The 68,445-nt window shown below is 59.8% G+C and overlaps 2 protein-coding genes, 5 long non-coding RNA genes and 1 other non-coding gene across 8 annotated transcripts; 2 read left to right on the top strand and 6 right to left on the bottom strand.

Annotated features, from left to right (window-relative positions):
* Positions 1-796: 796 nt before the first annotated feature.
* Positions 797-3,997, bottom strand: LOC147647458 (nicotinate-nucleotide pyrophosphorylase [carboxylating]-like). The gene is made up of 3 exons (XM_086871866.1): positions 3,392-3,997; positions 2,539-2,670; positions 797-1,568 (listed from the first exon to the last, which is right to left on the bottom strand). The coding sequence occupies exons 1-3, from the start codon at positions 3,995-3,997 to the stop codon at positions 1,383-1,385; spliced, it is 924 nt and encodes a 307-aa protein (XP_086727992.1). The 3' UTR covers positions 797-1,382.
* Positions 3,998-12,043: 8,046 nt separating this feature from the next.
* LOC147647457 (uncharacterized) lies at positions 12,044-14,926 on the bottom strand. The gene is made up of 7 exons (XR_015281531.1): positions 14,603-14,926; positions 13,875-13,913; positions 13,729-13,755; positions 12,972-13,007; positions 12,820-12,861; positions 12,605-12,670; positions 12,044-12,182 (listed from the first exon to the last, which is right to left on the bottom strand). It is a non-coding gene; the product is annotated as an uncharacterized LOC147647457 (long non-coding RNA).
* Positions 14,927-25,278: 10,352 nt separating this feature from the next.
* On the top strand, positions 25,279-28,307 carry LOC147647456 (uncharacterized). The gene is made up of 7 exons (XR_015281532.1): positions 25,279-25,739; positions 26,437-26,475; positions 26,595-26,621; positions 27,344-27,379; positions 27,490-27,531; positions 27,681-27,746; positions 28,169-28,307. It is a non-coding gene; the product is annotated as an uncharacterized LOC147647456 (long non-coding RNA).
* A 4,535-nt stretch (positions 28,308-32,842) lies between these two features.
* On the bottom strand, positions 32,843-37,815 carry LOC147647454 (uncharacterized). The gene is made up of 2 exons (XR_015281548.1): positions 37,776-37,815; positions 32,843-36,177 (listed from the first exon to the last, which is right to left on the bottom strand). It is a non-coding gene; the product is annotated as an uncharacterized LOC147647454 (long non-coding RNA).
* On the bottom strand, positions 36,570-36,653 carry LOC147647455 (small nucleolar RNA SNORD45). Its single transcript, XR_015281557.1, has one exon. It is a non-coding gene; the product is annotated as a small nucleolar RNA SNORD45 (small nucleolar RNA).
* A 7,475-nt stretch (positions 37,816-45,290) lies between the features above and the next one.
* LOC147647453 (nicotinate-nucleotide pyrophosphorylase [carboxylating]-like) lies at positions 45,291-48,511 on the bottom strand. Its single transcript, XM_086871867.1, has 3 exons — positions 47,906-48,511; positions 47,028-47,159; positions 45,291-46,063 (listed from the first exon to the last, which is right to left on the bottom strand). The coding sequence occupies exons 1-3, from the start codon at positions 48,509-48,511 to the stop codon at positions 45,878-45,880; spliced, it is 924 nt and encodes a 307-aa protein (XP_086727993.1). The 3' UTR covers positions 45,291-45,877.
* An 8,705-nt stretch (positions 48,512-57,216) lies between these two features.
* On the bottom strand, positions 57,217-60,100 carry LOC147647452 (uncharacterized). The gene is made up of 7 exons (XR_015281530.1): positions 59,781-60,100; positions 59,053-59,091; positions 58,907-58,933; positions 58,145-58,180; positions 57,993-58,034; positions 57,778-57,843; positions 57,217-57,355 (listed from the first exon to the last, which is right to left on the bottom strand). It is a non-coding gene; the product is annotated as an uncharacterized LOC147647452 (long non-coding RNA).
* Positions 59,824-63,784, top strand: LOC147647451 (uncharacterized). Its single transcript, XR_015281547.1, has 2 exons — positions 59,824-59,903; positions 60,703-63,784. It is a non-coding gene; the product is annotated as an uncharacterized LOC147647451 (long non-coding RNA).
* The last annotated feature ends 4,661 nt before the right edge of the window (positions 63,785-68,445 follow it).

Here is a 68,445-nt window from a genome sequence, read left to right as displayed (position 1 = left end):
CATTATACTATATTACATTATACTATATTACATTATACTATATTACATTATACTATATTACATTATACTATATTACATTATATTATATTACATTGTATTACATTATATTACATTATATTACATTATATTACATTATATTATATTATATTACATTACATTACATTGTATTATATTATAGTATATTATATTGTATTATATTATAGTATATTATATTGTATTATATTATAGTATATTATATTGTATTGTATTATATTATAATGTGTTATAATGGAATATAATATAATGGAATATAATAGAATATAATGTAATATAATATAATACATTATATTCCATTATATTCCACTATATTCCACTATATTATGTTATGTTATGTTACATTATGTTACGTTATATTACGTTATATTACGTTATATTACATTTAGAATAGAAATGTAGAAGTTAAAGCGTGAAAAACATTAATTATCCAATCATAATAAAATACAGATCACGTTACCTTCCCAAAACGCCAAAAAAATGTCGCTAAAACTGTAATAAACTGGAACAAGCAGCCAACTCCTGTCAAGTCCTCTCTGGATTCCCAAACCCTTCTCCTACCCCTCACCAAGCCAAGGGATCTCTGGTTTCCATCCCAGGTTCTCTGGGGGTTCCCTGCCAAAGCTGATCCCGCTATTGACCAGCTTGGAGATGGCTCAGTGGTCACAAACCCCCCCTTTTTTTGGCTTCAAAATTGGCTTTTTCTGCTCTCCATGGCGGATTTTGAGAGTGACACCGTGAAAAACCTGGAGGGACACGAGGGGGAGGTGAGGTTGGGGTTTATTTGGGGGTACAAAGGGAAAAGGGGGATGGGGAGACCTCCGGGTGGAGTTTTGGGTCTCCAAAAGAGGGGGGAGGTGAGCAGGAGGACCCCAGGATGGGGATTTCGGATCTTCAGGGTGGGCTTTGTGGGGGTCCCAAGGGGAATTTTGGGGTCCCAGGGTGAGTCTTGAAGGTCCCCAGGGTGGTATTTTGAGGCTCCAGAGTTGATTTAGGGGGTTCTAAGATAGGTTTTGGGGTCCAAGATTAATTTTTTGGGTTCCGAGATGGATTTTGGAGGCCCAGGATTGGGGGATGTCTCTGGCATTGGCGCCCCCTGGTGGCTGGGAGGACTCGGTGCCAAATTTTCTCATTCCCTCTGCGGGGGGCTTTGGGGTTTTGGGAATTCCTAAAGTGGATTTTGGGGTTTCCAGGGTGGATTTTGGGGTTTCACGGCGAGTTTCGCTCTCCCCAGGATGGATTTGGCCATCTCAGGCTCGGTTTTGGGGTCCCGGAGTAGGTTTCTGGGGTACCAGGTTGGATTTTGGGGGTTCTGGGCTGGGTTTTTCAGGATCCCAGGATGGATTTTTTTAGGGTTCCAGCACCCGAAGCGCGAAGTCCAGGGCGGGGGCGCTGTGGGTCAGACACCCCATGGACACCACGTCGATGTGGGGCCCCAAAAACTGGGGGAGGGTCTCCAGCACGATCCCCCCGCTGGCCTCCACCGTCACCCCGGGGTGCGCGGCCTTGACCTGCGCCGCCGCCGCGTGCAGCTCCTGGAGGGGGGACACCCGCTCAGCTGGGAGCACCCCCTCCCCAAAATTCGGGGGAATTCTGAACAGAAAACCCCCCTGGAAATGGATGCTACACAGTGTAGAATTCCCACCCCCTCCCCAAAATGTTGGTGGATTCCCAAATCTGCCCAATTCGGGTCCCCCCCCTGCAAGAAAATCACCAATTCAGGGATTACTCCACCCAAAATTGGGGTGTCCTCCCCCAAACCCTCCAAATCGAGGGTTATTCCCCTTAAACCAGAAATCTAATAAAAACAGGGGTTTCACACCCAACATCTGCCCAATTTGGGACGTCACCCACCGCTGACCTTCAGAACAGCCCCAAATTTGGGCTCTCCAACCCACTGACCACCCAAAATTGGGGTTCACCCCCCTCAGAACCCCCCAAAATTGTGCCCCCCCCCCCCTCCCGCCCAACCCCTCCAATCCAGGTTCTTCCCACCCACAGAGCCCCACGTTGTGGTCCCCCCTTAACTCCCCAAGTCAAGTCCACCCAAAACACCCCAAACTGGGATTACCCAACCCTCTGACCCCCCCAAAATTGGGATTCCCCCTCCTGTCTTTGGGGCTGCCCCCCAATTCCAGCAGATTCCCGTTCCATTGGTGCAGCCTCACCCCTGGGCGTCCCCCATTTCTGCCACTCCCCCGGATTTTGGGGGCTCAGCCCAAAGTCACCCCCACCTTTCGGGGTCTTCAACCCATTCTGCCTCCCATTTTAAAGGGTCCAGACCCCCATTTTTGGGGTGCAGCCTCACACCTGGAGGGTCCTCCCATTCTTGGGGGTCGCTGACAGATTTTGGGAACTCACCTGGTGGGGGCAGAGGTCAAATGTATGGCATTACCCCTCCCCCCCCCACACTTATTGGGAGGTTTGTGCCCCATTTTTGGGGTTTATCCTCATCACGTTTGGGGGTCTCGCCGATTTTGGCCCCCCTCCCATTTTGGGGCTCACCTGGGGGGCCAGGTTGTCCAGCAGGACGATGTCAGCCCCAGCCCCTGCAGCCTCCAGCGCCTCCTCTGCACTCGAGCACTCCACCCCCAACTTGTGGGTGAAGCCCCCGGCCCGGCGCACCCCCAAAATCATCTGGGGAAGAGTGGGGGGGTCAGGGGGAACCCCAGAGTGACACCCAGCCTCTCAGACCAAACATGGGGCAGGGGAAAATAGGGGGTCCCCCCCCCGTGGTTGACTCAAAATTGGGGTCCCCTCATCACCCCCCCCCCCTCCAGTGATTCCCACAAACTGGGGGTCTTCTCCCCACATCCCCCCCAATTCAAGGGTGTCCCCCGACCCCAAAATTGGGGTTGCCCCACCCAGAAACACCCAAATTTGGAGTTACCCAACACATGGTTCACCCCCTCCCCTCATTCAGGGGATGCCCCCCAGTTTTCCTCCCAAATTGGGACCCCCCCCAAATCCAGGGGTCCTCCCACTTCAGTCCACCCAGAATACCCCAAAACTGGTACCCCCTTCAAGGATCTGTGCTTCCCCACCACCAATTCGGGGTACCCCAAGCCATCACTGCCCCCCAAAACCGAGGGTCCTCCACCGAAACCCCCCGTTCCTCCAACCCTCATTCTCCCCCCGCCCCAAAATTTGGGTTGGCGCTCCTCGCACCCAGAAGCCGCCAACTCAAGGGTTCCCCCCACCCATCTCCCCCCAAACTGGGGTTCCTGGGCCCCAAATCTCGGGGGCACCCCACAACCCAGGGGTCCTGCCAACGTGACCACCCAAATTCTGCGGTTCCCCCACACCCAGAGAACCCCCCCCCAATTCAAGGACTCCCCCCCAAATTCGGCGTCCTCACCTGCTCGAGCCCCCCCGCTGCCGCCGCCAGCGCTCGGTGATTGTCCTTGAGCAGGAGGAGACCCCCCAAACCCCCCCGGTGGGGGTCGGCGCCCCCCACCCCCAGCGCGTATTTCTCCGCCAAGCGGAAGCCGGGCGTGGTTTTTCGGGTGCCCCCCACGACCCCCGCCCAGCCCTGAGCCCGGGCCACCCCCACCGCCCTGGCGGCCATCGAGGCCACCCCGCTGCAGCGCCCCAAAATATTGAGAGCCACCCTCTCCCCCCCCAGCACCCCCGAGGCCGGACCCTCCACCTCGGCCACCAGCGCCCGCCCGGGGGGCAGCGCCGACCCTTCGGGGACCCTCCAGGTGACCCGGCACCCCGAGACCCCGAAAACGGCCTCGGCGAAGGGGACCCCGGCCAGGACCCCCCCCGAGCGCCCCCCGCCCTTGCTGAGCAGCTGCGCTCGGGTCTCCGCGACCCCCGCGGCCGCCAGAGCCGCGTCCGGCCAGGGAGCGTCCTCATCCAGCCAGGAGCGCGCCAGGGAGCGCAGGCGGTGCGGGGCAGGCGCGGGGGTCCTGCCCGGCCCGGGGGTCCTGCCCGGCCCGGGGGGCTCCGAGCCGGCCATGGTCCGGAGGGGAGCCTGGGGAGAGCCACAGGGGGCGTCACTCGCGACCCCCGGGGGGATCTGGGGTGCTGGGGAGGGGTCTTGGGGTGCTGGGAGGGGTCCCTGAGAGGATGCTGGGGTGCGCAGAGGGATTTGGGGTCCTGGGGAGGGGTCCCTGAGAGGAATTTGGGGTCCTGGGGAGGGGTTTTGGGGTCCCGGGGAGGGGTCCCTGAGAGGATGTTGGGGTGTGTGAGGGGGTTTGGGGTCCTGGGGAGGGGCTTTGGGGTCCAGGGGAGGGGTCCCTGAGAAGATGTTGCGGTCCGCAGGGGGGTTCGGGGTCCCGGGGAGGGGTCCCTGAGAGGGTATTGGGGTGCGCAGGGGGATTTAGGGTCCCGAGGAGGGGTTTTGGGGTGCTGGGAGGGGTCCCTGAGAGGAATTTGGGGTGCGCGGGGGTATTTGGGGTCCTGGGGAGGGGCTTTGGGGTCCTGGGGAGGGGTCCCTGAGAAGATGTTGGGGTGCGCAGGGGTATTTGGGGTCCCGAGGAGGGGTCTTGGGGTGCTAAGAGGGGTCCCTGAGAGGAATTTGGGGTGCGGGGAGGGGTCCCTGAGAGGAATTTGGGGTGCGGGGAGGGGTCCCTGAGAGGATGTTGGGGTGTGTGAGGGGTTTTGGGGTCCCGGGGAGGGGCCCCTGAGAGGAATTTGGGGTGCGGGGGGGGATTTGGGGTGCGGGGAGGGGTCCCTGAGAGGAATTTGGGGTGCACGGGAGGGTTTTTGGGGTCCCGGGTAGGGGTCCCTGAGAGGAATTTGGGGCACGGGGGGATTTGGGGTCCTGGGGAGGGGTTTTGGGGTCCCGGAGAGGGGTCCCTGAGAAGATGTTGCGGTGCACAGGGGGGTTCGGGGTCCTGGGGAGGGGTCCCTGAGAGGAATTTGGGGTGCACGGGGGGATTTGGGGTGCGGGGAGGGGTCCCTGAGATGAATTTGGGGTGCACGGGGGTGGATTTTGGGGCGCGGGGGGATTTGGGGTCCCGGGGAGGGGTCCCTGAGAGGAATTTGGGGTGCGGGGAGGGGTTTTGGGGTCCCGGGGAGGGGTCCCTGAGAGGATTTTGGGGTGCGCGGGAGGGTTTGGGGTCCCGGGGGAGGGGTCCCTGAAAGGAATTTGGGGTGTGTGAGGTGGTTTGGGGTCCCGGGGAGGGGTCCCTGAGAGGAATTTGGGGTGCGGGGGGGCATTTGGGGTGCGGGGAGGGGTCCCTGAGAGGAATTTGGGGCGCGGGGGGATTTGGGGTCCCGGGGAGGGGGTCCCTGAGAGGCTTTTGGGGTGCGGGGAGGGGTCCCTGAGATGAATTTGGGGTGCACGGGGGGGGATTTTGGGGCGCGGGGGGATTTGGGGTCCTGGGGAGGGGTCCCTGAGAGGAATTTGGGGTGCACGGGGGGGATTTTGGGGTGCGGGGAGGGGTTTTGGGGTCCCGGGGAGGGGTCCCTGAGAGGATTTTGGGGCGCGGGGGGATTTGGGGTCCTGGGGAGGGGTCCCTGAGAGGAATTTGGGGTCCCGAGGAGGGGTTTTGGGGTGCGGGGAGGGGTCCCTGAGAGGAATTTGGGGTCCTGGGGAGGGGCTTTGGGGTCCCGGTGAGGGGTCCCTGAGAGGAATTTGGGGTGGGGGGGGGATTTTGGGGCGCGGGGGGATTTGGGGTCCCGGGGAGGGGTCCCTGAGAGGAATTTGGGGTGGGGGGGGGGGATTTGGGGTGCGGGGAGGGGTCCCTGAGAGGAATTTGGGGCGCGGGGGGGATTTTGGGGCGCGGGGGGATTTGGGGTCCCGGGGAGGGGTCCCTGAGAGGATTTTGGGGCGCGGGGGGATTTGGGGTCCTGGGGAGGGGTCCCTGAGAGGAATTTGGGGCACGGGGGGTTTTGGGGTCCCGGGGAGGGGTCCCTGAGAAGATGTTGCGGTGCACAGGGGGGTTCGGGGTCCTGGGGAGGGGTCCCTGAGAGGAATTTGGGGTGCGGGGGGGGATTTGGGGTGCGGGGAGGGGTCCCTGAGAGGAATTTGGGGTGCGGGGAGGGGTTTTGGGGTCCCGGGGAGGGGTCCCTGAAAGGAATTTGGGGTGTGTGAGGTGGTTTGGGGTCCTGGGGAGGGGTCCCTGAGAGGAATTTGGGGTGCACGGGGGGGATTTTGGGGTGCGGGGGGGCATTTGGGGTGCGGGGAGGGGTCCCTGAGAGGATGTTGGGGTGTGTGAGGTGGTTTGGGGTCCCGAGGAGGGGTCCCTGAGAGGATTTTGGGGCGCGGGGGGATTTGGGGTCCTGGGGAGGGGTCCCTGAGAGGAATTTGGGGTCCCGAGGAGGGGTTTTGGGGTCCCGGGGAGGGGTCCCTGAGAGGAATTTGGGGTGCGGGGGGGGATTTGGGGTGCGGGGAGGGGTCCCTGAGAGGATTTTGGGGTGCGGGGGGGTTTCAGGGGGCTGTTTGGATCTAGGGATGATTGGGAAGGTCATTGGGGTGGTTGAGGGGGGATTTGGCTCGGGGGTTTGGGGGATACGGGGGTCGTTGTGGGAATTTTGAGGGGAATCTTGGGGGGGGGGAAGGGGTTGAGGGTCCCAGGAGGGTCCTGGAGGGGACACGGGGGTCCAGGGAGGATTTTCAGGGCGATATTTGAGTCTGGAGGGGATTTGGGGGTTCTGGAGGTGCTGTAGGGGAAATTTGGGGCGGTCTTGAGGGGGTTTGGGGGATAGTGGGGTCCTCGGGGGAATTTTGGGAGGGGTCCTGTGGCTCCTTAATAGGATTTTTGGGGGGGTGGGGGGAGGATTTAGGGGTTTAGAGGGTCCCAGGAGGGTCCTGGAGGAGATTTTGGGGTCCTGGGAAGGGGATTTTGGGGTCCTGGGGGGAGGTTGGGGGTCCCAGAAGGGTCCTGGAGGGGATTTTGGGGTCCTGGGAAGGGGATTTTGGGGTCCTGGGGGGAGGTTGGGGGTCCCAGGAGGGTCCTGGAGGAGATTTTGGGGTCCTGGGAAGGGGATTTTGGGGTCCTAGGGGGAGGTTGGGGGTCCCAGGAGGGTCCTGGAGGGGATTTGGGAGATTTTGGGGTCCAGGGGGGAGGTTGGGGGTCCCAGGAGGGTCCTGGAGGAGATTTTGGGGTCCTGGGAAGGGGATTTTGGGGTCCTGGGGGGATTTGGGAGATTTTGGGGTGCAGGGGGGATTTTGGGGGTCCTGGGGTGGGATTGGGAGCCCAGGAAGGAGATCAGATGTGGGTCCCGCCCCCCATGGACCCCCCCCCAAATGGGGACCCCTGTCCCCACTCCTGCCCCCTCCCCCCAGCTCGGGGGGGTCCGAAGTCCGCTCCGCCCCTCCCCCCTCCCCCCTCCCCCTCCCGAGACCCCCAGGTGGGGGAGGGGCGCCCCACTGACCAGCCGGGAGCTGGAGGCCACTGAACGCGGGTCGGGGGTCGGGGGGGTTTTACCTGGGGGGGGGCGTGGCCCGACTCGCCCCAATTCCCGAGCCCGGGCTGTGATTGGCTGCCCCGGGGGTCCCCACCCCCCCAAAAAACCACCCCAGGCGGTTTGGGATGGGGGAGGGGAAATTCCCGTTACTGACAGTGAATGGGGGGGGGGGGGGGGGGGGGACATTTGGGTGGCGCCCCATGGACAGGGGGGACACTTGGGGTGACACCAGATGGCATCAGGTGATTCCCCCAAGCTGTCCCCCCTTGCTCAGACCCCACCGGTGGCACGGGTGTGGGGGTGACACTGCCAGGGGGTGACAGGAGGTGACACTGCCAGGGGTGTGTGGGTGACATTGCCAGGGGTGTGGGGGTGACACTGCCAGGGGTGACAGGAGGTGACACTGCCAGGGGTGTGGGGGTGACAGTGCCAGGGGTGACAGGAGGTGACACTGTCAGGGGTGTGGGGGTGACACTGCCAGGGGTGACAGGGGGTGACACTGCTAGGGGTGACAGGGGGTGACACTGAGAGGAGGTGACAGTGCCAGGGGTGTGTGGGTGACATTGCCAGGGGGTGACAGGAGGTGACACTGCCAGGGGTGTGGGGGTGACACTGCCAGGAGGTGACACTGCCAGGGGTGACAGGAGGTGACAGGAGGTGACACTGCCAGGGGTGTGGGGGTGACACTGCCAGGGGGTGACAGGAGATGACAGTGCCATGGCTGTGGGGGTGACACTGCCAGGGGGTGACACTGCCAGGGGTGACAGGAGGTGACAGTGCCAGGGGTGTGGGGGTGACACTGCCAGGGGTGACACTGCCAGGGGTGACAGGAGGTGACACTGCCAGGGGTGACAGGAGGTGACACTGCCAGGGGTGACACTGCCAGGGGTGACAGGAGGTGACACTGCCAGGGGTGTGGTGGCACTGACAGGAGGTGACAGGAGGTGACAGTGCCATGGGTGTGGGGGTGACACTGACAGGTGTGACAGGAGGTGACAGTGCCAGGGGTGACAGGGGGTGACACTGAGAGGAGGTGACAGTGCCAGGGGTGTGTGGGTGACATTGCCAGGGGGTGACAGGAGGTGGCACTGCCAGGGGTGTGAAGGTGACATTGCCAGGGGGTGACACTGCCAGGGGTGTGGTGACACTGCCAGGAGTGTGCAGGTGACACTGCCAGGGGTGACAGGGGGTGACAGTGCCAGGGCTGACAGGAGGTGACAGTGCCAGGGGTGTGGTGACACTGCCAGGGGTGTGGGGGTGACACTGCCAGGGGTGTGGTGACACTGACAGGGGGTGACAGGAGGTGACAGTGCCAGGGGTGTGCAGGTGACACTAACAGAGGTGACAGGAGGTGACACTGCCAGGGGTGTGAAGGTGACATTGCCAGGGGGTGACAGTGCCGGGGGTGTGGAGGTGACACTGCCACAGGTGTGGGGGTGACACTGTCAGGGGTGTGTGGGTGACACTGCCAGAGGTGACAGGAGGTGACAGTGCCAAAGGTGACAGGGGGTGACAGTGCCAGGGGTGACAGGAAGTGACAGTACCAGGGGTGACAGGAGGTGACAGTGCCAGGGGTGACAGGGGGGTGACACTGCCAGGTGTGACAGAAGATGACACTGCCAGGGGTGACAGGAGGTGACAGTGCCAGGGGGTGACAGGGGGTGACAGTGCCAGGGGTGACAGGAGGTGACAGTGCCAGGGGGTGACAGGGGGTGACAGTGCCAGGGGTGACAGGAGGTGACAGTGCCAGGGGTGACAGGAGGTGACAGTGCCAAAGGTGACAGGGGGTGACAGTGCCAGGGGTGACAGGAGGTGACAGTACCAGGGGTGACAGGAGGTGACAGTGCCAGGGGTGACAGGAGATGACAGTGCCAGGGGGTGACAGTGCCAGGGGTGTGCAGGTGACACTGCCAGGTGTGACAGGAGGTGACAGTGCCAGAGGTGACAGGGGTGACACTGACAGGAGGTGACAGTGCCAGGGGTGTGTGGGTGACACTGCTAGGGGTGACAGGGGGTGACAGTGCCAGGGGTGTGCAGGTGACACTGACAGGGGTGACAGGAGGTGACAGTGCCAGGGGTGTGCAGGTGACACTGACAGGGGTGACAGGAGGTGACAGTGCCAGGGGTGTGCAGGTGACACTGACAGGGGTGTGTGGGTGACAGTGCCAGGGGTGTGCAGGTGACACTGCCAGGGTGACAGGAGGTGACACTGCCAGGGGTGTGCAGGTGACACTGACAGGGGTGACAGGAGGTGCCAGGGGTGTGGGGGTGACACAGGGAGGAGACGGAGATGACCAGGCCATGGTGGAGGGGACAGCAGAGGGGACACGGAGATGACAGCAGGGAGGGGCACAGGATGGGACCTGGACGTGGAGCTGGGGACAAGGAGGGGACGGGGACATGGTGGCAGGGTCAGGGGGAGGTGGTCAATGTGGAGGTGACACAGAGATGGTCAATGTCACCTGGAGATGATGGTGGGGAGCTGGGGACAGCGGTGGGAAGAGGGATCAGATGGGCGAGGTGACCAGGACACGGTGGTGGCACATGTGGAGGGGACAGGGAGGAGGGGACCGGAAAAAGGAACTGGGGACACGGGGACGGGCAGTGCCAGGGGCTGGGGGGACACCAGGGGGTCACTGGGACACTTAAGGGACACCAGGGGGACACCAGGGGGGTCACCAGGGGGTCACTGGGACACTTAAGGGACACCAGGGGGGACTCCTGGGGGTCACCAGGGGGTCACTGGGACGCTTAAGGGACACCAGGGGGTCACTGGGACACTTAAGGGACACCAGGGGGGACACCAGGGGGTCACTGGGACACTTAGGGACACCTGGGGGGCTCCTGGGGGTCACTGGGACACTTAAGGACCACCAGGGGGGCTCCTGGGGGTCACTGGGACACTTAAGGGACACCAGGGGGGCTCCTGGGGGTCACTGGGACACTTAAGGGACACCAGGGGGGACAACAGGGGGTCACTGGGACACTTAAGGGACACCAGGGGGACACCAGGGGGTCACTGGGACACTTAAGGGACACCTGGGGGTCTCCTGGGGGTCACTGGGACTCTTAAGGGACACCTGGGGGACACCAGGGGGTCTCCTGGGGGTCACCAGGGGTTTACTGGGACACTTAAGGGACACCAGGGGGTCTCCTGGGGATCACTGGGACACTTAAGGGACACCAGGGGTCACCAGGGGTTTACTGGGACACTTAAGGGACACCAGGGGGGCTCCTGGGGGCTGGGGAGGCTCCGCTGCTGTTGGGATTCAGGAGCAGCCCCAGCCCGTCCCAAACAATGTCACCACAGGAGGACTTTGCCATGGGCCAGGCACAGGACGGAGCACCCCAAGATAAGATCCAGGTGCGACAATTGTCCAGGGCTTATCTCGGAGCTCGGGGGAGGTAAACAAAGCTGGGGGAGCAGAACGCATCCCTGCCGGTGGGCAAGGACACGCAGCCCAGCAGCCGGGCTGCAATCAGCTCCGGCGGGCTCCAAGGGAAGCTGTCCGGAGGGACAGATGGTGACCAGCGGCTCACGGCCACCGAGCCCGGCGAGCTGCAGCTGGAGAGAAGAGCCAGCCTGGGCCGGGACTGATCAGCAGCCGAGGCCCGGGGATCGTTCAGCCGATGGCATTCCAGAGCCGGGCAGCCCACGAGCACCGATTGCTCTCTTTGCTCAGCCGGATAAACGGGGCAAAGTGCAGAACGGCCCCAGCAGCGAGAAGCTCCGGGGGAAGAAGGAGCAGCCGGACGCTGCTGGCTCCAGGGCCGCTGTGGAGCTGCTGCCCGACCTCCCTCCCTCCCTCCCTGCCCCTCTCTTCCTGCCCGGCTCTCTTTCTCTCGCTCCCATTTGCCCCTTGGCTGAATTCTGCACTCTCGCCTTTGGCACACGGTCCCCTTTGGCCCTGAGCCGGGGCACGGCCACCTCCGGAGTGGCATCGGAACAGCCGGGGATCCTTCAAGGGACATTAACCCCCTCGCTGCCGGCAGCCACGAGCCCAGCGCTGCTGATCCTCGGGCAGGGAAGCGCTGTCGCTCGCAGGCGGAGCAGAGGAGCCGCGGCTCCGGGCTCCTGGCCGGGATCCGCTCCCGGCCCGAGCCCAGCCTGGGCTCCCTGCGGCTCCCAGAGCCCTGGGCACAACCTGTTGCCCTCTGCACCCCAAAGCTCGGCGGCTCCGCACGCTGCTCTGGGGGCCCCTCATCCCCCCCAGCTCTGGGGGACGTTCCAGGGGGTCCCAAGCTGCCCTGCCCAGGACACAGGAGGATGAAGGCTGGGCAGGGAGCCCTGCGTGTCCCTGGGGTCACTGGGCTGATGGTGGGGCAGGGACTGGAGACGGCCGGGGCTGAGAGAGGGACAAGGAACACTCACGGGGACATGGGGACACTCACGGGGACATGGGGACACACACGGGGACATGGGGACACTCACGGGGACATGGGGACACTCACGGGGACATGGGGACACACACGGGGACACACACAGGGACATGGGGACACACACGGGGACATGGGGACACACACGGGGACATGGGGACACACACACAGGGACATGGGGACACACACGGGGACACCCCCAGGGACACGGGGACACCCCCAGGGACACAGAACACCCCCATGAACACGAGCTCCCATGGATACACAGAGCTGCTTTGCTGAAGGGGTTTATTGATCATTGCAGGGCAATTCCCAGGGCTCCCAGGGGACCAGGGCCGTTATCCAGGGATGATCATCTCCTCGTGCCGCTGGAGGGGCTCACGAGCTCGGTGGCACCTCCAGGTCCAGGCCTGCAAGGCAGAGCCCAAAGCATGACCCGCTGTGTCCCCTGGGACACGACAGGTCCCTTGTCCCCACCCCTCTCTCTGCAGGGAGCTGCAGCAGCAGAAGGGATTTGGAGCCCCAGAGATTCCTGGGCCAGGACTCGGTTCCTCAGGTGCGTGTGGCCCTCACAGCCCCTCACCCTGGAGCGCCCCAAAAGCTGCCAGAGCCCCCCCTGCTCCCACAGGGACACCGGCTGTCCCCAGAGCCCCCCGGTGCAGGGACAGCCTTGGGGACAGCTCTGAGCACCCGAGCCCAGGACATGGAGCAGGGACAGCCCCCTTCGTGTCCCTCTGCCATCCCCAAGCTCTGCCCACCCCAGAGGGCTCGGGGATCCCCCCCGGCCACCCAGGATCTTTGGTGGGGCCGGAGTCCCCCCAGCATTTCTCACCAGGGCGTCCAGAGGGGCGGCCGGACATCACTCCTGCAGAAGCTGCACCTGCTCAGCCACGGGAGGCTGGGGAGAGAGGCAGGGTTAGAGCCACCCTGGAGGCTACTGGGGCCCCTTGGCAGATACTGGGGCACGCTGGGGAGTGCTGGGGGGCCCTGCAGGGTCGTGGCCACCACAGGGGATGCTCTGGGCCCAGCAGAACTCCGGCTACCCACCTCAGACCTCTTCACTCGTTGGACGCCGTTTGGTTTGTGGATCTAGATGGGGACATGTCACGGCTCACTGGGGTGTCCCCAGCCCCAGCAAGCCAAGGGGGGACCCAACTGGCCCCCAGTTCCCACACTGGTGCCCCAGTTCCAGGACTTACCTTAATGCAGCCACCAATACCTCCTACGATGCCTCCCTGTGGAAGGAGAGCAGAGGTTGAGTCTGGAATGGACCTTGTGGGGCTCAGGGGGTCACAGGGGTCCCCAGGAGCCGTGGCTGCCCCTGCTCTGAGGGGGAAATTCCCCTCTGCTCCCCCCAGTCCCCCTCTGGCCCGTTTCACCTGAGCCCTGATCCCGCAGGGAGCACGGTGGGCATGGAGACGAGGAGAGCAAGGGGGGTTTGGGGCCGAGGAGGAGGAGGAGGAGGAGGAGGAGGGGACAGAGTGGGACATGAGGGCCCCAAGGACGGTGAACTGGGGGGGCTGGGGGCCCAAGGGATGGGGCTGGGGGTGTTGAAGGGAACAGGAGCTGGGGAATGTGGGTGGGGGGGGGCAGGAATTCCAGTGGGGGCCATGGGGGCTGCAGTGGGGAGTGGGGGGGGCAGGAGAAAGCGGGGCCAGAGACCCAAAATTGATGGGTTTGGGAGGGGCTGTGGAGGAGGGGGCTCTGGGGACAGCAGGCACGGCCAGTGGGAAAGGGAAAGGACTGGAGGGAAAGAGGAGAGGAAATGCGCTGGGCACGGGGCTCCTGGGCCTGACTGGGTGTACTGGGATGGGCTGGAACACACTGGGGACCCTGGGGAAGCCTTGGCAAGCCCCGGGCTGGACTGGCACGCCCTGGGCTGCTCTGGGGTGCCCTGGAGGGTCCTGGCCAAGAGAGGAGAGGGTCTCACCCAGCAGAAGAACTCGGGGTACCCACCTGGCTGCTGCCAATGCCACCAACTCTCTGTGGAGAGACCATGAGATGTCAGCGGTCACTGGGGTGTCCCCAGTCCCAGCAAAGGCTGGGGGTGACCAAAGTGCCCCCCCAGCTCCCCCACGGGTGCACCCAGCTCCAGGACTTACCCCGGCACAAATGGTTTCATCACCGCTGCCATCCATGGCCTGGGGAAGGAAGGAAGGAAGGAAGGAGAGCAGAATGTTGGTGAGGATTGGCCCTTGTGGGGCTGGGGGGGAGCCCAGGTGTCCCCAGCCCCCTCCCCAGCCCAGGGCTGTGCCGTGCTCTGAGCAGGGGGTGCCAGGGCATTTGGGGACACCGCTGCAGGGTGAAAGGCCACGGCGAGAGGGGAAAGGCTGGAAAGAAGAGCCCGGGAATCGTCCCGGGCTGGGGTGGGGGCATTTCCCACTTTGTGCCAGTTCAGCCTGGCTTGGCACTGCAGCGCTTGAGCCCAGCTGGGCCGAGTTCAGCCCAGTCTGTGCTTGGATGGGTTTGGACCTCCTGGTGCCACCTCAGCCGAGCTTGGGACGGGCCTTTGTCCTTGGCTGGGAAACACAGGAGGTGCTGGGGAGATGGCCCAGGGGAGCAGGAGGGTGGGATGGGGAGGCCCAGAAGGCCGGGATTTGGGGGGAGCAGGGCAGGAAAGCGCCCGGGCCCTGCCAGGGAGGAGCCGGCTCCGAGCATCCCATGGGGAAGCCGGGCTGGGGCAGCGGCACTTCCATGGTGGGAAGGGGAAGGACAGAGGCGATGGTGGCGAGGAGAAAGCGGCACCTCCTGGGGCCGGAGAGCCCGGCCGAGCCCCTGGGCTGGGAAGAGCCCCCAGGCCCGAGCCCGGCCCGGGGCCTTGGAGCCGCACCTCGCTCTGTGCTGGCAGGCACAGCAGGATGGAGAAGAGCAGGGCCACGGCGAGCACAGCCACCTTCATCTTCCTCTTCCTCCTGTGCCAGTGAGTGGGGAGCGCTGGCTGAGGCTGCCCCAGGTGAGGAGCACCTTTATCCTGCCGGGACTCCTCCCTGCGCCCTCGCCAAGAGCCCCCAGGCCAAAGGCCGGCTTGGCACAGCCCCCAGCCCTGGCCACAAGCCCAGGCCTGGCACAGAGTCCATCCCAGCTGCGGCACGGATCCAGCCCCCCTCCCCGCATCCCTGCGGCTCCCTGCACGGGGCAGCTGCCCCTGCAAGGGCCCAGGCCCCCGCGGCTGCCAAGGGGGGCAGGCAGGGAGCCAAAGGCAGCTGGGGAGCCTGTGGGGACACCCCCCAGTGCAGCACAATCCATCCTCCAAGCTGCCCCATCTCCCGCTGCCCCTGCCCTGCCCCAGCTTTCCCCGGGGGACACCCCAGAGCTCAGCCCCGGAGCCCGAAGCTGCTGGGTCCGAGCAGAAGCGGCCCCGTTCCCACTGCAGCCCCTCGGCTGAGCGGGCAATGCCCTGAGCCCTCTGCCTGGGGCACCAGGAGCCCGGCACCGGGGCAAACGGGCAGCTGGGAGGGCAGCAGGGCTGGCCCATGGCAACAGCTGCGTGCCTGGGCTCTCCAGTCTCTGCAGGCACCGGGCAGCCCTGGGCAGCGCTGCCCCTGGGACACCAGGGCTGGCCTTGGGGCAGCGCTGGGCTAACCCAGCTCCGGCCCATTGCCGGCCCTGCAGCCCCAAACTGCTGCAGGTTGCCAGGGGAAGATCCCCTGGCCGGCCCCAGCGTCCCAGCCGGGGCCAGCGTGTCCTGCTGGATCAGCCCAATCCGCTGATTCAGAGCTCCCCGCAAATTCAGAGTTTTCTCATCTCTGTAGGTGACTTGAAGCAGAGAACACGAGAGTCACACCTGCAGCGGCAGCAGGTACCCCCAGACTGCTCCGGGTGACCCTGATTTGGCAGGGGCTTGGACTGGATGATGCACAGGGCCCTTCCAACCCCTCCTGTTGTGTGATAAGTTGTGATAAGATTCTGTGATAAGCTGTAACATTTCCCAGCAGCCGAGCCTGGTCTCACAGTCCACTCTGATCAGGTGTTTCTCACCTATGAGCTCCCAAATTTGAAGGGAAACACCCACCTGGATGAAGGTTGAAGCCAGAAGACGAAGACGGGATGAAGAGTCTCCTGTTCTAGAGAGCAAATGTGGCAGGGTTTTTTCCACCCAGTGAGAAGTTTCTAGCTTTCCTAGTTTGTGTTTTGGTCCATATTGGGTAATGATCATTTTTAGAAGTTTCAGGGAAGCCTGAAAAACCTAAGTTAAAAAGAAAAAGGAAGCACTGAGAAAAAAACACCACAAAGGCAGCCATGAGCTGCCAGGGGCTCTGTGGCAGCAGGGCTGTGGCTCCAGGCTGGGCTGGCACTGGCACACAGCTCCCACTGCAGCCCCCAGGGATGGCCCTGTCCTGCCCTTGTCCCAGCGCTGTCCCCGAGCGGGGCTCACCTTCCCCGCCGAGGCTCCAGGGCCGGCTCAGGGGCCCTGCCAGGGTGACCCCCATGGTCAGTGACAGTCCCTGGCAGAGCTCAGGGGCCCTGCCAGGGTGACCCCCATGGTCAGTGACAGTCCCTGGCAGGGCTCCTGGGGGCCTGCCAGGGTGACCCCCATGGTCAGTGACAGTCCCTGGCAGGGCTCCTGGGGGCTGCCAGGGTGACCCCCATGGTCAGTGACAGTCCCTGGCAGGGCTCCTGGGGGCTGCCAGGGTGACCCCCATGGTCAGTGACAGTCCCTGGCAGGGCTCCTGGGGGCTGCCAGGGTGACCCCCATGGTCAGTGACAGTCCCTGGCAGGGCTCCTGGGGGCTGCCAGGGTGACCCCCATGGTCAGTGACAGTCCCTGGCAGGGCTCCTGGGGGCTGCCAGGGTGACCCCCATGGTCAGTGACAGTCCCTGGCAGGGCTCCTGGGAGCTCTGCAAGGGTGACCCCCATGGTCAGTGACAGTCCCTGGCAGGGCTCCCGGGAGCTGCCGCTGCCTCCATTCTCCACCGACAGTCTGTGACATTTCCAGGAGATGTTCCCTCCTCACGGGACACTGACCACGCAGAAGGCACCTCTTGTGGCACAGGTGGGAAACCCTCCAGGCTCCGGACTCGACTGTTTGTGTTGGATTTTCCCGAGGAGCCAGCAGTGACCTGGAAGATTTTCCTTTTGCCTCTTGGTGCTTTGTGCCTCCTTAGGTGGAGAATTGAGGAGTGTTGATCCTGGAAGGGCTCAGGGACATTTCCAGCCCCTGCACACAGAAGTTTTCGTTCTGGATGGTTCCAGCTCTGGGTTCACGGGCTCCGATCGGACGTGCTCCTGTTCCCGGGTCAGCAGCTCACTGCCACATGGAAATGTTCCCAGTTTGGTGCCTGATGGAGAGCTGGGTTGGAGAATTGACCAGGGGGTCTCAGATCCAGCTGTTCCATCCTGGACTGTGTCCCTTCCTCTCCCCGAGCAGGACTGGGAGCAGCTTGGGAAATGTCTCATCTTCCTGTCCTCCTTGCTGTGGGATTTTTCCCACTCTCGGGTTCCAAGGCGATTCCTGGCCTGGCCATTCTCCCCAGGCTGTGACCACAGGGAGCTGTTGCCGTGGGTCACAGGAGGGAAAAGTGGAGCCTGTTGTCCCCACCTTGACATCTCCCTTCCCAATTCCCCAGAGCCCTGCAGCTGCCAGGCTGCCTCAGCAGCTGCGCTGTGGGGGCCAGGGGGGAGGCAGGACAGCAGCAGGGGCTCTCAGTCCTGCTCTCCTGCTTTGCCTGGGAGAACTGGCTGCTGAACACTTGCTGCCCATAGCGAGGCCTCGCCAGCTCTCCCCATCACTTTCTCCGGCTGTGCCGCGCTCCCGTTCCTGCTGGAATTGTCACAGCAGCCTTTGGGCTGCCCTCGCTCTGCTCCGTGGGGGCTTTCTGGGAGCTGCTGGGAAATCCTGGCCTTGATCTTCCCCAGCCCTTGGAGCTCGCTGCTGGGCCACCCCTCTGCTCTGGGCATGGACACAGCTCCCAGGGTCACTGTTTGCCTCTTGGCCTCCAAGGTGTTTCCAGCAGAGGACACACAGAATGGCACAGAAGTTTGTTGTCTCTGTGATGTCATGTAAACAAAGGAATGGTTGGGTAGTGGGGGGAAAAAGGGGTTTTCTGGAGGTTTTATTCCGGTTTTCTTATTCTTGTAGTTTTGTTAATAAACTTTCTTTATTCCTTTTAAGTTTTGAGCCTGTTTTGCTCTTGCTCTAATCCACATCTCACAGCAAGAAATAAGTGAGTTTTCTAGTAATTTTTTTAGTTACTGCTTTAAAACCACGACACAGTGTCACCTCCTGTCACCCCTGGCAGTGTCACCTGCACACCCCTGGCACTGTCACCTCCTGTCACTTGCCCCCCCCACCCCGTGCCTCCATCCTAGCTGTGCTCTCCCTGCTTCCAACAATTCCTCACTGTCTTGAACGTCCCTGTGACACTGCAGTCCTCCTGCAGGTTTTTCTCAGGAAGAGATTCTCAGTTTTTGCCAAGGTTCACCTATGGATGCTAAATCTGAACCACAGTGCCTGTACAATTGCAGGCCGCATGGCTCCTCAGGCTGCCTGAGAAAATAGCCTGAGAAAAATATGAGAAAGAATTAAAACAATTCTCAGAGATGCTAAACAGCCTTGCAGGTGTTGTTTTGCAGTCTTGTTTTCTCTTGCAGGAGAAGGCCAGGGGGGTGATGGGCCACCCTGACCAATGATGGTGATGTAGCACTTTGTTAACCAATAAGAGTTTCTTTTCTGTACTTTCCACGTATCTGTCTATAAGACAGGACTAAAGCAATAAACTAAGGAATTCTCCTGTTGTGACTCCCTTGAGAGTCCATTGTCGTTCTTTATCGCCGTTCCCAATCGCAGCGACATTCACCAATCTTTGGGAAGATCCCCCAGGGATTTGCCCCAGCCCAAAGCAGTGCAGCCGTAGCCAACAAGGTGGGGAAACACAGGCGGCTCCCTCTTGCTGTCACCTGCAGCAGTCTGGGAATTCAAGCCAAGCGAGCTGAGGAGGGAGGGAGAGGCGCGAAGTTCAAAGCCAGGGAGCCCCAGCATCAACTCTGTGTGACACAGCTGGGCCCGTCCTGCCCCTGCAAAGATTAACCTTGTGCAGCCAGCCTGGAGAGACCTGTTAAGTTTTGTCACGACCTTTTAATAAACACGAGAAACAAGATTCTAACGAGCTGGGGAGTTTTCTTCTAATCATAAGAACTGAGATAAGCAGGGCTCCCCACGAGGGAGGATCCCAAAAGAATTCAGTCCAAAGGAGGCTGAGAAATCCAAGAATAAAAAGAAAAACACAGAATAGTTGTAGCAGAAAGAAAGAAACAGAAAAAGGACTTTTTAGAGAAAAGTTACACCTCTTGCTGTCACCTGCAGCAGTCTGGGAATTCAAGCCAAGCGAGCTGAGGAGGGAGGGAGAGGCACGAGGTTGAAAGCCAGGGAGCCCCAGCATCAACTCTGTGTGACACAGCTGGGCCCGTCCTGCCCCTGCTCCACATCCAGGGAGGGGAACGGGGCAGCTTGGGCTCTCCACACACCAACAGCTCACCCTGGCCCTCGGCTGCACTGGCTGCCCTGCAGCCAGGGAGGATCCATGGAAATAGAGGCTGAGTTTGAGAGGTGCAGGAAGATTTTAGCCACTCTCTGGGAGAGCAAAGCATCAGCTGCTTGTTCCAATGCCAGGTACCGCGGCCAAGGGTAAGGAACTCGAGAACACGGAGCCCAGCTGGGGATTCCTGCTGGGGATGTGGGCACTGATGGTGGCACTGGGAATGGGGCAGCAGTCCTTCTGCAGTCCTTCCCAATCGCTGGCCACTCCCAAACCCCTCCAGCAGCCCATGGGACAAGGGAAGAGTGCTCTGCCTTTGTGTTCTGCCTATGCCCATGTGTGCAGAAGTATTTTCACGAGACCCAAGCTGGGGCTCACAGGCCGGTGCTGAAAACCTGATTTGGCTTCTGAAGCCAGTGGGAGGTTTTCCTGAGCCACGGTGAATCCCAGGGGTCCCTGGTTTTGTTTCCAGGAGGCTCCTGGGGGCCCTGCCAGGGTGACCCCCATGGTCAGTGACAGTCCCTGGCAGGGCTCCTGGGGGCTGCCAGGGTGACCCCCATGGTCAGTGACAGTCCCTGGCAGGGCTCCTGGGGGCTGCCAGGGTGACCCCCATGGTCAGTGACAGTCCCTGGCAGGGCTCCTGGGGGCTGCCAGGGTGACCCCCATGGCCAGTGACAGTCCCTGGCAGGGCTCCCGGGAGCTGCCGCTGCCTCCATTCTCCACCGACAGTCTGTGACATTTCCAGGAGATGTTCCCTCCTCACGGGACACTGACCACGCTGAAGGCACCTCTTGTGGCACAGGTGGGAAACCCTCCAGGCTCCGGACTCGACTGTTTGTGTTGGATTTTCCCGAGGAGCCAGCAGTGACCTGGAAGATTTTCCTTTTGCCTCTTGGTGCTTTGTGCGTGCTCTGGTGGAGAATTGAGGAGTGTTGATCCTGGAAGGGCCCAGGGACATTTCCAGCCCCTGCACACAGAAGTTTTCATTCTGGATGGTTCCAGCTCTGGGTTCACGCAGAGGACACACAGAATGGCACCAGCCCCACCTGTGCCTCCATCCTAGGTGTGCTCTCCCTGATTCCAGCTCCTCTCTGGGGGTCCAAACCATCAGCTGGTTCCTCTAATTCCAGGTGCCAGGGCCAAGAGCAAGGAGTTCAAGGATACAGAGCCCAGCTGAGGATTCCTTGCTGGAGCATTGGCAGTGGGATTTGGAGTAGGGCAGCAGTCCTCGGCCTCCAGAAGCAGCTCTGGCTCACTGGGAAGGACAGGAATCTCTTTGAGTGAGATGTTGTGAGCTCCTGGTGAGGGATGTGCCCGGGATCCAAGGGAATCACCTGCAGGGGAGGCAAATTACAGCAACCTGGAGAAGATGCAGCCATCCCCACGCTTGGATGGAATCCAGTCCATGCTGTCCGTGCAGGGGGAGTTTGTGCAAAGTGCTCTGATGTTCACCGAGAGCGTGGGGATAGCGAGCTGGACAGGTCCCCCAGGAACTGGGAATGTCCCTGCCTCCCTTGGGAATGTGTCTCAGCTGAGGAGAAACCGTCCCTACGGTTATCCCACCTTTAAAGGAAGGATGTTTTCCCTGCTCCTGTTGACCACTGTCTCAGCTGTGACGGATTCCTGCTGCAGGGAGGGGCCCTGGTGCCACAGCCTGTGTGTCACCCCCTGCTTCTGTCTGTGGGACAGGGGGCTGGACATGAGGAACTGGGATGAGGAACCTCCCTGGAGACTGGAAGCTCAAGTGCAGAGCTTGGAAGGGGGAAAAAAGCCAAAAAGCATTTCTCCAGGACAATCCCGGAATCCCAGGATCACTACAGTTGGAAAAGTCCTCCAAGACCATCAGGGCCAACCTGTGACCAATCCCCACCTTGTCACCAGACCAGAGCCCTGAGTGCCACGTCCAGGCTTTCCTTGGACACCTTCGGGTTGGGGGCTCCATCATCTCACTGAGCAGCCCCTTTCAAGGCCTGACAACCCTTTCCATGAAGGAATTCATCCAGATGTCCAATCTAAAACTCCCCTGGCACAGCTCGAGGCTTTCCTCTCACCCTGTCCTTTGCTGAGAGCAGAGCCCAACCCCACCTGGCTGCTCCTGTCAGGGAGTTGTGGAGAGTGAGAAGGTTCTGTCCTGAGCCTCCTTTTCTCCAGGCTGAGTTCCTCTGGCTCCATCAGACACTCCTGGTGCTCCCACAGCTCTGTTCCCTTCCCTGGACACATTCCAGCCCCTCAATGTCTCCCTGGCCACGAGGACCCAGAGCTGGACACGGCTCTCAAGGGGGCTCAGCAGAAGCAGCACAGGGACTGTCACTGTCATGGCTGGGACAGCGCAGGGGCCCTTGGCTTCTGCCACACCTGGGCACACCTGTGCTCATGTTCAGACACTGTCACCAGCACATCCAGGACCATTTCCAGTTTTCCAGCCTGTCTGCCCCAGCTTGGAGCATTCCACGGGGTTGTTGTGGCACTTTTCCTTATTGACCCTCACACCTTTGATCAGCCCACTGATCCAGCCTGCCCAGATCCCTCTGCAGAGCCTTTGTGCCCAGCAGCAGACCCACAGTCCCACCCAGCTCGGTGTTTTCCATGAATTTGGGGTTGATCAATCAGCCCTGAGCTCTGTCCCAGTGAAGTGCTGATCTGGAAAAGGAGCCCATCAATCCCCAGCTGGGGTGGTCTGGAATGGCCCCTGAGGTGTCCAGGGGCTGGAAACTCCTCTGCTGAGTGGCTTCACTTCCATTTGGCCCCTCCAGGATCAACACTCCTCAATTCTCCACCTAAGCAGGCACAAAGCACCAAGAGGCAAAAGGAAAATCTTCCAGGTCACTGCTGGCTCCTTGGGAAAATCCAACACAAACAGTCGAGTCCGGAGCCTGGAGGGTTTCCCACCTGTGCCACAAGAGGTGCCTTCTGCGTGGTCAGTGTCCCGTGAGGAGGGAACATCTCCTGGAAATGTCACAGACTGTCGGTGGAGAATGGAGGCAGCGGCAGCTCCCGGGAGCCCTGCCAGGGACTGTCACTGACCATGGGGGTCACCCTGGCAGCCCCCAGGAGCCCTGCCAGGGACTGTCACTGACCATGGGGGTCACCCTGGCAGCCCCCAGGAGCCCTGCCAGGGACTGTCACTGACCATGGGGGTCACCCTGGCAGGGCCCCCAGGAGCCCTGCCAGGGACTGTCACTGACCATGGGGGTCACCCTTGCAGAGCTCCCAGGAGCCCTGCCAGGGACTGTCACTGACCATGGGGGTCACCCTGGCAGGGCCCCCAGGAGCCTCCTGGAAACAAAACCAGGGACCCCTGGGATTCACTGTGGCTCAGGAAAACCTCCCACTGGCTTCAGAAGCCAAATCAGGTTTTCAGCACCGGCCTGTGAGCCCCAGCTTGGGTCTCGTGAAAATACTTCTGCACACATGGGCATAGGCAGAACACAAAGGCAGAGCACTCTTCCCTTGTCCCATGGGCTGCTGGAGGGGTTTGGGAGTGGCCAGCGATTGGGAAGGACTGCAGAAGGACTGCTGCCCCATTCCCAGTGCCACCATCAGTGCCCACATCCCCAGCAGGAATCCCCAGCTGGGCTCCGTGTTCTCGAGTTCCTTACCCTTGGCCGCGGTACCTGGCATTGGAACAAGCAGCTGATGCTTTGCTCTCCCAGAGAGAGGCTAAAATCTTCCTGCACCTCTCAAACTCAGCCTCTATTTCCATGGATCCTCCCTGGCTGCAGGGCAGCCAGTGCAGCCGAGGGCCAGGGTGAGCTGTTGGTGTGAGGAGAGCCCAAGCTGCCCCGTTCCCCTCCCTGGATGTGGAGCAGGGGCAGGACGGGCCCAGCTGTGTCACACAGAGTTGATGCTGGGGCTCCCTGGCTTTCAACCTCGTGCCTCTCCCTCCCTCCTCAGCTCGCTTGGCTTGAATTCCCAGACTGCTGCAGGTGACAGCAAGAGGTGTAACTTTTCTCTAAAAAGTCCTTTTTCTGTTTCTTTGTTTCTGCTACAACTATTCTGTATTTTTCTTTTTATTCTTGGATTTCTCAGCCTCCTTTGGACTGAATTCTTTTGGGATCCTCCCTCGTGGGGAGCCCTGCTTATCTCAGTTCTTATGATTCGAAGAAAACTCCCCAGCTCGTTAGAATCTTGTTTCTCGTGTTTATTAAAAGGTCATGACAAAACTTAACAGGTCTCTCCAGGCTGGCTGCACAAGGTTAATCTTTGCAGGGGCAGGACGGGCCCAGCTGTGTCACACAGAGTTGATGCTGGGGCTCCCTGGCTTTCAACCTCGCGCCTCTCCCTCCCTCCTCAGCTCGCTTGGCTTGAATTCCCAGACTGCTGCAGGTGACAGCAAGAGGGAGCCGCCTGTGTTTCCCCACCTTGTTGGCTACGGCTGCACTGCTTTGGGCTGGGGCAAATCCCTGGGGGATCTTCCCAAAGATTGCTGAATGTCGCTGCGATTGGGAACGGCGATAAAGAACGACAATGGACTCTCAAGGGAGTCACAACAGGAGAATTCCTTAGTTTATTGCTTTAGTCCTGTCTTATAGACAGATACGTGGAAAGTACAGAAAAGAAACTCTTATTGGTTAACAAAGTGCTACATCACCATCATTGGTCAGGGTGGCCCATCACCCCCCTGGCCTTCTCCTGCAAGAGAAAACAAGACTGCAAAACAACACCTGCAAGGCTGTTTAGCATCTCTGAGAATTGTTTTAATTCTTTCTCATATTTTTCTCAGGCTATTTTCTCAGGCAGCCTGAGGAGCCATGCGGCCTGCAATTGTACAGGCACTGTGGTTCAGATTTAGCATCCATAGGTGAACCTTGGCAAAAACTGAGAATCTCTTCCTGAGAAAAACCTGCAGGAGGACTGCAGTGTCACAGGGACGTTCAAGACAGGGAGGAATTGTTGGAAGCAGGGAGAGCACAGCTAGGATGGAGGCACGGGGTGGGGGGGGCAAGTGACAGGAGGTGACAGTGCCAGGGGTGTGCAGGTGACACTGCCAGGGGTGACAGGAGGTGACACCGTGTCGTGGTTTTAAAGCAGTAACTAAAAAAATTACTAGAAAACTCACTTATTTCTTGCTGTGAGATGTGAATTAGAACAAGAGCAAAACAGGCTTAAAACTTAAAAGGAATAAAGAAAGTTTATTAACAAAACTACAAGAATAAGAAAACCGGAATAAAACCTCCAGAAAACCCCTTTTTGCCCCCACTACCCAACCATTCCTTTGTTTACATGACAACACAGAGACAACAAACTTCTGTGCCATTCTGTGTGTCCTCTGCTGGAAACACCTTGGAGGCCAAGAGGCAAACAGTGACCCTGGGAGCTGTGTCCATGCCCAGAGCAGAGGGGTGGCCCAGCAGCGAGCTCCAAGGGCTGGGGAAGATCAAGGCCAGGATTTCCCAGCAGCTCCCAGAAAGCCCCCACGGAGCAGAGCGAGGGCAGCCCAAAGGCTGCTGTGACAATTCCAGCAGGAACGGGAGCGCGGCACAGCCGGAGAAAGTGATGGGGAGAGCTGGCGAGGCCTCGCTATGGGCAGCAAGTGTTCAGCAGCCAGTTCTCCCAGGCAAAGCAGGAGAGCAGGACTGAGAGCCCCTGCTGCTGTCCTGCCTCCCCCCTGGCCCCCACAGCGCAGCTGCTGAGGCAGCCTGGCAGCTGCAGGGCTCTGGGGAATTGGGAAGGGAGATGTCAAGGTGGGGACAACAGGCTCCACTTTTCCCTCCTGTGACCCACGGCAACAGCTCCCTGTGGTCACAGCCTGGGGAGAATGGCCAGGCCAGGAATCACCTTGGAACCCGAGAGTGGAAAAAATCCCGCAGCAAGGAGGACAGGAAGATGAGACATTTCCCAAGCTGCTCCCAGTCCTGCTCGGGGAGAGGAAGGGACACAGTCCAGGATGGAACAGCTGGACCTGAGCCCCCCCTGGTCAATTCTCCAACCCAGCTCTCCATCAGGCACCAAACTGGGAACATTTCCATGTGGCAGTGAGCTGCTGACCCGGGAACAGGAGCACGTCTGATCGGAGCCCGTGAACGGGGAAAGCTGGGGCAGGGCAGGGGCAGCGGGAGATGGGGCAGCTTGGAGGATGGATTGTGCTGCACTGGGGGGTGTCCCCACAGGCTCCCCAGCTGCCTTTGGCTCCCTGCCTGCCCCCCTTGGCAGCCGCGGGGGCCTGGGCCCTTGCAGGGGCAGCTGCCCCGTGCAGGGAGCCGCAGGGATGCGGGGAGGGGGGCTGGATCCGTGCCGCAGCTGGGATGGACTCTGTGCCAGGCCTGGGCTTGTGGCCAGGGCTGGGGGCTGTGCCAAGCCGGCCTTTGGCCTGGGGGCTCTTGGCGAGGGCGCAGGGAGGAGTCCCGGCAGGATAAAGGTGCTCCTCACCTGGGGCAGCCTCAGCCAGCGCTCCCCACTCACTGGCACAGGAGGAAGAGGAAGATGAAGGTGGCTGTGCTCGCCGTGGCCCTGCTCTTCTCCATCCTGCTGTGCCTGCCAGCACAGAGCGAGGTGCGGCTCCAAGGCCCCGGGCCGGGCTCGGGCCTGGGGGCTCTTCCCAGCCCAGGGGCTCGGCCGGGCTCTCCGGCCCCAGGAGGTGCCGCTTTCTCCTCGCCACCATCGCCTCTGTCCTTCCCCTTCCCACCATGGAACTGCCGCTGCCCCAGCCCGGCTTCCCCATGGGATGCTCGGAGCCGGCTCCTCCCTGGCAGGGCCCCGGCGCTTTCCTGCCCTGCTCCCCCCAAATCCCGGCCTTCTGGGCCTCCCCATCCCACCCTCCTGCTCCCCTGGGCCATCTCCCCAGCACCTCCTGTGTTTCCCAGCCAAGGACAAAGGCCCGTCCCAAGCTCGGCTGAGGTGGCACCAGGAGGTCCAAACCCATCCGAGCGCAGACTGGGCTGAACTCGGCCCAGCTGGGCTCAAGCGCTGCAGTGCCAAGCCAGGCTGAACTGGCACAAAGTGGGAAATGCCCCCACCCCAGCCCGGGACGATTCCCGGGCTCTTCTTTCCAGCCTTTCCCCTCTCGCCGTGGCCTTTCACCCTGCAGCGGTGTCCCCAAATGCCCTGGCACCCCCTGCTCAGAGCACGGCACAGCCCTGGGCTGGGGAGGGGGCTGGGGACACCTGGGCTCCCCCCCAGCCCCACAAGGGCCAATCCTCACCAACATCTTGCTCTCCTTCCTTCCTTCCTTCCTTCCTTCCTTCCCCAGGCCATGGATGGCAGCGGTGATGAAACCATTTGTGCCGGGGTAAGTCCTGGAGCTGGGTGCAGCCGTGGGGGAGCTGGGGGGGCACTTTGGTCACCCCCAGCCTTTGCTGGGACTGGGGACACCCCAGTGACCGCTGACATCTCATGGTCTCTCCACAGAGAGTTGGTGGCATTGGCAGCAGCCAGGTGGGTACCCCGAGTTCTTCTGCTGGGTGAGACCCTCTCCTCTCTTGGCCAGGACCCTCCAGGGCACCCCAGAGCAGCCCAGGGCGTGCCAGTCCAGCCCGGGGCTTGCCAAGGCTTCCCCAGGGTCCCCAGTGTGTTCCAGCCCATCCCAGGACACCCAGTCGGGCCCAGGAGCCCCGTGCCCAGCGCATTTCCTCTCCTCTTTCCCTCCAGTCCTTTCCCTTTCCCACTGGCCGTGCCTGCTGTCCCCAGAGCCCCCTCCTCCACAGCCCCTCCCAAACCCATCAATTTTGGGTCTCTGGCCCCGCTTTCTCCTGCCCCCCCCACTCCCCACTGCAGCCCCCATGGCCCCCACTGGAATTCCTGCCCCCCCCCACCCAACATTCCCCAGCTCCTGTTCCCTTCAACACCCCCAGCCCCATCCCTTGGGCCCCCAGCCCCCCCAGTTCACCGTCCTTGGGGCCCTCATGTCCCACTCTGTCCCCTCCTCCTCCTCCTCCTCCTCCTCCTCGGCCCCAAACCCCCCTTGCTCTCCTCGTCTCCATCCCCACCGTGCTCCCTGCGGGATCAGGGCTCAGGTGAAACGGGCCAGAGGGGGACTGGGGGGAGCAGAGGGGAATTTCCCCCTCAGAGCGGGGGCAGCCACGGCTCCTGGGGACCCCTGTGACCCCCTGAGCCCCACAAGGTCCATTCCAGACTCAACCTCTGCTCTCCTTCCACAGGGAAGCATCGTAGGAGGTATTGGTGGCTGCATTAAGGTAAGTCCTGGAACTGGGGCACCAGTGTGGGAACTGGGGGCCAGTTGGGTCCCCCCTTGGCTTGCTGGGGCTGGGGACACCCCAGTGAGCCGTGACATGTCCCCATCTAGATCCACAAACCAAGCGGCGCCCAACGAGTGAAGAGGTCTGAGGTGGGTAGCCGGAGTTCTGCTGGGCCCAGAGCATCCCCTGTGGTGGCCACGACCCTGCAGGGCCCCCCAGCACTCCCCAGCGTGCCCCAGTATCTGCCAAGGGGCCCCAGTAGCCTCCAGTGTGGCTCTAACCCTGCCTCTCTCCCCAGCCTCCCGTGGCTGAGCAGGTGCAGCTTCTGCAGGAGTGATGTCCGGCCGCCCCTCTGGACGCCCTGGTGAGAAATGCTGGGGGGACTCCGGCCCCACCAAAGATCCTGGGTGGCCGGGGGGGATCCCCGAGCCCTCTGGGGTGGGCAGAGCTTGGGGATGGCAGAGGGACACGAAGGGGGCTGTCCCTGCTCCATGTCCTGGGCTCAGGTGCTCAGAGCTGTCCCCAAGGCTGTCCCTGCACCGGGGGGCTCTGGGGACAGCCGGTGTCCCTGTGGGAGCAGGGGGGGCTCTGGCAGCTTTTGGGGCGCTCCAGGGTGAGGGGCTGTGAGGGCCACACGCACCTGAGGAACCGAGTCCTGGCCCAGGAATCTCTGGGGCTCCAAATCCCTTCTGCTGCTGCAGCTCCCTGCAGAGAGAGGGGTGGGGACAAGGGACCTGTCGTGTCCCAGGGGACACAGCGGGTCATGCTTTGGGCTCTGCCTTGCAGGCCTGGACCTGGAGGTGCCACCGAGCTCGTGAGCCCCTCCAGCGGCACGAGGAGATGATCAGCCCTGGATAACGGCCCTGGTCCCCTGGGAGCCCTGGGAATTGCCCTGCAATGATCAATAAACCCCTTCAGCAAAGCAGCTCTGTGTATCCATGGGAGCTCGTGTTCATGGGGGTGTTCTGTGTCCCTGGGGGTGTCCCCGTGTCCCTGGGGGTGTGTTCTGTGTCCCTGGGGGTGTCCCCGTGTCCTGTGGGTGTGTTCTGTGTCCCTGGGGGTGTCCCCGTGTCCCTAGGGGTGTCCCCGTGTCCCTGGGGGTGTCCCCATGTCCCCATGTCCCAGTGTGTGTGTCCCCATGTCCCCGTGTGTGTCCCCATGTCTCTGTGTGTGTGTCCCCATGTCCCTGTGTGTGTCCCCATGTCCCCATGTGTGTCCCCGTGTGTGTCCCCATGTCCCCGTGAGTGTCCCCATGTCCCCGTGAGTGTCCCCATGTCCCCGTGAGTGTTCCTTGTCCCTCTCTCAGCCCTGGCCGTCTCCAGTCCCTGCCCCACCATCAGCCCAGTGACCCCAGGGACACGCAGGGCTCCCTGCCCAGCCTTCATCCTCCTGTGTCCTGGGCAGGGCAGCTTGGGACCCCCTGGAACGTCCCCCAGAGCTGGGGGGGATGAGGGGCCCCCAGAGCAGCGTGCGGAGCCGCCGAGCTTTGGGGTGCAGAGGGCAACAGGTTGTGCCCAGGGCTCTGGGAGCCGCAGGGAGCCCAGGCTGGGCTCGGGCCGGGAGCGGATCCCGGCCAGGAGCCCGGAGCCGCGGCTCCTCTGCTCCGCCTGCGAGCGACAGCGCTTCCCTGCCCGAGGATCAGCAGCGCTGGGCTCGTGGCTGCCGGCAGCGAGGGGGTTAATGTCCCTTGAAGGATCCCCGGCTGTTCCGATGCCACTCCGGAGGTGGCCGTGCCCCGGCTCAGGGCCAAAGGGGACCGTGTGCCAAAGGCGAGAGTGCAGAATTCAGCCAAGGGGCAAATGGGAGCGAGAGAAAGAGAGCCGGGCAGGAAGAGAGGGGCAGGGAGGGAGGGAGGGAGGTCGGGCAGCAGCTCCACAGCGGCCCTGGAGCCAGCAGTGTCCGGCTGCTCCTTCTTCCCCCGGAGCTTCTCGCTGCTGGGGCCGTTCTGCACTTTGCCCCGTTTATCCGGCTGAGCAAAGAGAGCAATCGGTGCTCGTGGGCTGCCCGGCTCTGGAATGCCATCGGCTGAACGATCCCCGGGCCTCGGCTGCTGATCAGTCCCGGCCCAGGCTGGCTCTTCTCTCCAGCTGCAGCTCGCCGGGCTCGGTGGCCGTGAGCCGCTGGTCACCATCTGTCCCTCCGGACAGCTTCCCTTGGAGCCCGCCGGAGCTGATTGCAGCCCGGCTGCTGGGCTGCGTGTCCTTGCCCACCGGCAGGGATGCGTTCTGCTCCCCCAGCTTTGTTTACCTCCCCCGAGCTCCGAGATAAGCCCTGGACAATTGTCGCACCTGGATCTTATCTTGGGGTGCTCCGTCCTGTGCCTGGCCCATGGCAAAGTCCTCCTGTGGTGACATTGTTTGGGACGGGCTGGGGCTGCTCCTGAATCCCAACAGCAGCGGAGCCTCCCCAGCCCCCAGGAGACCCCCTGGTGTCCCTTAAGTGTCCCAGTGACCCCCTGGTGTCCCCCAGGTGTCCCTTAAGTGTCCCAGTGACCCCCAGGAGACCCCCCTGGTGTCCCCCAGGTGTCCCTTAAGTGTCCCAGTGACCCCCTGGTGACCCCCAGGAGTCCCCCCTGGTGTCCCTTAAGTGTCCCAGTGACCCCCAGGAGACCCCCCTGGTGTCCCCCAGGTGTCCCTTAAGTGTCCCAGTGACCCTCAGGAGACCCCCCTGGTGTCCCCCAGGTGTCCCTTGAGTGTCCCAGTGACCCCCAGGAGTCCCCCCTGGTGTCTCTTAAGTGTCCCAGTGACCCCCAGGTCCCCACCCGGTGTCCCTTAAGAGTCCCAGTGACCCTCTGGTGTCCCTTAAGTGTCCGACTGACCCCCAGGTGTCCCCCCGGTGTCCCTTAGGTGTCTCAGTGACCCCCAGGAGACCCCCCTGGTGTCCCCCAGGTGTCCCTTAAGTGTCCCAGTGACCCCCAGGAGACCCCCAGGTGTCCCTTAAGAGTCCCTTAAGCATCCCAGTGACCCCCTGGTGTCCCCCCTGGTGTCCCTTAAGTGTCCCAGTGACCCCCAGGAGACCCCCCTGGTGTCCCCCAGGTGTCCCTTAAGTGTCCCAGTGACCCCCAGGAGTCCCTCCTGGTGTCCCCCAGGTGTCCCTTAAGTGTCCCAGTGACCCCCTGGTGACCCCCCATGTGTCCCCCAGGTGTCCCTTAGGTGTCCCAGTGACCCTCTGGTGACCCCCAGCTCCACTTCATGCAGGTCCCAGAGCACAGCGTGGTCTTTGAGGGTCTGGACTGTGACATCTTTGAGGCTCCAGTGCTGATGGCACTGAGTGCTGGTCCCCATTGAGATGTGAAATGCCCTAAACAGGTAGCGGGAGCGACCTTCATCACCACCATCTTCATCACTAGAAGCACCCACCATCAACCTCATCCACCACAACATCATCACTTCATCACCCACAACTCCAGCATCATCACCCAACACCATCAACTTCCATCATCATCAGCACAACACCAACAGCATCATCATCTTCATCATTACCTTCATCACCCACACCATTGATGCCATCACCGTGACACCACTCACACCATCACCATCATCATCATCATCATCATCATCATCATCATCATCATCCATACAACCATCATCATCAATCATTACAACCACAACCATCAACAACACATCTTCACATCATCCACGCTATGGTGAGCTCCATCACCAATATCCTCATCATCCAACACCACTGACACCGTCACCATGACACCGGTAACACCATCATCACCTTTGTCATCTTCATCACCCACACCATCATCTTCCTCATTGACACCTTCATCTTCATCACCCACACCTTCACATTCCATCAATACCATCATCACTGTCACCTTTGTCATCACCATCTTCATCACCCACACCATGTTCACCAGCAACCCCACTCAACACCATCAAACATCGTCAGCAGTACACACCACCATCGACAATGTTACCACCACACCACCCACACCTTCATCTTCATCACCCACACCTTCGTCTTCATCACCCACATCATCATCTTCCTCATTGACACCTTTGTCTTCATCACCCACACCATGTTCACCAGCAACCCCACTCAACACCATCAAACACCGTCAGCATTACACACCACCATTAACACTGCTACCACCACACCACCCACACCTTCATCTTCATCACTAACACCATCCTCACCAGTCAACTCTGATACAACCAACACCATCAGGGTGACACGTACACCATCATCATCATCATGACCATCACCATCTCTGTCGTCATCATTACGATCAGCCACACCTTGGTCTTCATCATCAACACCACAGTGAACTCCATCATTTCCATTATCATCACCCAACGCCATCAGCACCACCACCATCTTCATCAGCAGCATCACCATTTCATCATCACACCATCATCATCATCACCACCATCTTCATCAGCAGCATCACCATTTCATCATCACACCATCATCATCACCACCACCATCTTCATCAGCAGCATCACCATTTCATCATCACACCATCATCATCACCACCACCATCTTCATCACCCAACCACATCACCATCATTACACCACCACCATCTTCATCACCCAACCACATCACCATCATTACACCACCATCATCATCATCACTACCACCATCTTCATCACCCAACCACATCACCATCATTACACTACCACCATCATCACCATCACCATCTTCATCACCCAACCACATCACCATCATTACACCACCATCATCATCATCATCATCACCATCTTCATCACCCAACCACATCACCATCATTACACTACCACCATCATCATCACCACCACCACCTTCATCACCCAACCACTTCACCATCATTACACTACCACCATCATCACCACCACCACCATCTTCATCACCCAACCACATCACCATCATTACACCACCACCATCTTCATCACCCAACCACATCACCATCATTACACCACCACCATCATCATCATCACCACCATGCCCTCCATGATGTCCCCGTGTCCCTTCAATGTGTTCCTCCATGGCAACCCACCGCCCTCCCCCACCTTCCATCCCCCACGTCCTGCTGTGTGTCCCACCCCCATGGTGACCCCCAGATGTCCCTGATGTTCCTCTTAGGCTCTTGAAGAACAAATCCCTGGCCCGAATGTCACCTGCCACCATGTCACCATGTCACCCTGTGTCCTCATGGTGTCCCTCATCCCCTCTCTCCTCCAAGGTGACCCCATAATGTCCCCAATGTCCTTCCCAGCCTGTTGGAGAACCAGATGCTGTCCTGGGTAAACATCTGGCTGATGGGCTCCATCCACCCCCCGTTCCCAGCGTGTTCCCCCATGTCTATTGTTAATTGGGTAAAAATAGGTATAAAGATAAAAGAACTGCGTATTTCGGGGCCGTTTTGTGCATCAGACACGAAGTGTGCCACAAGGCCTTGTTTGTACCATCAGAAGAAAGAAATGTACCAAACTGCAAAGATTAACCTTGTGTAGCCAGCCTGGAGAGACCTGTTAAGTTTTGTGATTACCTTTTAATAAACATGAGAAACAAGATTCTCAGTTTTCTTCAATTTATAAGAACTGAGATAAGCAGGGCTCCCCACGAGGGAGGATCCCAAAAGAATTCAGTCCAAAGGAGGCTGAGAAAAGCAGAAAGAGAAAGAAAAATACAGAAGAAATGCAGCAGATTCAGAGAAAGAGAAAAAAGGATTTTTTAGAGAAAAATTACAGTTATCACACCCCCCATTTAGGAGGGACCCTCCCCAAAGCCCCCTCCTCCCCCTGTGAGCAGGACCCCCCCCAATCTGGCCTGGCTCCTTCCAGCTGCCAGGTGGTGCCAAAACCCACCCCAAGAACCCAAATTCGACCTGGGCTCCCTCCAACCCCTTCCCCCACCCAAGCAAGATCCCCAAACCCACCCTGGGGTCCCTCCGCACACCTTTCCCCTCTGTACCCCCAAATAAGTTCACATCCCTCACATTCCCCACTTTTATCGGGGTGTTACCCCCCAAAATTCATCACTGAGCGCAAACCCAGCCACTTTATAACCAACAAAACGGGGTTTGGGATCACTGAGACACCGACCCCCGACTCCAAACCAGCAGCAGTCCTGCTGGTCAGGACTGGGATTGGCCTTTCAGACAAACCCAGCTCCTCCCTGAGAAACTGCACTGGAAAATAAGAAATCCCTCGGTTTGGGGTGGAAACTGCCAGCCAGGGATTGAGCCCTCGGGCACAACACAACTTCCAACCCTGAGGATCCCAAACTCCGGTTTGAGAGGCCCAAACCCCAGGTGAGGGGGGGCAAGATTGAGGATCTCAAACGTGGGAGCCCCCCAAACGCTCTGAAACTCCCCCAGGACCCTTCAAATTTCCCCTGAACCCCAAAATTCCACTGAAATCCCCCCCCAGGATCCTCCAAATCCCCCCAGATCCCTCAGGGATGCCGTGGGGGTGTCCAGGACAGGGCAGGGCACACGCCAGGTTTCCCAGCCCATTGCTGGGAAAGGCAGAACTGAAATTCCAGTGCTGAAAGGCAAAGAGGAGCGGCTGGCAAGGGACAGGGAGGTGCAGGAGGAGGCCAGGCAGGAGCTGGAGGAGCAGGAGCCCTGCAGCAAGAGGAGGAGATTCCAAGCCTGTCCAAAGGCAGTGAAACACCTGCACTGCAACTCCCAGCTGAGCCAGATCCCCAGCTGGGGCTCCACATCCCTTCCAAATCCTAATCCTGCCCCAGGAGGGGGACAAGGGGAGCCCAAAGGAGCAGCGCTGGCCCTGATCCCCCTCCCCAGCTGTTGTTCCACAGTGCTGATCCCATGGGATGGCCGTGGGAAGATCCCAGGCAGCAGGATCCATAAAAGAGCAGCTCCACCTGCTTCCTTCAGCCCCTGCACCTGCTGCCAGGGCCCAGCTTCCCCAAGGAATGTCCAAGCTGTTTCCTCCCTGGGAGGGTTCTGCTGGTCTCTTGTACCATCACCCCTCTCCCAAGACCCCTCCCAGCTTTCTGGGCACAGCCACACAAGCTCCTGTTCCCCATTTCCCACTGGGGGAACTTTCCCCAAGTACCCTCTGCCTTCCTGGTGTCCCCAGCACAAGCTGGGGCACCCCAGAGCCCCTGAGGCTGTAGGTGGATCCCAAAGTGCGGGTGGAGCGCACATGAAATACAAACAGCCAAAATTCAGTGGGGCCTGTGAGGGAAAGCTTGCCAGGGGTGCAGGGTGAATCCAAGAGCTCCCAGGATCAGTGGGATGGGAGCTCGTTCCTAGAGCAAACCCCAGTTCTGTCCCAGGGACTCAGCCAGCAGCTCCCCAGGATGGGATCACAGCCTGTGCTGGGCATTCCCAGCTGCCCAGGATGGATCACAGCCTGTGCTGGGCATTCCCAGCTGCCCAGGATGGATCACAGCCTGTGCTGGGCATTCCCAGCTCCCCAGGATGGGATCACAGCCTGTGCTGGGCATTCCCAGCTGCCCAGGATGGATCACAGCCTGTGCTGGGCATTCCCAGCTGCCCAGGATGGGATCACAGCCTGTGCTGGGCATTCCCAGCTGCCCAGGATGGGATCACAGCCTGTGCTGGGCATTCCCAGCTGCCCAGGATGGGATCACAGCCTGTGCTGGGCATTCCCAGCTGCCCAGGATGGGATCACAGCCTGTGCTGGGCCTTCCCAGCTCCCCAGGATGGGATCACAGCCTGTGCTGGGCATTCCCAGCTGCCCAGGATGGGATCACAGCCTGTGCTGGGCATTCCCAGCTCCCCAGGATGGGATCACAGCCTGTGCTGGGCATTCCCAGCTGCCCAGGATGGATCACAGCCTGTGCTGGGCATTCCCAGCTGCCCAGGATGGGATCACAGCCTGTGCTGGGCATTCCCAGCTCCCCAGGATGGGATCACAGCCTGTGCTGGGCATTCCCAGCTGCCCAGGATGGGATCACAGCCTGTGCTGGGCATTCCCAGCTCCCCAGAGGAGGATCACAGCCTGTGCTGGGCATTCCCAGCTGCCCAGGATGGGATCACAGCCTGTGCTGGGCATTCCCAGCTGCCCAGGATGGGATCACAGCCTGTGCTGGGCATTCCCAGCTGCCCAGGATGGGATCACAGCCTGTGCTGGGCATTCCCAGCTGCCCAGGATGGGATCACAGCCTGTGCTGGGCATTCCCAGCTGCCCAGGATGGATCACAGCCTGTGCTGGGCATTCCCAGCTCCCCAGGATGGGATCACAGCCTGTGCTGGGCATTCCCAGCTGCCCAGGATGGGATCACAGCCTGTGCTGGGCATTCCCAGCTGCCCAGGATGGATCACAGCCTGTGCTGGGCATTCCCAGCTCCCCAGGATGGGATCACAGCCTGTGCTGGGCATTCCCAGCTCCCCAGGAGTGGATCACAGCCTGTGCTGTGCATTCCCAGCTGCCCAGGATGGATCACAGCCTGTGCTGGGCATTCCCAGCTGCCCAGGATGGGATCACAGCCTGTGCTGTGCATTCCCAGCTCCCCAGGATGGATCACAGTCTGTGCTGTGCATTCCCAGCTGCCCAGGAGTGGATCACAGCCTGTGCTGGGCATTCCCAGCTGCCCAGGACGGGATCACAGCCTGTGCTGGGCATTCCCAGCTGCCCAGGATGGGATCACAGCCTGTGCTGGGCATTCCCAGCTGCCCAGGAAGATGTGTACAAGGTTCATGGGGAAGGCCCTTCACTTGTGTCACAGGGTGCAGGAAGGATGTCCCGGCTTTCCAAATGCTGAGAGGAGGCTGGAAGCAGCTGGATCCACCCCCAGCCCCAGCCAGGATCCGGATTGTGTCTGGATCTCCACTCTGGGCTGGCCACAAGGTCCCAGGCTCAAGCGGAGCAACCTGGGAGAAGCACAAAACATTGCAGCTTTAGGGCCAGGCTGAGCAGAGGTGCCCCTGGCCTCCTGCACACTCCCAGCTGCAGCTGCGGCAGCCCAGCTGCACACGCACAACCTGCACGGCTCTGACAGCAGCCGGGGGCTCAGGGACAGCCCGAGCAGGCAACATTGCCACATGCACCTGGCCACCAACTCCCACAGCGTGCAATTGGGGCCACGCCACAGCCCCTCGTGCCCACAAAGCCCAGGCCTCAGCCCACAGCTGCACCTGCCCCAGCTGCCAATGGGCCACAGCCCACCCTGGGCCCCCTCTCCTCAAGCTGCCTCACACTCTGCCGTGGCCACTCCATCCCAGCGCCGCCAAAAGCTCCACTGCCACGGCCAGCGGGGCCTTCCCGGGCCTCAGAGTAATTCTAGAGCTAAAGCGGTCAGAGACATCAGCTCCGCTCAGATAATACATGCCAGCGCTCATCCCGGGCCCGGGAACTGCCGCCTCCTCCTCCTCCTCCTCCTGCTGCTGCTGCTGCTGCTGCGGCCCTGCCGGCCCAGAGCCGCTGTTGCAGCTCGGGCCGCTCCCTGCGGCTGCAGCCGGGCCCCGGCAGCACAGCAGCCCTTGGCACGGCGCTAGAGCCGGCGCCGCTGCCGCCAGGGGAAAACCCCCCCGGGGCAGCCCCGCCACGGCCCTTCCCGCGGCCCCGGCTCGGCCGCGCCGCCATCGGCCTCAGCGTCCTCCCGCCGCCGCCTCGCCCGGCCCGGCCGCTCCGCCCTGGGCCGCGCCGTTCCGCCAGCGCCGCGCTCGGGGCAGCGCCTGCGGCACCGCGCCCTTGGAGCGGCCCCTGCCACAGCCCCGCCACCGGCACCGCGGGGGCTCTGCCCGGGGGGCTCCGTCACCGGGATCCCCCCCTGGCCCGGTGACCCCCCTGTCCCCGGTGATCCCCCCCTGTCCCGGTGATCCCCACCTGTCCCGGTGATCCCCCCCTGGCCCGGTGATCCCCCCCTGTCCCCGGTGATCCCCCCTGGCCCGGTGATCCCCCCTGTCCCCGGTGATCCCCCCTGGCCCGGTGATCCCCCTGGCCCGGTGATCCCCCCTGTCCCAGTGATCTCTCCTGGCCCGGTGATCCCCCCTGTCCCGGTGATCCCCCCCTGTCCCGGTGATCCACCCCTGTCCCGGTGATCCACCCCTGTCCCGGTGATCCCCCCTGTCCCCGGTGATCCCCCCTGCCCCGGTGATCCCCCCCTATCCCCGGTGATCCCCCCCTGTCCCCGGTGATCCCCCCCTGTCCCGGTGATCCCCTCTGTCCCGGTGATCCCCCCCTGGCCCGGTGATCCCCCCTGTCCCCGGTGATCCCCCCTGTCCCGGTGATCCCCCCTGTCCCGGTGATCCCCCCCTGTCCTGGTGATCCCCCCCTGTCCCCAGTGATCCCCCCTGTCCCCAGTGATCCCCCCCTGTCCCGGTGATCCCCCCTGTCCCCGGTGATCCCCCCCTGTCCCGGTGATCCCCCCCTGTCCCGGTGATCCCCCCCCTGTCCCCGGTGATCCCCCCTGTCCCCGGTGATCCCCCCTGTCCCCGGTGATCCCCCCTGGCCCGGGCCCGTCCCGCACCACGCTCCCGCTCCAAAGGCCATCCGGCCGCCGGCCCCTGCCCACACCCGCCTCCAGCTCCCTCATCCCCGCCCCGAGCCTTTCCATCGCCTGCCACCCACCCCCGTGGTCGTTCATCCCCATCCCACCCCTTCCTTCCCCCTTTATCGCCCTCCATGCATACAGCATCCCCATTCTTCCGCCTCCACCCGCTCTCCACACTGCCCCATCCCAATCCCTTTTGTCCTGACGGGAAAAATGCTTCCTGATGTCTTAACAAAAGACTCGATGTGGGAAGAATAGGTGTGGGTTTCTTCACTGCTGTCACAGAAATCGGTGTTTATCACTTCTAAATGATTCTTAATGTCTCTATGAACATCCACCCGGGTAAGTTTGCTACAGAACCCCGGCAGCTCGATCCAGGCACCCTGAGCTCCTGAACCGTAGGGTTATAAGACAAATGGGTCTGCACAAAGTGTAATGCAGACAGTCTGAACTTGTGGTGGGCCCACAGAACCCGGGCAGCCTGGATTTCTGAACTTCGGGGGGAAAGGGTGACACACGTTCAAGGAGGGATATGTGGCAGGGGCTTTCACGAGGGCTGTACCTTCCTGGTACCTCAGCCGATGGGGAAAAGGAGAGGGAAACATGCAATCGGGAATTCAGAACAAAAAGTAGCTGCACCCTCCAAAACCTCGAGAGAGACCCCACGGGCCCCTCTCCCTTTCTTCAGGGATTAAGAAGTTTTCTCCCTTTATTCAAATAAAGTTGCAGGACTCCTCTGTCTCCTTTGTGGACGTCAGCTTTTCGTAGTGTGGTGCCTCTGCAGTCCCCATCCTCTTCCACCCCCATTCCATCCTCCCCTGTCCATTCCAGCCCACCCCAGGCTGGGACAGCACACGGCAGTGATGCCACCAGAGCATGTGAGGAGTGCGGGATCAGACACTCCTGCCCTGCCAATGCCAGTGAAACAGAGAAATTAAGAATTAGAAAAAATGCTTGACTAAAAGGGGTGTCTGACAAAACCCAGACCCTGACACCCTGATCCACAAGAACAGGAAAAAGAGTCAGACTGCAAGATGAGATAAGGAGCTGGAATACACAAACAAGATGCAAAGACAAAGGCACCACAGGATAAAGGAGATTCCTCGGATCCTAAGCAGGAAGAAATGGATGTGAAGTCCCAAAAAGCGGCCAAAAAGACTAAAAGGTGCATGGAGCTAATTGTAATATGAAGTGAGGACAGGCGGGGTTAGGAAATGAATATGTATTAGGTGTATCGTGTAAACCTGGTCTGTAAAAGATAAAAAGGGAAAACCAAATCAGAAAAGGGTGCATGCTTTTTGGAGGAGATATCCCCCATGCACCTCAGCGCTGAATAAATTCATACCTGCTCTTATAACTACTCTGTGAGTTACAGGGTTCCTTTTATTCCACAAATCAGCAGCATCTCCCTTCCAGGCTCCCTGCGCTTGCCTTCCCTAAATCCCATTGCGGAGCGGTCCCGAGCCGGCTCAGCACGGTCACACTCACCTCCGGGGCTCCCGGGGAGCGTCGCTGGTAAGAATGGATTTGGGAAGTGAACTGCAGCCTCATCCTGAGCCCTCGAGGTTCCTGGAGGAGCACAGGGAAGAGCACGCTCGGACTCCCTGAGGGAATCACCCTTCCAAGCCAGGAGCCCCCCTCTGCCTCCCAGGCTTGTCCCCACTGCAGCTGCCACCAGCTCCAGAGCAGCCAGCTGATAATCCCTCGGTATTCCCGAGGGGAACCCAATTTCCCTGTGGGACAGCCCAGGCCCACACAGCCTCCCCTGGGCTGGCCACAGGGCCAGCAGCGGCTTCCTCACCCGCTGCATCTCCATCTGCCCCTTGGCACGAGCAGCGTGGGCCATGGCAAATGCCAATAGCTGCGGGATCTTGGCAGTAGCAAGGTTAAAAGACGATATCCAAAGGCTGTTGGACTTTGCTGGGTCCAGATCCTGATGTCCAAGGGCTGTTGGACTTTACTGAGTCCAAACCCCGATATCCAAGGGGTGTTGGACTTTGCTGGGTCCAGATCCTGATGTCCAAGGGCTGTTGGACTTTGCTGGGTCCAGATCCTGATGTCCAAGGGCTGTTGGACTTTACTGAGTCCAAACCCTGATGTTCAAAGGCCGTTGGACTTTGCTGGGTCCAGATCTTGATGTCCAAAGGCTGTTGGATTTTTTGGGTCCAAACCCTGATGTCCAAGGGCCGTTGGACTTTGCTGGGTCCAAACCCTGATGTTCAAAAGCCGTTGGACTTTGCTGGGTCCAGATCTTGATGTCCAAAGGCCGTTGGACTTTGCTGGGTCCAGATCTTGATGTCCAAGGGCCGTTGGACTTTGCTGGGTCCAAACCCTGATGTTCAAAGGCTGTTGGACTTTGCTGGGTCCAGATCTTGATGTCCAAAGGCTGTTGGACTTTGCAGGGTCAATAGCACAATATCAGAGTGCCATTGGCCTTTGCAAAGTCCAAACCCCAAGGCCCAAGAGCCGTCGGCAACTGCAGGGTCCAAGCCCCAGACATTCCATGGGCCGTTGACCCCAAACATTCCATGGGCCATTGACCGTTGCCAGGATCCAAACCCTAACATTCCAGGGGCTGTTGACCCCAAACATTCCATGGGCCGTTGGCCGTCACCCGGATCCAAACCCCAAACATTCCATGGGCCGTTGACCCCAAACATTCCATGGGCCGATGGCCGTCACCCGGATCCAAACCCCAACGTTCCATGGGCCATTGGCCGTCTCCAGGATCCAAACCCCAACATTCCATGGGCCGTTGGCCGTCACCCGGATCCAAACCCCAACGTTCCATGGGCCATTGGCCGTCTCCAGGATCCAAACCCCAACATTCCATGGGCCGTTGGCCGTTGCCAGGATCCAAACCCCAACGTTCCATGGGCCGTTGGCCGTCACCTGGATCCAAACCCCAACATTCCATGGGCCGTTGACCCCAAACATTCCATGGGCCGTTGGCCGTTGCCAGGATCCAAACCCCAACGTTCCATGGGCTGTTGACCATTGCCAGGATCCAAACCCCAACATTCCATGGGCCGTTGGCCGTCACCCGGATCCAAACCCCAACGTTCCATGGGCTGTTGGCCGTCACCCAGATCCAAACCCCAAGCATTCCAGGGGCGCTGGGAGAGCCCTTCCCCTGGCTCTGCCCCGTCCCTGCTGGCCCTCGCTGTGCCTCCCCCGTGTCCCCACAGCCCTGCTGGGCTCGGAGCCGGAGCAGCTCACAGCCAGTACAAAATGGGAAGAGCTGTTGGCTCCCTGGAAGGCCCTTGGAGAGCGCTGGGCACGGGGCAGAAATGGACAATCACCGACCACCTGGAGCCCGACTGGAAGAGATTTTTCGGGGTGTGGGCGGTCTGGGACACGGCAGAGACCTCTCCATTGTCGAGTTAGATGTTGGGAGTTTATTTCAGGGCGTGGGTGAGGGAGCCCTGCTAGGAGCCAGCAGATGGAGCTCAAAGCAGGCTCAGAGGGAACAACAGAAAAAGGGGTAGAACATGAATTCTGTGAGCTCAGGACATGAATTCAAGATTTAAGATTGCTAAGAAAGAGAGGAACAGAGCAGAAGTGAGAGAGCTGGGAAAAGAGACCGAGCTCTCCTTTACAATTGTTTATATAATCTATACATTGAATATTCTATTCCTTCACCAATCAATCTTTCTAAGTATACCAATACAGTAACATTTGTGTGTGACCTATAGAAATCTCTTCTTTTGCATATTTTTAGTTACCTCAGGGTCCCTCAGACCTTTCCCTATAAGGCTGGGGAGAGGGGTCCCAGTTTTATTGGGGGACAGAATGTGTTCTGGCTTGCCAGGCCGGTTTCTTTGAATTCTTCAAACTGTGCTTTCATTTGTATTTCTACAAATGGAGTCATATCTATAATTCCTTTCTGATTCTACCTTTTCCAACACCCAACAAACACAGGTGATGGATTCTGCTCCCGGGATGGGAGGACAGGGTGTGTGGACAGGGGAATGAGGGGCTGGATGAGCCATCCTGGCCAGTGGCCAGCTGGAGCTGAGTCAACTGTGTAATTTCTCTCTCTTCTTGCTTCTTTTGGGCTGAATTCTCTGTGGATATATCTTTTCTTTAGTCTCTCAGCTTCTTTTGGGCTGAATTCCTCTGGGATTTTCCTTGGTGGGGAGTCTCATTTATCTCCATCCTTATTATTCGAAGAAAACTCTTGAGCTCGTTAGAATTTTGTTTCTCGTGTTTATTAAAAGGTGATCACAAAACTTAACAGGTCTCTCCAGGCTGGCTACACAAGGTTAATCTTTGCAGTTTGGTACATTTCTTTCTTCTGATGGTACAAACAAGGCCTTGTGGCACATTTTGTGTCTGATGCACAAAACGGCCCCGAAATACGCAGTTCTTTTATCTTTATACCTATTTTTACCCAATTAACAATAGACATGTATATTATTTTTCTTAATGACCCATCACCTCTGTGATGCACTGCGGCATTTTCTATCCAATCACTGACTATTACCCAAAAACCTCTAAGAGAAGAACATGAAGAAGAAAGAAGAAGGAACAAGGGACAACACCTTAAATTTTCCATCTTGTCTCCTGTTTTCTAAACTTTTTCACCCAGTGATTTAAAAAACTGGCATCTGAGACCCCCAAATTGGGATCAGGGACCCCCAAACTGGGATCTGGGAGGATCCCAGTGGAGTTTGGGTCCCTCAAACTGGGGCTTCAGGTCCTGGACTCCTCAGCTTGGGTCAGGGACCCTCAAAGTGTAATCTGGGTTCTTTAAACGGGGTCTGGGACCCCCAAACTGGGATCTGGGACCCCCAATCTGGGATCTGGGACCCTCAAACTGGGATCTGGGCCCCTCACATTGGGATCTGGGACCCCGAAACTGGGATCTGGGACTCTCAAACTGGGATCTGGGACCTTCAAACTGGGATCTGGGACCCCTAAAGTGGGATCTGGGACCCCCAAACTGGGATCTGGAACCCTCAAACTGGGATCTGGGACCCCCAAACTGGGATCTGGGACCCCCAAACTGGGATCTGGGACCCCTAAACTGGGATCTGGGATCCCCAAACTGGGATCTGGGACCCCCAAACTGGGATCTGGGACCCCCAAACTGGGATCTGGGACCCTCAAACTGGGATCTGGGACCCCTAAAGTGGGATCTGGGACCCCCAAACTGGGATCTGGGACCCTCAAACTGGGATCAGGGACCCTCAAACTGGGATCTGGGACCCCCAAACTGGCATCTGGGACCCTCAAACTGGGATCTGGGACCCCTAAAGTGGGATCTGGGACCCCCAAACTGGGATCTGGGACCCCTAAAGTGGGATCTGGGACCCCCAAACTGGGATCTGGGACCCCTAAAGTGGGATCGGGGACCCCCAAACTGGGATCTGGGACCCTCAAATTGGGATCTGGGACCCCCAAACTGGGATCTGGGAACCCTAAAGTGGGATCTGGGACCCCCAAACTGGGATCAGGGACCCCCAAACTGGGATCAGGGACCCCCAAACTGGGATCTGGGACCCTCAAACTGGGATCTGGGACCCCCAAACTGGGATCTGGGACCCTCAAACTGGGATCTGGGACCCCCAAACTGGGATCTGGGACCCCTCAAACTGGGATCTGGGACCCCTCAAACTGGGATCTGGGACCCTTCAAACTCTTGTCTCAACCCTGACTTTAAGCTAGCACGAGCCCTTGGCAGAATATTGCATCAAAGAAATGATAAATTCCATTTTCATGAAACAAAAAATGACTAATTGTTAACGAGACAGTGAAGAATGGATGAGAATTTGGGATGAGAAATCTGCTAAATGGATTTTGTGGAGACAATGAAGAATGGATGAGAATTTGGGATGAGAAATCTGCTAAATGGATTTTGTGGAGACAATGAAGAATGGATGAGAATTTGGGATGAGAAATCTGCTAAATGGATTTTGTGACTGTATCTTGTGAAGTTTATCAGGGTGTGAATTCTGCAGAATGTATCCTATATAACCACTTAATGTATAAGTTTCACTAAAAAAGTAACTTACAGAGCTTGGCTGTTATCAGCTGGATAATAGAAATATATTATATTGTATTATATTATATTTTATTATATTGTATTTTATTATATTGTATTAGATTGTATTAGATTGTATTATATTGTATTACATTATATTATATTATATTACATTATAATGTATTACATTATATTATATTACATTATATTACATTGTATTATATTATATTGTATTGTATTATATTGTATTGTATTATATTGTATTGTATTATATTATAAGGTATTATATTATAATGTATTATATTATATTACATTATATTATATTGTATTCTATTACATTATATTATACTATATTATACTATATTATACTATATTATACTATATTATACTATATTATACTATATTATACTATATTATATTATATTATATTACATTACATTATATTACATTACATTACATTACATTATATTATATTATATTACATTATATTACATTATATTACATTATATTACATTATATTACATTATATTACATTATATTACATTATATTATACTATTTATATTATATTATATTATAGTGTATTATATTATAGTGTATTGTATTGTATTACATTGTATTACATTGTATTACATTGTATTATATTATAGTATATTGTATTGTATTATATTATAATGTATTATATTACATTATATTCTATTATATTACATTATATTATATTCCACTATATTCCACTATATTCCATTATATTATATTACATTATATTATATTCCACTATATTCCACTATATTCCATTATATTATATTATATTATATTACATTATATTACATTACATTATATTACATTACATTATATTACATTACATTATATTACATTGTATTATATTATAGTATATTATATTGTATTATATTATAGTATATTATATTGTATTATATTATAATATATTATATTGTATTGTATTATATTATAATGTGTTATAATGGAATATAATATAATGGAATATAATAGAATATAATGTAATATAATATAATACATTATATTCCATTATATTCCACTATATTCCACTATATTATGTTATGTTATGTTACATTATGTTACGTTATATTATGTTATATTACGTTATATTACATTTAGAATAGAAATGTAGAAGTTAAAGCGTGAAAAACATTAATTATCCAATCATAATAAAATACAGATCACGTTACCTTCCCAAAACGCTATAAAAATGTCGCTAAAACTGTAATAAACTGGAACAAGCAGCCAACTCCTGTCAAGTCCTCTCTGGATTCCCAAACCCTTCTCCTACCCCTCACCAAGCCAAGGGATCTCTGGTTTCCATCCCAGGTTCTCTGGGGGTTCCCTGCCAAAGCTGATCCCGCTATTGACCAGCTTGGAGATGGCTCAGTGGTCACAAACCCCCCCTTTTTTTGGCTTCAAAATTGGCTTTTTCTGCTCTCCATGGCGGATTTTGAGAGTGACACCGTGAAAAACCTGGAGGGACACGAGGGGGAGGTGAGGTTGGGGTTTATTTGGGGGTACAAAGGGAAAAGGGGGATGGGGAGACCTCCGGGTGGAGTTTTGGGTCTCCAAAAGAGGGGGGAGGTGAGCAGGAGGACCCCAGGGTGGGGATTTCGGATCTTCAGGGTGGGCTTTGTGGGGGTCCCAAGGGGAATTTTGGGGTCCCAGGGTGAGTCTTGAAGGTCCCCAGGGTGGCATTTTGAGGCTCCAGAGTTGATTTAGGGGGTTCTAAGATAGGTTTTGGGGTCCAAGATTAATTTTTTGGGTTCCAAGATGGATTTTGGAGGCCCAGGATTGGGGGATGTCTCTGGCATTGGCGCCCCCTGGTGGCTGGGAGGACTCGGTGCCAAATTTTCTCATCCCCTCTGCGGGGGGCTTTGGGGTTTTGGGAATTCCCAAAGTGGATTTTGGGGTTTCCAGGGTGGATTTTGGGGTTTCACGGCGAGTTTCGCTCTCCCCAGGATGGATTTGGCCATCTCAGGCTCGGTTTTGGGGTCCCAGAGTAGGTTTCTGGGGTACCAGGTTGGATTTTGGGGGTTCTGGGCTGGGTTTTTCAGGATCCCAGGATGGATTTTTTTAGGGTTCCAGCACCCGCAGCGCGAAGTCCAGGGCGGGGGCGCTGTGGGTCAGACACCCCATGGACACCACGTCGATGTGGGGCCCCAAAAACTGGGGGAGGGTCTCCAGCACGATCCCCCCGCTGGCCTCCACCGTCACCCCGGGGTGCGCGGCCTTGACCTGCGCCGCCGCCGCGTGCAGCTCCTGGAGGGGGGACACCCGCTCAGCTGGGAGCACCCCCTCCCCAAAATTCGGGGGAATTCTGAACAGAAACCCCCCCTGGAAATGGATGCTACACAGTGCAGAATTCCCACCCCCTCCCCAAAATGTTGGTGGATTCCCAAATCTGCCCAATTCGGGTCCCCCCCCTGCAAGAAAATCACCAATTCAGGGATTACTCCACCCAAAATTGGGGTGTCCTCCCCCAAACCCTCCAAATCGAGGGTTATTCCCCTTAAACCAGAAATCTAATAAAAACAGGGGTTTCACACCCAACATCTGCCCAATTTGGGACGTCACCCACCGCTGACCTTCAGAACAGCCCCAAATTTGGGCTCTCCAACCCACTGACCACCCAAAATTGGGGTTCACCCCCCTCAGAACCCCCCAAAATTGTGCCCCCCCCCCGCCCAACCCCTCCAATCCAGGTTCTTCCCACCCACAGAGCCCCACGTTGTGGTCCCCCCTTAACTCCCCAAGTCAAGTCCACCCAAAACACCCCAAACTGGGATTAGCCAACCCTCTGACCCCCCCAAAATAGGGATTCCCCCTCCTGTCTTTGGGGCTGCCCCCCAATTCCAGCAGATTCCCGTTCCATTGGTGCAGCCTCACCCCTGGGCGTCCCCAATTTCTGCCACTCCCCCGGATTTTGGGGGCTCAGCCCAAAGTCACCCCCACTTTTCGGGGTCTTCAACCCATTCTGCCTCCCGTTTTAAAGGGTCCAGACCCCCATTTTTGGGGTGCAGCCTCACACCTGGAGGGTCCTCCCATTCTTGGGGGTCGCTGACAGATTTTGGGAACTCACCTGGTGGGGGCAGAGGTCAAATCTATGGCATTACCCCTCCCCCCCCCACACTTATTGGGAGGTTTGTGCCCCATTTTTGGGGTTTATCCTCATCACATTTGGGGGTCTCGCCGATTTTGGCCCCCCTCCCATTTTGGGGCTCACCTGGGGGGCCAGGTTGTCCAGCAGGACGATGTCAGCCCCAGCCCCTGCAGCCTCCAGCGCCTCCTCTGCACTCGAGCACTCCACCCCCAACTTGTGGGTGAAGCCCCCGGCCCGGCGCACCCCCAAAATCATCTGGGGAAGAGTGGGGGGGTCAGGGGGAACCCCAGAGTGACACCCAGCCCCTCAGACCAAACATGGGGCAGGGTAAAATAGGGGGTCCCCCCCCGTGGTTGACTCAAAATTGGGGTCCCCTCATCACCCCCCCCCCCTCCAGTGATTCCCACAAACTGGGGGTCTTCTCCCCACATCCCCCCCAATTCAAGGGTGTCCCCCGACCCCAAAATTGGGGTTGCCCCACCCAGAAACACCCAAATTTGGAGTTACCCAACACATGGTTCACCCCCTCCCCTCATTCAGGGGATGCCCCCCAGTTTTCCTCCCAAATTGGGACCCCCCCCATCCCCCCCAAATCCAGGGGTCCTCCCACTTCAGTCCACCCAGAATACCCCAATCCAGGAGTTTCTCCCAAAACTGGTACCCCCTTCAAGGATCTGTGCTTCCCCACCACCAATTCGGGGTACCCCAAGCCATCACTGCCCCCCAAAACCGAGGGTCCTCCACCGAAACCCCCCGTTCCTCCAACCCTCATTCTCCCCCCGCCCCAAAATTTGGGTTGGCGCTCCTCGCACCCAGAAGCCGCCAACTCAAGGGTTCCCCCCACCCATCTCCCCCCAAACTGGGGTTCCTGGGCCCCAAATCTCGGGGGCACCCCACAACCCAGGGGTCCTGCCAACGTGACCACCCAAATTCTGCGGTTCCCCCACACCCAGAGAACCCCCCCCAATTCAAGGACTCCCCCCCAAATTCGGCGTCCTCACCTGCTCGAGCCCCCCCGCTGCCGCCGCCAGCGCTCGGTGATTGTCCTTGAGCAGGAGGAGACCCCCCAAACCCCCCCGGTGAGGGTCGGCGCCCCCCACCCCCAGCGCGTATTTCTCCGCCAAGCGGAAGCCGGGCGTGGTTTTTCGGGTGCCCCCCACGACCCCCGCCCAGCCCTGAGCCCGGGCCACCCCCACCGCCCTGGCGGCCATCGAGGCCACCCCGCTGCAGCGCCCCAAAATATTGAGAGCCACCCTCTCCCCCCCCAGCACCCCCGAGGCCGGACCCTCCACCTCGGCCACCAGCGCCCGCCCGGGGGGCAGCGCCGACCCTTCGGGGACCCTCCAGGTGACCCGGCACCCCGAGACCCCGAAAACGGCCTCGGCGAAGGGGACCCCGGCCAGGACCCCCCCCGAGCGCCCCCCGCCCTTGCTGAGCAGCTGCGCTCGGGTCTCCGCGACCCCCGCGGCCGCCAGAGCCGCGTCCGGCCAGGGAGCGTCCTCATCCAGCCAGGAGCGCGCCAGGGAGCGCAGGCGGTGCGGGGCAGGCGCGGGGGTCCTGCCCGGCCCGGGGGTCCTGCCCGGCCCGGGGGGCTCCGAGCCGGCCATGGTCCGGAGGGGAGCCTGGGCAGAGCCACAGGGGGCGTCACTCGCGGCCCCCGGGGGGATTTGGGGTCCCGGGGAGGGGTCTTGGGGTGCAGGGAGGGGTCCCTGAGAGGATGCTGGGGTGCGCAGAGGGATTTGGGGTGGTGGAGAGGGGTCCCTGAGAGGATGCTGGGGTGCGCAGAGGGATTTGGGGTCCTGGGGAGGGGTCCCTGAGAGGAATTTGGGGTCCTGGGGAGGGGTTTTGGGGTCCCGGGGAGGGGTCCCTGAGAGGATGTTGGGGTGCACGGGGGGATTTGGGGTGCGGGGAGGGGTCCCTGAGAGGGTATTGGGGTGCGCGGGGGGGTTTGGGGTCCTGGGGAGGGGTCCCTGAGAGGATGTTGGGGTGCACGGGAGGGTTTGGGGTGTGGGGAGGGGTCCCTGAGAGGAATTTGGGGTGCACGGGGGGATTTGGGGTGCGGGGAGGGGTCCCTGAGAGGAATTTGGGGCACGGGGGGTTTTGGGGTCCCGGGGAGGGGTCCCTGAGAAGATGTTGCGGTGCACAGGGGGGTTCGGGGTCCTGGGGAGGGGTCCCTGAGAGGAATTTGGGGTGCGGGGGGGGATTTGGGGTGCGGGGAGGGGTCCCTGAGATGAATTTGGGGTGCACGGGGGTGGATTTTGGGGTGCGGGGAGGGGTTTTGGGGTCCCGGGGAGGGGTCCCTGAGAGGAATTTGGGGTGTGTGAGGTGGTTTGGGGTCCCGGGGAGGGGTCCCTGAGAGGAATTTGGGGTGCACGGGGGGGATTTTGGGGTGCGGGGAGGGGTTTTGGGGTCCTGGGGAGGGGCCCCTGAGAGGAATTTGGGGTCCTGGGGAGGGGCTTTGGGGTCCTGGGGATGGGTCCCTGAGAGGAATTTGGGGTGTGCAGGGGGATTTGGGGTCCTGGGGAGGGGCTTTGGGGTCCTGGGGAGGGGTCCCTGAGAAGATGTTGGGGTGTGTGAGGGGGTTTGGGGTCCTGGGGAGGGGTTTTGGGGTGCGGGGAGGGGCCCCTGAGAGGAATTTGGGGTGCTGGGGAGGGGCTTTGGGGTCCCGGAGAGGGGTCCCTGAGAGGAATTTGGGGTCCTGGGGAGGGTTTCTGGGGTCCTGGGGAGGGGTCACTGAGAGGAATTTGGGGTGCACGGGAGGGTTTTTGGGGTCCCGGGGAGGGGTCCCTGAGAGGATTTTGGGGTGCGGGGAGGGGTTTTGGGGTCCCGGGGAGGGGTCCCTGAGAGGATTTTGGGGCGCGGGGGGTTTCAGGGGGCTGTTTGGATCTAGGGATGATTGGGAAGGTCATTGGGGTGGTTGAGGGGGGATTTGGCTCGGGGGTTTGGGGGATACGGGGGTCGTTGTGGGAATTTTGAGGGGAATCTTGGGGGGGGGAAGGGGTTGAGGGTCCCAGGAGGGTCCTGGAGGGGACACGGGGGTCCAGGGAGGATTTTCAGGGCGATATTTGAGTCTGGAGGGGATTTGGGGGTTCTGGAGGTGCTGTAGGGGAAATTTGGGGTGGTCTTGAGGGGGTTTGGGGGATAGTGGGGTCCTCGGGGGAATTTTGGGAGGGGTCCTGTGGCTCCTTAATAGGATTTTTGGGGGGTGGGGGGGAGGATTTAGGGGTTTAGAGGGTCCCAGGAGGGTCCTGGAGGAGATTTTGGGGTCCTGGGGGGAGGTTGGGGGTCCCAGGAGGGTCCTGGAGGGGATCTTGGGGTCCTGGAGGAGATCTTGGGGTCCAGGGGGGAGGTTGGGGGTCCCAGGAGGGTCCTGGAGGAGATTTTGGGGTCCTGGGAAGGGGATTTTGGGGTCCTGGGGGGAGGTTAAGGGTCCCAGGAGGATCCTGGAGGGGATTTTGGGGTCCTGAGGGGATTTGGGAGATTTTGGGGGGCAGGGGGGATTTTGGGGGTTATTGGGGTCCTGGGGAGGGGTTGTTGGGGTCGTTTGGGAGGTTAGGGGTCCTAGGAGGGTCCTGGGAAAGGGGATTTGGGGGTCCTGGGGGGAGGTTGGGGGTCCCAGGAGGGTCCTGGAGGAGATTTTGGGGTCCTGGGGGGAGGTTGGGGGTCCCAGGAGGGTCCTGGAGGGGATTTTGGGGTCCAGGGGGGAGGTTGGGGGTCCCAGGAGGGTCCTGGAGGGGATTTTGGGGTCCAGGGGGGAGGTTGGGGGTCCCAGGAGGGTCCTGGGAAGGGGATTTTGGGGTCCTGGGGGGAGGTTGGGGGTCCCAGGAGGGTCCTGGAGGAGATTTTTGGGGTCCTGGGAAGGGGATTTTGGGGTCCTGGGGGGAGGTTAAGGGTCCCAGGAGGGTCCTGGAGGGGATCTTGGGGTCCTGGGAAGGGGATTTTGGGGTCCTGTGGGAAGGTTGGGGGTCCCAGGAGGGTCCTGGAGGGGATTTTGGGGTCCTGGGGGGAGGTTGGGGGTCCCAGGAGGGTCCTGGAGGGGATTTTGGGGTCCTGGGAAGGGGATTTTGGGGTCCTGGGGGGAGGTTAAGGGTCCCAGGAGGGTCCTGGAGGAGATTTTGGGGTCCTGGGGGGAGGTTGGGGGTCCCAGGAGGGTCCTGGAGGAGATTTTGGGGTCCTGGAAAGGGGATTTTGGGGTCCAGGGGGGAGGTTGGGGGTCCCAGGAGGGTCCTGGAGGAGATTTTGGGGTCCTGGGAAGGGGATTTTGGGGGTCCAGGGGGGAGGTTGGGGGTCCCAGGAGGGTCCTGGAGGGGATCTTGGGGTCCTGGGGGGAGGTTGGGGGTCCCAGGAGGGTCCTGGAGGAGATTTTTGGGGTCCTGGGAAGGGGATTTTGGGGTCCAGGGGGGAGGTTGGGGGTCCCAGGAGGGTCCTGGAGGAGATTTTGGGGTCCTGGGAAGGGGATTTTGGGGTCCTGGGGGAGGTTGGGGGTCCCAGGAGGGTCCTGGGGGGATTTGGGAGATTTTGGGGTGCAGGGGGGATTTTGGGGGTCCTGGGGTGGGATTGGGAGCCCAGGAAGGAGATCAGATGTGGGTCCCGCCCCCCATGGACCCCCCCCCAAATGGGGACCCCTGTCCCCACTCCTGCCCCCTCCCCCCAGCTCGGGGGGGTCCGAAGTCCGCTCCGCCCCTCCCCCCTCCCCCCTCCCCCCTCCCCCTCCCGAGACCCCCAGGTGGGGGAGGGGCGCCCCACTGACCAGCCGGGAGCTGGAGGCCACTGAACGCGGGTCGGGGGTCGGGGGGGTTTTACCTGGGGGGGGCGTGGCCCGACTCGCCCCAATTCCCGAGCCCGGGCTGTGATTGGCTGCCCCGGGGGTCCCCACCCCCCCCAAAAAACCACCCCGAGGCGGTTTGGGATGGGGGAGGGGAAATTCCCGTTACTGACAGTGAATGGGGGGGGGTGTTGGGGACATTTGGGTGGCGCCCCATGGACAGGGGGGACACTTGGGGTGACACCAGATGGCATCAGGTGATTCCCCCAAGCTGTCCCCCCTTCCTCAGACCCCACCGGTGGCACGGGTGTGGGGGTGACACTGCCAGGGGGTGACAGGAGGTGACAGTGCCATGGGTGTGGGGGTGACACTGCCAGGGGTGTGGTGACACTGCCAGGGGGTGACACTGCCAGGGGTGACAGGAGGTGACAGTGCCAGGGGTGACAGGGGGTGACACTGAGAGGAGGTGACAGTGCCAGGGGTGTGTGGGTGACATTGCCAGGGGGTGACAGGAGGTGGCACTGCCAGGAGTGTGGGGGTGACACTGCCAGGGGTGACAGGAGGTGACACTGCTAGGGGTGACAGGGGGTGACAGTGCCAGGGGTGACAGGAGGTGACACTGCCAGGGGTGTGGTGGCACTGACAGGAGGTGACAGGAGGTGACAGTGCCATGGGTGTGGGGGTGACACTGCCAGGGGTGACACTGCCAGGGGTGACACTGCCAGGGGTGACAGGAGGTGACACTGCCAGGGGTGTGGGGGTGACACTGCCAGGGGTGACAGGAGGTGACACTGCCAGGGGGTGACAGGAGGTGACACTGCCAGGGGTGTGGGGGTGACACTGCCAGGGGTGACAGGAGGTGACACTGCCAGGGGGTGACAGGAGGTGACACTGCCAGGGGTGTGGGGGTGACACTGCCAGGGGTGACAGGGGGTGACACTGCTAGGGGTGACAGGGGGTGACACTGAGAGGAGGTGACATTGCCAGGGGGTGACAGGAGGTGACACTGCCAGGGGTGTGGTGACACTGCCAGGGGGTGACAGGAGGTGACATTGCCAGGGGGTGACAGGAGGTGACACTGCCAGGGGTGTGGTGACACTGCCAGGAGTGTGCAGGTGACACTGCCAGGGGTGACAGGGGGTGACAGTGCCAGGGCTGACAGGAGGTGACAGTGCCAGGGGTGTGGTGACACTGCCAGGAGTGTGCAGGTGACACTGCCAGGGGTGACAGGAGGTGACACTGCCAGGGGTGTGCAGGTGACACTAACAGAGGTGACAGGAGGTGACACTGCCAGGGGTGTGAAGGTGACATTGCCAGGGGGTGACAGTGCCGGGGGTGTGGAGGTGACACTGCCACAGGTGTGGGGGTGACACTGTCAGGGGTGTGTGGGTGACACTGCCAGAGGTGACAGGAGGTGACAGTGCCAGGGGGTGACAGGGGGTGACAGTGCCAGGGGGTGACAGGGGGTGACAGTGCCAGGGGTGACAGGAGGTGACAGTGCCAGGGGTGACAGGAGGTGACAGTGCCAAAGGTGACAGGGGGTGACAGTGCCAGGGGTGACAGGAGGTGACAGTACCAGGGGTGACAGGAGGTGACAGTGCCAGGGGTGACAGGAGATGACAGTGCCAGGGGGTGACAGTGCCAGGGGTGTGCAGGTGACACTGCCAGGTGTGACAGGAGGTGACAGTGCCAGAGGTGACAGGGGTGACACTGACAGGAGGTGACAGTGCCAGGGGTGTGTGGGTGACACTGCTAGGGGTGACAGGGGGTGACAGTGCCAGGGGTGTGCAGGTGACACTGACAGGGGTGACAGGAGGTGACAGTGCCAGGGGTGTGCAGGTGACACTGCCAGGGGTGACAGGAGGTGACAGTGCCAGGGGTGTGCAGGTGACACTAACAGAGGTGACAGGAGGTGACACTGCCAGGGGTGTGAAGGTGACATTGCCAGGGGGTGACAGTGCCGGGGGTGTGGAGGTGACACTGCCACAGGTGTGGGGGTGACACTGTCAGGGGTGTGTGGGTGACACTGCCAGAGGTGACAGGAGGTGACAGTGACAGGGGTGGCAGGAGGTGACAGTGCCAGGGGTGACAGGAGGTGACACTGCCAGGGGTGTGGAGGTGACACTGCCAGGGGTGACAGGAGGTGACAGTGCCAGGGGGTGACAGTGCCAGGGGTGTGCAGGTGACACTACCAGAGGTGACAGGAGGTGACAGTGCCAGGGGTGACAGGAGATGACAGTGCCAGGGGGTGACAGTGCCAGGGGTGTGCAGGTGACACTGCCAGGTGTGACAGGAGGTGACAGTGCCAGGGGTGTGCAGGTGACACTGACAGGGGTGACAGGAGGTGACAGTGCCAGGGGTGACAGGAGGTGACACTGCCAGGGGTGACAGGGGGTGACACTGCCAGGGGTGTGAAGGTGACATTGCCAGGGGGTGACAGTGCCGGGGGTGTGGAGGTGACACTGCCACAGGTGTGGGGGTGACACTGTCAGGGGTGTGTGGGTGACAGTGCCAGGGGTGTGCAGGTGACACTGCCAGGGGTGTGCAGGTGACAGTACCAGGGGTGACAGGAGGTGACAGGAGGTGTGGGGGTGACACAGGGAGGAGATGGAGATGACCAGGCCATGGTGGAGGGGACAGCAGAGGGGACACGGAGATGACAGCAGGGAGGGGCACAGGATGGGACCTGGACGTGGAGCTGGGGACAAGGAGGGGACGGGGACATGGTGGCAGGGTCAGGGGGAGGTGGTCAATGTGGAGGTGACACAGAGATGGTCAATGTCACCTGGAGATGATGGTGGGGAGCTGGGGACAGCGGTGGGAAGAGGGATCAGATGGGCGAGGTGACCAGGACACGGTGGTGGCACATGTGGAGGGGACAGGGAGGAGGGGACCGGAAAATGGAACTGGGGACACGGGGACGGGCAGTGCCAGGGGCTGGGGGGACACCAGGGGGTCACTGGGACACTTAAGGGACACCTGGGGGTCACTGGGACACTTAAGGGACACCAGGGGGACACCAGGGGGTCACTGGGACACTTAAGGGACACCTGGGGGGACTCCTGGACGTCACCAGGGGGTCACTGGGACTCTTAAGGGACACCTGGGGGACACCTGGGAGTCACTGGGACACTTAAGGGACACCAGGGGGACACCAGGGGGGACACCTGGGGGTCACTGGGACACTTAAGGGACACCAGGGGGACACCAGGGGGGTCACCAGGGGGTCACTGGGACACTTAAGGGACACCAGGGGGGACTCCTGGGGGTCACCAGGGGGTCACTGGGACGCTTAAGGGACACCAGGGGGGACTCCTGGGGGTCACTGGGACACTTAAGGGACACCAGGGGGGCTCCTGGGGGTCACCAGGGGGTCACTGGGACACTTAAGGGACACCTGGGGGACACCAGGGGGTCTTCTGGGGGCTGGGGAGGCTCCGCTGCTGTTGGGATTCAGGAGCAGCCCCAGCCCGTCCCAAACAATGTCACCACAGGAGGACTTTGCCATGGGCCAGGCACAGGACGGAGCACCCCAAGATAAGACCCAGGTGCGACAATTGTCCAGGGCTTATCTCGGAGCTCGGGGGAGGTAAACAAAGCTGGGGGAGCAGAACGCATCCCTGCCGGTGGGCAAGGACACGCAGCCCAGCAGCCGGGCTGCAATCAGCTCCGGCGGGCTCCAAGGGAAGCTGTCCGGAGGGACAGATGGTGACCAGCGGCTCACGGCCACCGAGCCCGGCGAGCTGCAGCTGGAGAGAAGAGCCAGCCTGGGCCGGGACTGATCAGCGGCCGAGGCCCGGGGATCGTTCAGCCGATGGCATTCCAGAGCCGGGCAGCCCACGAGCACCGATTGCTCTCTTTGCTCAGCCGGATAAACGGGGCAAAGTGCAGAACGGCCCCAGCAGCGAGAAGCTCCGGGGGAAGAAGGAGCAGCCGGACGCTGCTGGCTCCAGGGCCGCTGTGGAGCTGCTGCCCGACCTCCCTCCCTCCCTCCCTGCCCCTCTCTTCCTGCCCGGCTCTCTTTCTCTCGCTCCCATTTGCCCCTTGGCTGAATTCTGCACTCTCGCCTTTGGCACACGGTCCCCTTTGGCCCTGAGCCGGGGCACGGCCACCTCCGGAGTGGCATCGGAACAGCCGGGGATCCTTCAAGGGACATTAACCCCCTCGCTGCCGGCAGCCACGAGCCCAGCGCTGCTGATCCTCGGGCAGGGAAGCGCTGTCGCTCGCAGGCGGAGCAGAGGAGCCGCGGCTCCGGGCTCCTGGCCGGGATCCGCTCCCGGCCCGAGCCCAGCCTGGGCTCCCTGCGGCTCCCAGAGCCCTGGGCACAACCTGTTGCCCTCTGCACCCCAAAGCTCGGCGGCTCCGCACGCTGCTCTGGGGGCCCCTCATCCCCCCCAGCTCTGGGGGACGTTCCAGGGGGTCCCAAGCTGCCCTGCCCAGGACACAGGAGGATGAAGGCTGGGCAGGGAGCCCTGCGTGTCCCTGGGGTCACTGGGCTGATGGTGGGGCAGGGACTGGAGACGGCCAGGGCTGAGAGAGGGACAAGGAACACTCACGGGGACATGGGGACACACACAGGGACATGGGGACACACACGGGGACATGGGGACACACACGGGGACACACACAGGGACATGGGGACACACACGGGGACATGGGGACACACACGGGGACACTCACGAGAACATGGGGACACACACACAGGGACATGGGGACACACACACAGGGACATGGGGACACACACACGGGGACATGGGGACACACACACGGGGACATGGGGAGACACACGGGGACACGGGGACACACACACAGGGACATGGGGACACACACGGGGACACACACGGGGACATGGGGACACACACAGGGACATGGGGACACACACGGGGACACACACGGGGACATGGGGAGACACACGGGGACACGGGGACACACACACAGGGACATGGGGACACACATGGGGACATGGGGACACACACAGGGACATGGGGACACACACACAGGGACATGGGGACACACACAGGGACATGGGGACACACACGGGGACACACACGGGGACATGGGGACACACACGGGGACATGGGGACACACACAGGGACATGGGGACACACACAGGGACACACACAGGGACATGGGGACACACACGGGGACACACACGGGGACATGGGGACACACACGGGGACATGGGGACACACACACGGGGACATGGGGAGACACACGGGGACACGGGGACACACACACAGGGACATGGGGACACACATGGGGACATGGGGACACACACAGGGACATGGGGACACACACACAGGGACATGGGGACACACACACAGGGACATGGGGACACACACGGGGACACACACGGGGACATGGGGACACACACAGGGACATGGGGACACACACACAGGGACATGGGGACACACATGGGGACATGGGGACACACACAGGGACATGGGGACACCCCCAGGGACACAGAACACACCCCCAGGGACACGGGGACACCCCCAGGGACACAGAACACCCCCATGAACACGAGCTCCCATGGATACACAGAGCTGCTTTGCTGAAGGGGTTTATTGATCATTGCAGGGCAATTCCCAGGGCTCCCAGGGGACCAGGGCCGTTATCCAGGGCTGATCATCTCCTCGTGCCGCTGGAGGGGCTCACGAGCTCGGTGGCACCTCCAGGTCCAGGCCTGCAAGGCAGAGCCCAAAGCATGACCCGCTGTGTCCCCTGGGACACGACAGGTCCCTTGTCCCCACCCCTCTCTCTGCAGGGAGCTGCAGCAGCAGAAGGGATTTGGAGCCCCAGAGATTCCTGGGCCAGGACTCGGTTCCTCAGGTGCGTGTGGCCCTCACAGCCCCTCACCCTGGAGCGCCCCAAAAGCTGCCAGAGCCCCCCCTGCTCCCACAGGGACACCGGCTGTCCCCAGAGCCCCCCGGTGCAGGGACAGCCTTGGGGACAGCTCTGAGCACCCGAGCCCAGGACATGGAGCAGGGACAGCCCCCTTCGTGTCCCTCTGCCATCCCCAAGCTCTGCCCACCCCAGAGGGCTCGGGGATCCCCCCCGGCCACCCAGGATCTTTGGTGGGGCCGGAGTCCCCCCAGCATTTCTCACCAGGGCGTCCAGAGGGGCGGCCGGACATCACTCCTGCAGAAGCTGCACCTGCTCAGCCACGGGAGGCTGGGGAGAGAGGCAGGGTTAGAGCCACCCTGGAGGCTACTGGGGCCCCTTGGCAGATACTGGGGCACGCTGGGGAGTGCTGGGGGGCCCTGCAGGGTCGTGGCCACCACAGGGGATGCTCTGGGCCCAGCAGAACTCCGGCTACCCACCTCAGACCTCTTCACTCGTTGGACGCCGTTTGGTTTGTGGATCTAGATGGGGACATGTCACGGCTCACTGGGGTGTCCCCAGCCCCAGCAAGCCAAGGGGGGACCCAACTGGCCCCCAGTTCCCACACTGGTGCCCCAGTTCCAGGACTTACCTTAATGCAGCCACCAATACCTCCTACGATGCCTCCCTGTGGAAGGAGAGCAGAGGTTGAGTCTGGAATGGACCTTGTGGGGCTCAGGGGGTCACAGGGGTCCCCAGGAGCCGTGGCTGCCCCCGCTCTGAGGGGGAAATTCCCCTCTGCTCCCCCCAGTCCCCCTCTGGCCCGTTTCACCTGAGCCCTGATCCCGCAGGGAGCACGGTGGGCATGGAGACGAGGAGAGCAAGGGGGGTTTGGGGCCGAGGAGGAGGAGGAGGAGGAGGAGGAGGAGGAGGGGACAGAGTGGGACATGAGGGCCCCAAGGACGGTGAACTGGGGGGGCTGGGGGCCCAAGGGATGGGGCTGGGGGTGTTGAAGGGAACAGGAGCTGGGGAATGTGGGTGGGGGGGGCAGGAATTCCAGTGGGGGCCATGGGGGCTGCAGTGGGGAGTGGGGGGGGCAGGAGAAAGCGGGGCCAGAGACCCAAAATTGATGGGTTTGGGAGGGGCTGTGGAGGAGGGGGCTCTGGGGACAGCAGGCACGGCCAGTGGGAAAGGGAAAGGACTGGAGGGAAAGAGGAGAGGAAATGCGCTGGGCACGGGGCTCCTGGGCCCGACTGGGTGTCCTGGGATGGGCTGGAACACACTGGGGACCCTGGGGAAGCCTTGGCAAGCCCCGGGCTGGACTGGCACGCCCTGGGCTGCTCTGGGGTGCCCTGGAGGGTCCTGGCCAAGAGAGGAGAGGGTCTCACCCAGCAGAAGAACTCGGGGTACCCACCTGGCTGCTGCCAATGCCACCAACTCTCTGTGGAGAGACCATGAGATGTCAGCGGTCACTGGGGTGTCCCCAGTCCCAGCAAAGGCTGGGGGTGACCAAAGTGCCCCCCCAGCTCCCCCACGGGTGCACCCAGCTCCAGGACTTACCCCGGCACAAATGGTTTCATCACCGCTGCCATCCATGGCCTGGGGAAGGAAGGAAGGAAGGAAGGAGAGCAGAATGTTGGTGAGGATTGGCCCTTGTGGGGCTGGGGGGGAGCCCAGGTGTCCCCAGCCCCCTCCCCAGCCCAGGGCTGTGCCGTGCTCTGAGCAGGGGGTGCCAGGGCATTTGGGGACACCGCTGCAGGGTGAAAGGCCACGGCGAGAGGGGAAAGGCTGGAAAGAAGAGCCCGGGAATCGTCCCGGGCTGGGGTGGGGGCATTTCCCACTTTGTGCCAGTTCAGCCTGGCTTGGCACTGGAGCGCTTGAGCCCAGCTGGGCCGAGTTCAGCCCAGTCTGCGCTCGGATGGGTTTGGACCTCCTGGTGCCACCTCAGCCGAGCTTGGGACGGGCCTTTGTCCTTGGCTGGGAAACACAGGAGGTGCTGGGGAGATGGCCCAGGGGAGCAGGAGGGTGGGATGGGGAGGCCCAGAAGGCCGGGATTTGGGGGGAGCAGGGCAGGAAAGCGCCGGGGCCCTGCCAGGGAGGAGCCGGCTCCGAGCATCCCATGGGGAAGCCGGGCTGGGGCAGCGGCACTTCCATGGTGGGAAGGGGAAGGACAGAGGCGATGGTGGCGAGGAGAAAGCGGCACCTCCTGGGGCCGGAGAGCCCGGCCGAGCCCCTGGGCTGGGAAGAGCCCCCAGGCCCGAGCCCGGCCCGGGGCCTTGGAGCCGCACCTCGCTCTGTGCTGGCAGGCACAGCAGGATGGAGAAGAGCAGGGCCACGGCGAGCACAGCCACCTTCATCTTCCTCTTCCTCCTGTGCCAGTGAGTGGGGAGCGCTGGCTGAGGCTGCCCCAGGTGAGGAGCACCTTTATCCTGCCGGGACTCCTCCCTGCGCCCTCGCCAAGAGCCCCCAGGCCAAAGGCCGGCTTGGCACAGCCCCCAGCCCTGGCCACAAGCCCAGGCCTGGCACAGAGTCCATCCCAGCTGCGGCACGGATCCAGCCCCCCTCCCCGCATCCCTGCGGCTCCCTGCACGGGGCAGCTGCCCCTGCAAGGGCCCAGGCCCCCGCGGCTGCCAAGGGGGGCAGGCAGGGAGCCAAAGGCAGCTGGGGAGCCTGTGGGGACACCCCCCAGTGCAGCACAATCCATCCTCCAAGCTGCCCCATCTCCCGCTGCCCCTGCCCTGCCCCAGCTTTCCCCGGGGGACACCCCAGAGCTCAGCCCCGGAGCCCGAAGCTGCTGGGTCCGAGCAGAAGCGGCCCCGTTCCCACTGCAGCCCCTCGGCTGAGCGGGCAATGCCCTGAGCCCTCTGCCTGGGGCACCAGGAGCCCGGCACCGGGGCAAACGGGCAGCTGGGAGGGCAGCAGGGCTGGCCCATGGCAACAGCTGCGTGCCTGGGCTCTCCAGTCTCTGCAGGCACCGGGCAGCCCTGGGCAGCGCTGCCCCTGGGACACCAGGGCTGGCCTTGGGGCAGCGCTGGGCTAACCCAGCTCCGGCCCATTGCCGGCCCTGCAGCCCCAAACTGCTGCAGGTTGCCAGGGGAAGATCCCCTGGCCGGCCCCAGCGTCCCAGCCGGGGCCAGCGTGTCCTGCTGGATCAGCCCAATCCGCTGATTCAGAGCTCCCCGCAAATTCAGAGTTTTCTCATCTCTGTAGGTGACTTGAAGCAGAGAACACGAGAGTCACACCTGCAGCGGCAGCAGGTACCCCCAGACTGCTCCGGGTGACCCTGATTTGGCAGGGGCTTGGACTGGGTGATGCACAGGGCCCTTCCAACCCCACCTATTGTGTGATAAGTTGTGATAAGATTCTGTGATAAGCTGTAACATTTCCCAGCAGCCGAGCCTGGTCTCACAGTCCACTCTGATCAGGTGTTTCTCACCTATGAGCTCCCAAATTTGAAGGGAAACACCCACCTGGATGAAGGTTGAAGCCAGAAGACGAAGACGGGATGAAGAGTCTCCTGTCCTAGAGAGCAAATGTGGCAGGGTTTTTTCCACCCAGTGAGAAGTTTCTAGCTTTCCTAGTTTGTGTTTTGGTCCATATTGGGTAATGATCATTTTTAGAAGTTTCAGGGAAGCCTGAAAAACCTAAGTTAAAAAGAAAAAGGAAGCACTGAGAAAAAAACACCACAAAGGCAGCCATGGGCTGCCAGGGGCTCTGTGGCAGCAGGGCTGTGGCTCCAGGCTGGGCTGGCACTGGCACACAGCTCCCACTGCAGCCCCCAGGGATGGCCCTGTCCTGCCCTTGTCCCAGCGCTGTCCCCGAGCGGGGCTCACCTTCCCCGCCGAGGCTCCTGGGCCGGCTCAGGGGCCCTGCCAGGGTGACCCCCATGGCCAGTGACAGTCCCTGGCAGAGCTCAGGGGCCCTGCCAGGGTGACCCCCATGGTCAGTGACAGTCCCTGGCACGGCTCAGGGGCCCTGCCAGGGTGACCCCCATGGTCAGTGACAGTCCCTGGCAGGGCTCCTGGGGGCTGCCAGGGTGACCCCCATGGCCAGTGACAGTCCCTGGCAGGGCTCCCGGGAGCTGCCAGGGTGACCCCCATGGTCAGTGACAGTCCCTGGCAGGGCTCCTGGGGGCCCTGCCAGGGTGACCCCCATGGTCAGTGACAGTCCCTGGCAGGGCTCCTGGGGGCCCTGCCAGGGTGACCCCCATGGTCAGTGACAGTCCCTGGCAGGGCTCCCGGGAGCTGCCAGGGTGACCCCCATGGTCAGTGACAGTCCCTGGCAGGGCTCCTGGGGGCTGCCAGGGTGACCCCCATGGTCAGTGACAGTCCCTGGCAGGGCTCCTGGGGGCTGCCAGGGTGACCCCCATGGTCAGTGACAGTCCCTGGCAGGGCTCCTGGGGGCTGCCAGGGTGACCCCCATGGTCAGTGACAGTCCCTGGCAGGGCTCCCGGGAGCTGCCGCTGCCTCCATTCTCCACCGACAGTCTGTGACATTTCCAGGAGATGTTCCCTCCTCACGGGACACTGACCACGCAGAAGGCACCTCTTGTGGCACAGGTGGGAAACCCTCCAGGCTCCGGACTCGACTGTTTGTGTTGGATTTTCCCGAGGAGTCAGCAGTGACCTGGAAGATTTTCCTTTTGCCTCTTGGTGCTTTGTGCCTGCTTAGGTGGAGAATTGAGGAGTGTTGATCCTGGAAGGGCTCAGGGACATTTCCAGCCCCTGCACACAGAAGTTTTTGTTCTGGATGGTTCCAGCTCTGGGTTCACGGGCTCCGATCAGACGTGCTCCTGTTCCCGGGTCAGCAGCTCACTGCCACATGGAAATGTTCCCAGTTTGGAGCCTGATGGAGAGCTGGGTTGGAGAATTGACCAGGGGGGGCTCAGGTCCAGCTGTTCCATCCTGGACTGTGTCCCTTCCTCTCCCCGAGCAGGACTGGGAGCAGCTTGGGAAATGTCTCATCTTCCTGTCCTCCTTGCTGCGGGATTTTTCCCACTCTCGGGTTCCAAGGCGATTCCTGGCCTGGCCATTCTCCCCAGGCTGTGACCACAGGGAGCTGTTGCCGTGGGTCACAGGAGGGAAAAGTGGAGCCTGTTGTCCCCACCTTGACATCTCCCTTCCCAATTCCCCAGAGCCCTGCAGCTGCCAGGCTGCCTCAGCAGCTGCGCTGTGGGGGCCAGGGGGGAGGCAGGACAGCAGCAGGGGCTCTCAGTCCTGCTCTCCTGCTTTGCCTGGGAGAACTGGCTGCTGAACACTTGCTGCCCATAGCGAGGCCTCGCCAGCTCTCCCCATCACTTTCTCCGGCTGTGCCGCGCTCCCGTTCCTGCTGGAATTGTCACAGCAGCCTTTGGGCTGCCCTCGCTCTGCTCCGTGGGGGCTTTCTGGGAGCTGCTGGGAAATCCTGGCCTTGATCTTCCCCAGCCCTTGGAGCTCGCTGCTGGGCCACCCCTCTGCTCTGGGCATGGACACAGCTCCCAGGGTCACTGTTTGCCTCTTGGCCTCCAAGGTGTTTCCAGCAGAGGACACACAGAATGGCACAGAAGTTTGTTGTCTGTTGGGAAGGTAGAATTAGAAAGAAATTATAAATATGACTTTGTAGCCAGAAAGGCTAAGGAAGAAATACAAATGATAGCACGGTTTGAATAATTCAAAGAAACCGGGCTGGTATGCCAGAACACATTCTTTCCTGCAATAAAACCAAGCTGAGACCCCTCATCCCAGCCTTATAAGGAAAGGTCTGAAGGACCCTGAGATAACTAAAAATATGCAAAAATAGCGATTTCTATAGGTTGTACACAAATGTTACTATATTAGTATACTTAGAAAGATTGGTTAGTAAAGGAATAGAATATTCAAAGGTATAGGTTATATAAGTAGTGGTATAGAAGAGCTCGCTCTCTCTTTTTCCGGCTCTCTCACTTTTGTTATGTTCTGTAACTCTCTTTCGTAGAAATCTTAAGTCTTAAACTCATGTATTTGTATCTTACCCTCTTTTGTATTGCTCTTCCTGAGCCCGCCTTGAGCTCTATCTGTTGGCTCATAGCAGGCTCTCTCTCTCTCTCTACCCCACGCCCTGAAATAAACTTCTAACACTTAACTCGATTATAGAGGTCTTTGCCGTGTCTCAGATCATCCCCAGAAAGCGTCTCCTACAGTTGTCTCTGTGTTGTCATGTAAACAAAGGAATGGTTGGGTAGTGGGGGGAAAAAGGGGTTTTCTGGAGGTTTTATTCCGGTTTTCTTATTCTTGTAGTTTTGTTAATAAACTTTCTTTATTCGTTTTAAGTTTTAAGCCTGTTTTGCTCTTGTTCTAATTCACATCTCACAGCAAGAAATAAGTGAGTTTTCTAGTAATTTTTTTAGTTACTGCTTTAAAACCACGACACAGTGTCACCTCCTGTCACCCCTGGCAGTGTCACCTGCACACTCCTGGCACTGTCACCTCCTGTCACTTGCCCCCCCCACCCCGTGCCTCCATCCTAGCTGTGCTCTCCCTGCTTCCAACAATTCCTCACTGTCTTGAACGTCCCTGTGACACTGCAGTCCTCCTGGAGGTTTTTCTCAGGAAGAGATTCTCAGTTTTTGCCAAGGTTCACCTATGGATGCTAAATCTGAACCACAGTGCCTGTACAATTGCAGGCCGCATGGCTCCTCAGGCTGCCTGAGAAAATAGCCTGAGAAAAATATGAGAAAGAATTAAAACAATTCTCAGAGATGCTAAACAGCCTTGCAGGTGTTGTTTTGCAGTCTTGTTTTCTCTTGCAGGAGAAGGCCAGGGGGGTGATGGGCCACCCTGACCAATGATGGTGATGTAGCACTTTGTTAACCAATAAGAGTTTCTTTTCTGTACTTTCCACGTATCTGTCTATAAGACAGGACTAAAGCAATAAACTAAGGAATTCTCCTGTTGTGACTCCCTTGAGAGTCCATTGTCATTCTTTATCGCCGTTCCCAATCGCAGCGACATTCACCAATCTTTGGGAAGATCCCCCAGGGATTTGCCCCAGCCCAAAGCAGTGCAGCCGTAGCCAACAAGGTGGGGAAACACAGGCGGCTCCCTCTTGCTGTCACCTGCAGCAGTCTGGGAATTCAAGCCAAGCGAGCTGAGGAGGGAGGGAGAGGCGCGAGGTTGAAAGCCAGGGAGCCCCAGCATCAACTCTGTGTGACACAGCTGGGCCCGTCCTGCCCCTGCAAAGATTAACCTTGTGCAGCCAGCCTGGAGAGACCTGTTAAGTTTTGTCATGACCTTTTAATAAACACGAGAAACAAGATTCTAACGAGCTGGGGAGTTTTCTTCGAATCATAAGAACTGAGATAAGCAGGGCTCCCCACGAGGGAGGATCCCAAAAGAATTCAGTCCAAAGGAGGCTGAGAAATCCAAGAATAAAAAGAAAAACACAGAATAGTTGTAGCAGAAACAAAGAAACAGAAAAAGGACTTTTTAGAGAAAAGTTACACCTCTTGCTGTCACCTGCAGCAGTCTGGGAATTCAAGCCAAGCGAGCTGAGGAGGGAGGGAGAGGCACGAGGTTGAAAGCCAGGGAGCCCCAGCATCAACTCTGTGTGACACAGCTGGGCCCGTCCTGCCCCTGCTCCACATCCAGGGAGGGGAACGGGGCAGCTTGGGCTCTCCTCACACCAACAGCTCACCCTGGCCCTCGGCTGCACTGGCTGCCCTGCAGCCAGGGAGGATCCATGGAAATAGAGGCTGAGTTTGAGAGGTGCAGGAAGATTTTAGCCACTCTCTGGGAGAGCAAAGCATCAGCTGCTTGTTCCAATGCCAGGTACCGCGGCCAAGGGTAAGGAACTCGAGAGCACGGAGCCCAGCTGGGGATTCCTGCTGGGGATGTGGGCACTGATGGTGGCACTGGGAATGGGGCAGCAGTCCTTCTGCAGTCCTTCCCAATCGCTGGCCACTCCCAAACCCCTCCAGCAGCCCATGGGACAAGGGAAGAGTTCTCTGCCTTTGTGTTCTGCCTATGCCCATGTGTGCAGAAGTATTTTCACGAGACCCAAGCTGGGGCTCACAGGCCGGTGCTGAAAACCTGATTTGGCTTCTGAAGCCAGTGGGAGGTTTTCCTGAGCCACAGTGAATCCCAGGGGTCCCTGGTTTTGTTTCCAGGAGGCTCCTGGGGGCCCTGCCAGGGTGACCCCCATGGCCAGTGACAGTCCCTGGCAGGGCTCCTGGGGACCCTGCCAGGGTGACCCCCATGGCCAGTGACAGTCCCTGGCAGGGCTCCTGGGGGCTGCCAGGGTGACCCCCATGGTCAGTGACAGTCCCTGGCAGGGCTCCTGGGAGCTGCCAGGGTGACCCCCATGGTCAGTGACAGTCCCTGGCAGGGCTCCTGGGGGCTGCCAGGGTGACCCCCATGGTCAGTGACAGTCCCTGGCAGGGCTCCTGGGAGCTGCCAGGGTGACCCCCATGGTCAGTGACAGTCCCTGGCAGGGCTCCTGGGGACCCTGCCAGGGTGACCCCCATGGTCAGTGACAGTCCCTGGCAGGGCTCAGGGGCCCTGCCAGGGTGACCCCCATGGTCAGTGACAGTCCCTGGCAGGGCTCCCGGGAGCTGCCGCTGCCTCCATTCTCCACCGACAGTCTGTGACATTTCCAGGAGATGTTCCCTCCTCACGGGACACTGACCACGCAGAAGGCACCTCTTGTGGCACAGGTGGGAAACCCTCCAGGCTCCGGACTCGACTGTTTGTGTTGGATTTTCCCGAGGAGCCAGCAGTGACCTGGAAGATTTTCCTTTTGCCTCTTGGTGCTTTGTGCCTGCTCTGGTGGAGAATTGAGGAGTGTTGATCCTGGAAGGGCCCAGGGACATTTCCAGCCCCTGCACACAGAAGTTTTCATTCTGGATGGTTCCAGCTCTGGGTTCACGCAGAGGACACACAGAATGGCACCAGCCCCACCTGTGCCTCCATCCTAGGTGTGCTCTTCCTGATTCCAGCTCCTCTCTGGGGGTCCAAACCATCAGCTGGTTCCTCTAATTCCAGGTGCCAGGGCCAAGAGCAAGGAGTTCAAGGATACAGAGCCCAGCTGAGGATTCCTTGCTGGAGCATTGGCAGTGGGATTTGGAGTAGGGCAGCAGTCCTCAGCCTCCAGAAGCAGCTCTGGCTCACTGGGAAGGACAGGAATCTCTTTGAGTGAGATGCTGTGAGCTCCTGGTGAGGGATGTGCCCGGGATCCAAGGGAATCACCTGCAGGGGAGGCAAATTACAACAACCTGGAGAAGATGCAGCCATCCCCACGCTTGGATGGAATCCAGTCCATGCTGTCCGTGCAGGGGGAGTTTGTGCAAAGTGCTCTGATGTTCACCGAGAGCGTGGGGATAGCGAGCTGGACAGGTCCCCCAGGCACTGGGAATGTCCCTGCCTCCCTTGGGAATGTGTCTCAGCTGAGGAGAAACTGTCCCTACGGTTATCCCACCTTTAAAGGAAGGATGTTTTCCCTGCTCCTGTTGACCACTGTCTCAGCTGTGACGGATTCCTGCTGCAGGGAGGGGCCCTGGTGCCACAGCCTGTGTGTCACCCCCTGCTTCTGTCTGTGGGACAGGGGGCTGGACATGAGGAACTGGGATGAGGAACCTCCCTGGAGACTGGAAGCTCAAGAACAGAGCTTGGAAGGGGGAAAAAAAGCCAAAAGGCATTTCTCCAGGACAATCCCGGAATCCCAGGATCACTACAGTTGGAAAAGCCCTCCAAGACCATCAGGGCCAACCTGTGACCAATCCCCACCTTGTCACCAGACCAGAGCCCTGAGTGCCACGTCCAGGCTTTCCTTGGACACCTTCGGGTTGGGGGCTCCATCATCTCACTGAGCAGCCCCTTTCAAGGCCTGACAACCCTTTCCATGAAGGAATTCATCCAGATGTCCAACCTAAAACTCCCCTGGCACAGCTCGAGGCTTTCCTCTCACCCTGTCCTTTGCTGAGAGCAGAGCCCAACCCCACCTGGCTGCTCCTGTCAGGGAGTTGTGGAGAGTGAGAAGGTTCTGTCCTGAGCCTCCTCTTCTCCAGGCTGAGTTCCTCTGGCTCAATCAGACACTCCTGGTGCTCCCACAGCTCTGTTCCCTTCCCTGGACACATTCCAGCCCCTCAATGTCTCCCTGGCCACGAGGACCCAGAGCTGGACACGGCTCTCAAGGGGGCTCAGCAGAAGCAGCACAGGGACAGTCACTGTCATGGCTGGGACAGCGCAGGGGCCCTTGGCCTCTGCCACACCTGGGCACACCTGTGCTCATGTTCAGACACTGTCACCAGCACATCCAGGACCATTTCCAGTTTTCCAGCCTGTCTGCCCCAGCTTGGAGCATTCCACGGGGTTGTTGTGGCACTTTTCCTTATTGACCCTCACACCTTTGATCAGCCCACTGATCCAGCCTGCCCAGATCCCTCTGCAGAGCCTTTGTGCCCAGCAGCAGACCCACAGTCCCACCCAGCTCGGTGTTTTCCATGAATTTGGGGTTGATCAATCAGCCCTGAGCTCTGTCCCAGTGAAGTGCTGATCTGGAAAAGGAGCCCATCAATCCCCAGCTGGGGTGGTCTGGAATGGCCCCTGAGGTGTTCAGGGGCTGGAAACTCCTCTGCTGAGTGGCTTCACTTCCATTTGGCCCCTCCAGGATCAACACTCCTCAATTCTCCACCAAAGCAGGCACAAAGCACCAAGAGGCAAAAGGAAAATCTTCCAGGTCACTGCTGACTCCTCGGGAAAATCCAACACAAACAGTCGAGTCCGGAGCCTGGAGGGTTTCCCACCTGTGCCACAAGAGGTGCCTTCTGCGTGGTCAGTGTCCCGTGAGGAGGGAACATCTCCTGGAAATGTCACAGACTGTCGGTGGAGAATGGAGGCAGCGGCAGCTCCCGGGAGCCCTGCCAGGGACTGTCACTGGCCATGGGGGTCACCATGGCAGCCCCCAGGAGCCCTGCCAGGGACTGTCACTGGCCATGGGGGTC

This window comes from Cyanistes caeruleus, chromosome 37 (genome assembly GCF_971803275.1).
Source record: "Cyanistes caeruleus chromosome 37, bCyaCae1.hap1.1, whole genome shotgun sequence".
Lineage (NCBI taxonomy): Eukaryota > Metazoa > Chordata > Aves > Passeriformes > Paridae > Cyanistes > Cyanistes caeruleus.
This window is presented reverse-complemented; position numbering and strand designations above follow the sequence as displayed.

Coding starts and splice junctions, on each gene's coding strand:
- LOC147647458 (XM_086871866.1), bottom strand. CDS start 3,997: ATGGCCGGCTCGGAGCCCCCCGGGCCGGGCAGGACCCCCGGGCCGGGC. Junction 2,671..3,391: donor CAGCGGGGGGGCTCGAGCAG/GTGAGGACGCCG, acceptor ACTCTTCCCCAG/ATGATTTTGGGGGTGCGCCG. Junction 1,569..2,538: donor TGGACAACCTGGCCCCCCAG/GTGAGCCCCAAA, acceptor TCCCCCCTCCAG/GAGCTGCACGCGGCGGCGGC.
- LOC147647453 (XM_086871867.1), bottom strand. CDS start 48,511: ATGGCCGGCTCGGAGCCCCCCGGGCCGGGCAGGACCCCCGGGCCGGGC. Junction 47,160..47,905: donor CAGCGGGGGGGCTCGAGCAG/GTGAGGACGCCG, acceptor ACTCTTCCCCAG/ATGATTTTGGGGGTGCGCCG. Junction 46,064..47,027: donor TGGACAACCTGGCCCCCCAG/GTGAGCCCCAAA, acceptor TCCCCCCTCCAG/GAGCTGCACGCGGCGGCGGC.